General features: G+C 47.1%; 1 protein-coding gene across 1 annotated transcript; it reads right to left on the bottom strand.

The window, feature by feature from the left end:
* Positions 1 to 1,856: 1,856 nt before the first annotated feature.
* On the bottom strand, positions 1,857 to 39,976 carry BECN1 (beclin 1). The gene is made up of 12 exons (XM_063960056.1): positions 39,826 to 39,976; positions 38,581 to 38,702; positions 36,780 to 36,844; positions 20,484 to 20,542; positions 15,044 to 15,134; positions 14,813 to 14,949; positions 13,345 to 13,539; positions 12,696 to 12,842; positions 6,152 to 6,301; positions 5,966 to 6,026; positions 3,616 to 3,758; positions 1,857 to 2,677 (listed from the first exon to the last, which is right to left on the bottom strand). The coding sequence occupies exons 2-12, from the start codon at positions 38,696 to 38,698 to the stop codon at positions 2,509 to 2,511; spliced, it is 1,335 nt and encodes a 444-aa protein (XP_063816126.1). The 5' UTR covers positions 38,699 to 38,702; positions 39,826 to 39,976; the 3' UTR covers positions 1,857 to 2,508.
* Between the last annotated feature and the right edge of the window lie 32,113 nt (positions 39,977 to 72,089).

Genomic DNA, 72,089 nt, shown 5'->3' on the forward strand with positions numbered 1-72,089 from the left:
GGATCAGAAAAAAACAACTGACAACATATAGTAAAGTCAGCAATCACACTAGCAGTCAGTCACGTTATACATTAGCAATATGAGCACATCATCAACTACAAACACATTTTTTTAAGTATGTAGGAGAACATATTACTGATCATGTTTAAACAGATCTAACGTATTCAGACGCAATGCGAAAGAAACAGCAAATGTATACAGACTCATATGCAATAGGCACTTATCTAACTATTCGTACTCAAAAAAGGTAGCTAGAGATTTGGGGGGTCATTCCAAGTTTATCGCTCGCTAGCTGTTTTTAGCAGCCGTGCAAACGCTATGCCACCGCCCACTGCGAGTGTATTTTAGCTTAGCAGAAGTGTGAACGAAAGGATCGCACAGCGGCTACAAAATGATTTTGTGCAGTTTCAGAGTAGCTTCAGACCTACTCAGCGCTTGCGATGACTTCAGACTGTTCAGTTCCTGTTTTGACGTCACGAACACGCTCTGCGTTCGCCCAGCCACGCCTGCGTTTTTTCGAGCACTCCCTGAAAACGGCTAGTTGACACCCAGAAACGCCCTCTTCCTGTCAATCACTCTGCGGCCACCAGTGCGACTGAAAAGCTTCGCTAGACCTTGTGTAAAAATTCATCGTCCGTTGTGAAAGTACGTTGCGCGTGCGCATTGCGCCGCATACGCTTGCACAGAAGTGCAGTTTTCTTGCATCATCGCTGCACAGCGAACATTTTCTGCTAGCAATCAACTCGGAATGTATAGCCCGTACTCAGTAGAATGGGATACAGGGAGACTTGCCTCGCTTCCAGGATCGATCAATACGTTAGCAAACGCTGAGTGGATCCAGGCGCTACTAGTGTACACTGCCGCTCCATGAACCTATAGTGTACACAGACGCTCAGTGAGCACAGACGCACCGGTCACACAGCAGACTATGCAGCAACCGGATCCCCTGCATAGTGTCTGGGACGGAAGGAAACAGTTCATGGTGGGAGACTCGGAGGAAACTGGTCATGAACTGGGGGGAGGAGCGTCCAGGAGAGCGTCTGACTCCCCCTGCTGACATCAACCCTAGGGATCGCAGCCTCATGCTATTCCTGGAGCCTATGATCCCTAAGGCCTAGCACTGGTGCACCCGCGGTGACAGCCGTGTCAGCTACCGTTTGGTAGTCTCCTCCCAAAACAGTGCAGCTGTGTCCGTATTCCATCTAGCTAAGCGGAACCGATGCCTTACCTTCTCCTCGTGCTCCAGCCACAGCCTGGTAACGTCTGCTGGACCTGCTAGCATATCCGACACGGACGCCCGCCGAAACAGCACTGTACTCGTGGGTAAGCGTTGTCGCGACCCGGCGGAGAGTTGTTGGAGAGACTCTAAGCGTATAAAACACTGTTTAGAAAGATCACTCAAAAAACTAGTAAGACTATAAAAATAAATTAAGAAAGCTTAGGGCTGCTAAAAAACCAGCAGCCCTCTGACCATGGTCCGGCTCCTGCCGCACCAAACAAAAAAACGATTTGCCTGAACCAGTAGGCGAGGATAAATGGACAGGCCTGTTGCATCCTGGGAGGCCAGAAAGCTATGATTGATTGGTGCCAACCTGTAATCGTAATACCCTTGTTTTTACCAGCTGAAACAATTGAAACTTATTTTTGGTAGTTCAAGCTCTTTAGCAAAGTTAATTACAAAACAGTATACAGTATATACACTTACGTTTGATGTATTGTTTTGCAATGAGCCATAAGTGGAAGGAAAAGTGCTGGTTTGTGTAAATATGCCCATGCCCTTTAAATATATAAAAATACACTATGAAAAAAAACTGTTCAATAATATTTAAATTATAGTTAGAAATGCTACTGACATATTTTTGGTACAATTGCAGAACCCTCTTTATTTCAGTGTGTTACATCATTAGTGCACAGATGCTGGAAATATACATTACAAATAACTTTATTTTCAAACAACTCATTCATTACATTACAAGTCCATTACATTGCTGCAAAAGCCCCAATGTCATCTATTGCTTGAGGTCAAATATAAATACAACTATACAGGAAGTGCCAATAGATCGGTCCCACCCCAGCTTTATCTTGCAGAGGAGGTATGATATAGGCAGCTAGAGGAAAAAATACCCCTATACAAGTGTCTTGGTTGCTACAACATATTCCATTGCATAACTAGAAGTATCAATATACTCTCCCCATTTTCCTGTACATTTGATCAATATATATTTTATATTTTTAACAGTTATCTATGTCCTAAACAAGCTTTAAAGGTGGCTCCGCTTTCTACGTTTCAAAATTACTTGTCCGTTTACACAAATGGCCTCCTGGTCAAGTCACTGGTGTTACAACTGAAAAGGCAAAAAGCTGCATTAGCACCTCTAATGCCAGAGGAGCCAGCCTCAGGCAGCGATAGGGTTCATTACACGTACAGCTATTAGAACCCCCCTCCTCAGTGCCATTGATATCAAACATTGATGACATGTGTGTTGTGGTCCAGCCGCCATTCCCATGTCACTTGTTGTAGAACTGAGAGGAAACCCAAGCCAAACCCCATTTCAGATTGGTCAGCATGAATTTTAGAGCCTTAGTCCACTGTTCCTCAGAGTTAAACTGTGTCTTAATAGAGTAGGATCCACCATTGCCACCGGTGTCTTCAATTTTCCCCTTCTCAACATCCATCCTGAAAGAACGGGTAAGAGAATTAGCATATTGATTTAAAGAATAATTCAAAATGTTAACTCCTAACCATTACCATAATTGTGGGGACATTTTCTAGGAGCAGCATTGTCTTGGCGTTGGAAGAAATATGGCGCCCATAAAGGTGGGCAGGATTTATGCAAGGTGCAACAGATAGCCATGTTGGTCACACCTCCTGCCACAAGCACTACAACGCTTTGGATCATTGATAACGGTAGCAGAGTAAATAAAAGTTTGGCGCTGGGATTTAGAAAGTCGACACTCATAGTAATGTCTTGATGTGGACAGTGGGTGGGGCAAACACCAAATAGGAACCCCTTATGAAGGACCCAATGTCTTCAAGAATCCCCACAGTTAACGTTTATTAGAATGAATTGTGCAACTAGAATATTCTGGTAATAGAGCTGTATAATCAATACAATGACAAATAGAAGTGTAAAGAGCCTCTGTATAAATGCTTTCTGGCTTATTCATTAGGAAGAACACTTGTTTTATGCAATAGCATTTACCCTCATGTGATATTAGCATTTAGCACACAAGCCATAATTTTTACATACTACATAGATAAAGATATCTAATCTTATTAAAGCTGTAATTACTAGGAACATATTCTCATATACAGTATACTATGCACATTACATCATTTACTTCACATGTAAAGTCTGCAGGTTATCACATTTAATATAACAGGTTAAGGCATATGGATAAAAATTATTTGGACCGACTTCATCTATGTACTTTAGGTCACAAAGAGAAGTGTAAGGTCATGTAGTAATCTCTAGATTGTCAAACACCAGTTTATTACAGATAAATGGAAAGAAAAGACTACAATGTAGTAATTGGGCTCAGCATTCATAATTTACTGAAAGATTTCCTTTGTATACATCTGGACATACACAAAAGTGTCAAAATGTCACTAACCTGTAGGGAAGACAGAACCCAGTGTCCCCTCGCTCTACCTCTTCCTTGAATTGCTGCACACAATCCAGGAAAGCTACCATTGCATGGTCAAACTTGTTATCCCAGAAAAATCTTAGCCCACCTGAACAGTACAGTGGAAGCTCCTGGAAGAGAAGACCGAGAATAGACCAAGGAAGACATCCTATTAGTTATTGTGCGTCTCCATTGTGACGTCTTAACCAATCTTGAGGATACTTTATTAACATATAAAAGTACTGATGAAGCATGAATCATTGGACCTGCTAATGGATGATTGTGTTTATTTACTTGCGAGAGAGGCTAAAATGATCAAATAAGTAATGTGCAAGTGGTGCAGCTGGGGTGTGGATCATTGGGTTGACCAGAATTAGGTTGACAGGACCAAAAGCTCAACATGGCAATGGTCGACACCATTTTTTTTTTTTCTTTGGGTATCATTTTCTATGTTAAACCACATGTGACCCCAATTAGTGTTCTGCTTCGCTCGCCATACTTTGGGCAAGGTACCTTGTTCCGCTACCAATGTGCATGCCACAGGTTACTGGGCCTAATTCAGAGTTGATCGCAGCAGCAAATTTGTTAGCAGTTGGGCAAAATCATGTGCAGTGCAGGAGTGGACAGATATAACGTAAATATGGGTGGGGTGTATTCAAACTGATATCTAAATTGCAGTGTAAAAATAAAGCAGCCAGTATTTACCCTGCACAGAAACAATATAACCCACCCAAATCTAACTCTCTCTGCAAATGTTATATCTGCCCCACCTGCAGTGCACATAGGGGGTCATTCCGAGTTGTTCACTCGCTAGCTGTTTTTAGCAGCCGTGCAAACGCTATGCCGCCTCCCACTGGGAGGGTATTTTAGCTTAGCAGAAGTGCGAGTGAAAGGATCGCACAGCGGCTACATAATAATTGTATGCAGTTTCAGAGTAGCTTCAGACCTACTCCGCGCTTGTGATAACTTCAGACTATTCAGTTCCTGTTTTGACGCCATGAACATGCCCTGCGTTCGGCCAGCCACGCCTGCGTTTTTCCTGGCACGCCTGCGTTTTTTCGAACACTCCCTGAAAACGGCCAGTTGACACCCAGAAACGCCCACTTCATGTCAATCACTCTGCGCCCACCAGTGCGACTGAAAAGCTTCGCTAGACCTTGTGTGAAACTACATCGGTCGTTGTGAAAGTACGTCGCGCGTGCGCATTGCGCCGCATACGCAGAAGTGCAGTTTTTTTGCATCATCGCAGCGAACATTTTCAGCTAGCGATCAACTCGGAATGAGCCCCATGGTTTTGCCTAACTGCTAACAAATTTGCTGCTGCGATCAACTCTGAATTACCACCACTGTTCCAAATCGTAGTCCATGAGCTCGGTAAATGATGAAAATGTTGAAAAAGCAAACAGAAAACTTCGACCATATGACCCTGTCGACCTAACACATTCAACCATATTGGGGGGTCATCTAGACCCCGTGCCACTGCACCTACTTATATCCATGAAGACTAGTTGTTATATTCTCTAATTTTTTAATAGTTAAACAGCTTTTATACAAATCACAGGGGTTCAGAATGAATAACCGCTGAACGGGATGCAGGATGCCGGCATCCTGAAGTATGAAATCCCGACAGGGGTGATTACTTTGCTAACCCCTGTCACCTACCTACCCCTTAACCCTCCCTTCCCGCAGCCTAGCCCCCCCCCCCCCCCCCCAGTGATGACTAACCACCCCCCGCAGCCTAACCCTAACCCTCCACCCTTAGTGCCTATATCTAAACACCCCATTCCCCTTCCCCAGTGGTGCGTGACCCTAACACCCCTCCCCTTCCCGTATGCAGCCTAACCCTAACCTCCCACCCGCTGCAGCCAAACCCTACTCCCCCCAGTGTTGGCTAAAGCTAATTTCCCCCCGCACTAACCACAGTTCGGCGGCTATACTTACAATGGTCGGGATCACGGCCGTCAAGAGTTCCGGCGTCGGTATCCTGACCCTTTCAGGATTACAATGTCAGGATTTTGACGGGTGTCAGTATTTTGACAGCAGGAATCTTAACCACATCCCAATCACGGATGTATTTTTACATTTCATTTTTAATTTAGTATCTTTATAAATATACATAAAAATAATACAAACACACTTTTAAAATAAATTACAGCACTGCAATGCAGCACGCATTGCAGTGCTGTAATTTATTTTAAAAGTGTGTTTGTATTATTTTTATGTATATTTATAAAAATACTAAATTAAAAATGAGTCTTTCCTTCTAAGTTAGAACACAGACATATTTATACATACTAAAATTATGTCATAAAGCACAGCTTAATATACAGTTATGTACCTTTGCCTTATCTGTGAGTGATTCCAAGTAAGAATGGTTTCCAAATGGCACCAGTCGGTACCTACATGGTAAATAGAAAGATAAATGTTGGCATACAGAAAATATTTAATAATGATGGCTCTTTTTATCCTGGAGAAGAAGCAGCACAAAAATTATATGGATTAGAGCATCTGGACTATGCCTCACCTTTGGAACTCAAGACCCATTTTGTTGGCCAGGGCATGCAGGAGTAGAACAGTTTGACCCCAAGCTGCATTGATTTCGTTCCACTCCACAGGAACACTGGGTAAACGACCGAGCCGGAAGTTGTTGATTGTGCCAAACTGACCACTATGCCTATAAGAATCAGCAAAAGAAGAGTACAGTTTGCATTCTTAGGGGTATATTCAATTCGTGTCGGATCCTTTCCGACGGAAAGGATCAGACATGTGAGTATTCAATAATCGGCCAAACTCGACAGGTTTGCTCCGTTTCAGACAATGCCAATCCAACTTTTTTTAAAGTTGGATTGACATTCTCGGAAATGGGGCTAAAACCTGTCAGGTTTGTCCGCACTTCCGACTGTACACGTGGATTCTGGAAATCGATGCGTTTTCCGCCAAGTCAGGAACTCCCGACTTGTCGGAAAATGTGAGCCGGCATTGAATAGGTCGGAACCCCTTCCGTCCTAAACAAGTCGGAAACTGCCGTCTTTCCGACAAGACGGCAGTTTCCGACAATAATTGAATACACTCCTTAGAAGCCATGAACCTAGAAGGATGGGCATAAATTTGCTGTTATTTTGTGTCATTTGGCCAGGGTTTGGTTAGTCCTGGTAAGATAAGTGGACACCTCCAATATAAAGCATGTCCTCATTTTATGGTAGAACACTCAAATCAAATCATTTATTTGTAAAAGAAACACATGCAAACAACTATGGACACTGGGCTCTCCTTTCTGAATATTTGAAATAACTAATATTGTGTTCTCCCCATTATTTTCTCTGACGTCCTAGTGGATGCTGGGGACTCCGTAAGGACCATGGGGAATAGACGGGCTCCGCAGGAGACTGGGCACTCTAAAGAAAGATTTAGGACTATCTGGTGTGCACTAGCTCCTCCCCCTATGACCCTCCTCCAAGCCTCAGTTAGATTTCTGTGCCCGGCTGAGCTGGATGCACACTAGGGGCTCTCCTGAGCTCCTAGGAAGAAAGTGTTTGTTAGGTTTTTTATTTTCAGTGAGACCTGCTGGCAACAGGCTCACTGCATCGAGGGACTAAGGGGAGAAGAAGCGAACCTACCTAAGTGGTGGTAGCTTGGGCTTCTTAGGCTACTGGACACCATTAGCTCCAGAGGGATCGAACACAGGACCCGACCTCGTCGTCCGTTCCCGGAGCCGCGCCGCCGTCCCCCTTACAGAGCCAGAAGCAAGAAGGTGGTCCGGAAAATCGGCGGCTGAAGACTTCTGTCTTCTCCAAGGTAGCGCACAGCACTGCAGCTGTGCGCCATTGCTCCTCATGCACACCACACACTTCAGTCACTGATGGGTGCAGGGCGCTGGGCGCCCTGAGCAGCAATACTGACACCTTGGCTGGCAAACTGGCACCATATATAGCCCCAGAGGCTATATAGGTGCTTTTTAACCCCTGCCAGAATCCATAAAAATGCGGGAGAAAGTCCGCGAAAAAGGGGCGGAGCTATCTCCTTCAGCACACTGGCGCCATTTTTCCCTCACAGCTCCGTTGGAGGGAAGCTCCCTGGCTCTCCCCTGCAGTCAAGGGTTAAAAAGAGAGGGGGGGCACAATTTAGGCGCAGTATACAATATATATAGGCAGCTATAAGGGAAAACACTCTTATATGTGATATCCCTGTGATATATAGCGCCCTGGTGTGTGCTGGCATACTCTCCCTCTGTCTCCCCAAAGGGCTTTGTGGGGTCCTGTCCTCTGTCAGAGCATTCCCTGTGTGTGTGCTGTGTGTCGGTACGGCTATGTCGACATGTATGAGGAGGATAATGATGTGGAGGCGGAGCGAATGCCTGTAAATGTGATGTCACCCCCTGCGGGATCGACACCGGTGTGGTTGGACTTATGGAAGGATTACGTGAAAGTGTCAACTCCTTACACAAAAGGTCGACGACACAGAACAGCCGGCTACTCAGCTTGTGCCTGTTCCAGCGTCTCAAATGTCATGGGGGGCTCTAAAAACGCCCGCTACCTCAGATGGCAGAAACAGATGTCGACACGGATACCGACTCCAGTGTCGACGACGATGAGACTAGTGTACCCTCCAAATAGGTCGACCCGTTACATGTTTGAGGCAATGAAAAATGTATTACACATTTATGATAATACCCCAGGTACCACATAAAAGGGTATTATGTTTGGTGAGAGAAAACTACCAGTAGTTTTTCCTGCATCTGAGAAATAAATTGAGGTGTGTGAGGAAGCGTGGTCTTCCCCCGGTAAGAAATTGATAATTTCTAAACGGTAATTGGCAGCGTACCCTTTCCCGCCAGAGGATAGGTCACGTTGGGAAACACCCCATAGGGTAGATACAGCGCTTACACGCTTATCAGAAAAGGTGGCACTACCGTCTCCGGATACGGCCGCCCTGAAGGAACCTGCTGATAAAAAGCAGGGGGTTACCCTGAAAGATATAGTCACACACTCGGGCATTATATTGCGACCAGCCATTGCTTCGGCATGGATGTGCAGTGCTCCCGCTGCGTGGTCAGATTCCCTGTCGGAAAATTACTATGGATAGGGACAATATTTTGCTGACAATAGAGCATATAAAAGACGTGGTCTTATACATGCGTGATGCACAGAGGGATATTTGCCGGCTGGCATCAAAAATAAGCGCTAGGTCCATTGCCGCCAGACGGGGGTTATGGACTCGGCAATGGTCAGGCGATGCCGACTCGAATCGGCACATGGAAGTTTTGCCCTATAAGGGGGTAAAACTGTTTGGGGATGGTCTTTCAGACCTCGTTTCCACAGCTACTGCTGGGAAATCGACTTTTTTGCCACAGGCTACCCCACAACAAAAGAAAGCACCGTATCATCAAGTACAGTCCTTTCGGCCCCAGAAAAGCAAGAGGGCTAGAGGCTCATCCTTTCTGCCGAGAGGCAAAGGTAGAGGAAAAAGCTGCAGCACACAGCTAGTTCCCAAGAGCAGAAGTCCTCCCTGCGTCCGGTAAGTCCAGAGCATGACGCTGGGGCAGCTCAGGCGGACCCGGGTACGGTGGGGGCCCATCTCAGAAATTTCAGCGCCCAGTGTGCTCTCTCACATGGATCCCTGGGTCCTTCAAATAGTATCTCAGGGGTACAGGCTGGAGTTCGAGACGTTCTTCCCCCCGCCGTTTCCTAAAATCTGCCTTACCGGCACCTCCCTCTGCCAGGGAGGCGGTGTTGGTGGCTATTCAACACTATAATCACAACAAGTGATTGTCAAGGTGCCCCTCCTTCAGCAAGGAAGGGGTTACTATTCCACAGTGGTTGTGGTACCGAAACAGAACGGTTCGGCGAGACCCATCTTAAAATACTTGAACTTTTATATCAGAAGATTCAAGTTCAAGATGGAATCGCTCAGGGCGGTTATTACGAGCCTGGACGAGGGGGATTACAGGGTCTCCCTGGACATCAAGGATGCGTACCTGCATGTCCCCATTTACCCTCACCAGGAGTACCTCAGATGTGTGGTACAGGACTGTCACTATCAGTTCCAGACGCTGCCGTTGGAGTTGTCCACAGCACCGAAGGTCTTTACCAAGGTAATGGCCGAGATGATGATACTCCTTCGCAAGAAGGAAGTTTTTATTATCCCGTACTTGGACGATCTCCTGATAAAGGCGAGGTCCAAAGAACAGTTGGTAGTGGGGGTAGCACTCTCTCGGGAAGTGCTACAACAGCACGACTGGATTATCAATATTCCAAAGTCACAGCTGGTCCCGACGACACGTCTTCTGTTCCTGGGAATGATTCTGGACACAGACCAGAAAAGAGTGTTTCTTCCAGTGGAAGCACACGAGTCCTGGAAAAAATGGTAGCTTCGTACGAAGCATAATTCCATTCGGAAGGTTCCACGTGAGGACGTTCCAGTGGGACCTGTGGGACAAATGGTCCGGGTCCCATCTACAGATACAACAGCGGATAACCCTGTCGGCAAGAAACAGGTTGTCGCTGCTGTGGTGGCTGCAGAGGGCTCATCTACTAGAGGGCCGCAGATTCGGAATACAGGACTGGGTCCTGGTGACCACGGAGGCCAGCCTTCGGGGCTGGGGTGCAGTCACACAGGGAAGAAATTTCCAAGGAGATTTCGCTTCACATAAATATTCTGGAGCTAAGGGCCATTTACAATGCCCTATGCCAAGCAAGGCCCCTGCTTCAGAACCAGCCGGTACTGATTCAATCAGACAATATCACGGCGGTCGCCCATGTAAACAGACAGGGCGGCACAAGAAGCAGGATGGCGATGGCAGAAGCCACAAGGATTCTCCGATGGGCGACCTACACCCGGGAGAATGGGGACTTCTTCCAGAAGTTTTCCAAATGCGGGTAAACCGTTGGGAATGACCACGGGTGGACATGATGGCGTCCCGCCTCAACAAAAAGTTGAAAAGATATTGCGCCAGGTCAAGGGACCCTCAGGCGATCGCTGTGGACGCTCTAGTGACACCGTGGGTGTACCAGTCGGTTTATGTGTTTCCTCCTCTACCTCTCATACCCAAGGTACTGAGAATAATAAGAATGCGAGGAGTGAAAACCATACTCGTGGTTCCGGATTGGCCAAGAAGAGCTTGGTACCCGGAACTTCAAGAGATGCTGGCAGAGGACCCTTGGCCTCTGCCGATCAGACAAGATCTGCTGCAGCAGGGACCCTGTCTGTTCCAAGACTTACCGCGGCTGGGTTTGACGGCATGGCGGTTGAACAACGGATCCTAAAGGAAAAGGGTATTCCGGAGGAAGTCATCCCTACCCTGATCAAAGCCAGGAAGGATGTCACCGCAAGACATTATTACCGCATTTGGCGAAATATGTTGCTTGGTGTGAGGCCATGAAGGCCCCGAAGGAGGAATTTCAACTGGGTCGATTCCTACACTTCCTGCAAGCAGGGGTGACGTTGGGCCTCAAATTGGGGTCCATCAAGGTCCAGATTTCGGCTCTGTCGATTTTCTTCCAGAAAGAACTGGCTTCACTGCCTGAAGTTCAGACTTTTGTCAAAGGAGTTCTGCATATTCAGCCTCCTTTTGTGCCCCCAGTGGCACCTTGAGATCTCAATGTGGTTTTGGCATTCCTGAAATCACATTGGTTCGAACCACTTAAGACTGTGGAATTAAAATATCTCACGTGGAAAGTGGTCGTACTGTTGGCCCTGGCTTCGGCCAGGCGGGTTTCAGAATTGGCGGCTTTGTCTTGAAAAAGCCCTTATCTGATTTTCTAGATGGATAGGGCAGAATTGAGGACTCGTCCTCAGTTTCTCCCGAAGGTGGTCTCAGCTTTTCACTTGAACCAACCTATTGTGGTGCCTGCGGCTACTAGGGACTTGGAGGATCCCAAGTTGCTGGACGTAGTCAGGGCCCTGAAAATTTATGTTTCCAGGACGGCTGGAGTCAGAAAAACTGACTCGCTGTTTATCCTGTATGCACCCAACAAGCTGGGTGCTCCTGCTTCTAAGCAGTCTATGGCGCGCTGGATTTGTAGCACTATTCAGCTGGCGCATTCTGCGGTAGGATTACCGCAGCCTAAATCAATAAAAGCCCATTCCACAAGGAAGGTGGGCTCATCTTGGGCGGCTGCCCGAGGGGTCTCGGCTTTACAACTTTGCCGAGCAGCTACTTGGTCAGGGGCAAACACGTTTGATAAATTCTACAAATTTGATTCCCTGGCTGAGGAGGACCTGGAGTTCTCTCATTCGGTGCTGCAGAGTCATCCGCACTCTCCCGCCCGTTTGGGAGCTTTGGTATAATCCCCATGGTCCTTACGGAGTCCCCAGCATCCACTAGGACGTCAGAGAAAATAAGATTTTACTCACCGGTAAATCTATTTCTCGTAGTCCGTAGTGGATGCTGGGCGCCCATCCCAAGTGCGGATTGTCTGCAATACTTGTACATAGTTATTGTTACAAAAATCGGGTTTTGTTGTGAGCCATCTCTTCAGAGGCTCCAATTGTTATCATACTGTTAACCGGGGTTCCTATCACGTGTTATATGGTGTGATTGGTGTGGCTGGTATGAGTCTTACCCGGGATTCAAAATCCTTCCTTATTGTGTCAGCTCTTCCGGGCACAGTTCCTAACTGAGGCTTGGAGGAGGGTCATAGGGGGAGGAGCCAGTGCACACCAGATAGTCCTAAATCTTTCTTTAGAGTGCCCAGTCTCCTGCAGAGCCCGTCTATTCCCCATGGTCCTTACGGAGTCCCCAGCATCCACTACGGACTACGAGAAATAGATTTACCGGTGAGTAAAATCTTATTTTAAACTGATATTTACTGTATATAGCGCCAACAATTCATCAATCCTGCCACAGGGGAGCATATACTCTACATTCCCTATTACACAAGCACATACACACACACCAGCATGCCTTTGGGTGAAAACCTTAACACCTGGAGGACCCCATATAAATATGGGGAGACATGCATAAAAAGACCCTGGTGTGAACCTACCCCATAATGAAAATAAGAATCCACATTTAAAATGACATAAAAGGGCCACATATGCATAACGTACTCTCCGGCACCACAGCTTACCATATATGGAAGGTGGCATTAAAGACATTTGTCTTTTTCAGCTTGTCCAGCTGCAACTGAGCATATCTCATCTGGTTGTCCACACTCTTTAGTTCATCATCCAAATCCAGCTGTTGACGCTTGAACTCACTGTACTCTTTTTGGTATCTTAAGTGAACGAGAGGGGAAAGAAGGGTAACTGCCAGACTTAAATAAATATAACTCCATGGGGCTGATGTAATGATGAATTCAAGCACAGAGCCAAGCATGCGTAGCAGAGTCATACCCTGCTCAGCTGCTCCTCCACTTGCGACTAAAGGGCTCAATTGTGTGATAACAGTGCGTTCGTATGTAAGGCAAGTTCAGGGAAGGAAGGTCAATGGAACTTTGGGTTCTGCACATTTGTGCAAACACATAAATATGCCCCTTTTTCAGATGGATCCTTGGCATCAAAGACAGGACTCGTGTGATACTGATAATGATGCTGACGACTATAAAGCCAAGCATTCAGATAGGTCCCCGTGGGGGAAGGAACTGAATTACATTCAAATCTTTTTCTGCCCCCACATGATTAATGCATAAATCTTGTTCAAAAAGAATGGAAATGTTTAGTATACAAAAGAAGAAAGCTCTTTATAGAGGGCAGTACTAAAGTAAAGATCACACTTACTGAGCCTCCTCCTGCTCTAGCCTCTCTGCCTCCTGTCGGACTTGCTCTATGTCTTGAGCCACCTGCTCTTGGTTTCGCTCTACTTCCTCCAACTCCTGAATCAGCCTTTCTTCATCCTCCGCTAGCTCCTTCAGCTTGGCTTCTAGTTTCTCCTTATCATCTTCATTGATCCTCTCCAGAATCTCCAGGCAGCGTCTAAAAACACAATGTAAACAAGTCCTGCCTCTGATAACATACAGACATAGGGGGCGATTCAAATGTTTTTTTGGGGGCCCCCAAAGTAATGGGCACCCATCAGATCAATTCAATGGTTGCTTTGATCGGGTGGTCATTGCTTTATACGTGCCCACATAGGCAGGGTTTAGCCGCGAATAGCGGCTAATCCCATCTAAAGTCCTGGTTAGGTAAATTTGGGTGCCTAAACCACAGACTTTACATACATTTCTTCTTGCACCTGAGGAAGCCGTGAGAAGAAATGTCACCCTCTCAGCTAATAGGCGTCTAAATGGAGCAACAATTGACTCGTTTGGTTTTACGCCCCCCCCCCCCCCCCCCCCTCTACTGATAGCTGTGGGGGAAAACAATTGAATTGCCCATATAGAGCCTGATTCCAAGTTGCACATAAGCGGAATATGGATCATACTACAGTAAGAAATCGGTGTACGCTCAAGCACTAGATCATGCACAAAGTCCACTAGGGAGCATGGATTGATTTGTCTTAACAGACCTCACTTTTCATGACATGGGCAAATAGGCTGTGATCATATAAATGCACAGAAATGTTTCGTACGCTGGGAGTATCGTGGGCCTGTATGACGGCTTCCATGTTCGTTCACAGCGTGTAGACGAAAAAAGAATTCCTACTTCAGATGAATCTTTTGCACCCAACATGGGATGGGTGCAAGCCCTGAGATTAATGATGACTGATGCAGCTGTAGATGTAAAAACAGGGCAGGATCGGCTTCCACATGCAGACACGCGTATCTTTCGTATTTATATGCGTTGATTCTTCCATTAGCATAAGAAAGCCTGCCGTGGCCGTACGTTAAAGCAGCCATGGATGCTTACGGCTCAGTAGTAGACCTATGATGTGTAAATACCATGTAAGAAAGAAGTGTAGCTCAAGAAGTTTGATCCCAGCAAGCCACCAACAATTCCTATATGAGCTGCATGGATGTCTAAGGGGCAGGGCTGTCAAATATAAAATAGTGTTATACTGTAATAGAGAAATATAGCATATATGAGGTATAGTATACATCAGAATCTGTGTCAGCTACGTCAAAATGTTCTTATGCTAAAAACCCTCTATGGATCATGTGCAATACACATAGGAGAACATGCTCAAATACCTCCCAGTACTTTGCATATGGAAGACCTCACAATATACAAACAAAGATAATGGTAACCAGATATGATGTGGTGTATTTGTTTCCTACTGCTATATATCGCAATGCTCTAGGTCTCATACTTGTAGTTCTGACACTCGTTCTCTGTGATATTCAGCTGGTTATCAAGCTGGTCTAAAAGAGTGTCTGTACACTCCTCACACAGGGGATGGTCCACATCAGTCTGTCCTGACATGATGTCAAAGAGATCTCCAGTCACCTGAAAGACAAAACGGAAAGATTCCGTAGCGGATTGCTTACAGTGTTAAAATCTGAATTCAATTGTAGCAGTAGGCTGATGACTAGTCTGTTACCTTGAGTCTTCTACTTAGATTCTCCATCGTGCCTCCATCAGATGCTTCTCCTATCAATGTGAAGCTGTTTGCACTTTCTGTGGACATCATCCTAAAGCCCAAAGTAGAAGTCATTTATTTATTTATTTAACAGTTTCTTATATAGCGCAGCAAATTCCATTGCGCTTTACAATTGGAAATAACAATGATATAACAAAACTGGGTAATAACAAACAGTCAGAGGTAGGAAGGCCCTGCTGGCAAGCTTACAATCTATAGGAAAATAGGCATGTATACACAAGGAAAAGTGCTATCTATTGCTTAGTTGTCTGCCAGATTGCAAAGGTTCTTGGTGGGCTGTATGATATGGTCATACAGCAATGATGAACCGGGGTCGGGAGGAAGGGAAATTGAAGAATGAGAAGACATGTAGGATATGTGAGGATGTGTGTGCAGAGTGGATGCAATTTGATAGGAAAGTTTATGAAAGTTATGTGGGCGGTAACAGGATATTATCCCCAATTATAAGCATTAGTTTGAGCCAGATACTCCCTAACGAAGAGAACTGATCAACTACTAGGGTGTCTATTCATGAAGCAGTAAAAAGTGTAGAGAAGTGAACCAGCGGAGAAGTTGCCCATGGCAACCAATCAGCTGCTTTGTATAATTTTACAGAATGCACTATTTAAATGTTACCTCAACACTTATTGGTTGCCATGGGCAACTCTTCCACTGGCTCACTACTCCACACTTTTCACTGCTTCATGAATAGACCTTGCAGGGTTTCTATGTATTTTTTATTATGAAAATCTATTACGCTTCCTTATAGTACTGTGGGGCAAATGTATTAACCTGGAAAAGGCATAAGGAAGTGATAAACCAGTGATATGTGCATGGTGATAAAGGCACCAGCCAATCAGCTCCAATATGTAAATTAACAGTTAGGATCTGATTGGTTGGTGTGTTTATCACCTTGCACATATCACTGGTTTATCACTTCCTTATGCCTTCTCCAGGTTAATACATCTGTCCCAAATGTTAGTAAATTCCAAAACACATAACTAGTAGCCTGAACTCCTTTTTGAATGGACAGTGTGAGTTTTAAGCATACTGGGAGGCATAAAAGAATGCCCAGTCTATATTATAGGTGTTATTTCCGAATTTTGTACTTTTGCGAGGAAAAATATGTCATGGTTATGCGAGAACATATGCAACAATAAAAAACAGTCGCATACCCTCCAACATTTTACACACAAACATCGGTACAAATTAGAAAAAGGGGTGTGGCCACAGGTAAAGGGGGCGTGGTCATGTCCCTTTTCCTATACTTTCAATGGAAGTTTGGAGAGCCAAAAATAGGTACAGACCATAAAAAAAAAAAAAAAAAAAAGTACTGTACCTATTAAAAAGGTACAGTTGGAGGGTATGCAGTCTATAGGCCACATGTAATAAATAGGGTGAGATTTTTTTAGGTGTCTAAAAAGAAAATTGCACCAAATCGCACGTTTTTACTAAAAATTACAAATGTTATAGGGTGCGAATTTTAAGGTTAATATGGAATTTGCATGTGATTTTTTGCGGTTTTTAGTAAAGGAAACATGCGATTTTTAGTAATAAAAACATGCAGATTTAAGGTCATGTTTTTATTACTTAGTCAGAAGAATGCACAGATCAGTGAGATCCGTGCATGCTTCTTTCTGTAAAAGTAAAGAAAGCGTTAAAAATATATTAAAAAAACAGAACAAAAAAAACGTGCAGGTCCCCCCCAAAAGCATAACCAGCCTCAGACTCTTTGAGCCGGTCCTGGATGCAAAAATACAGGGAAAAATATTGATTGGGGTTCCCCATATTTAAACAACCAGCACCGGACTCTTGGACCAGTCCTGGTTCCAAAAATACGGGGGGGGGGGGGGGGGGGGGCAATAGAAGTAGGGGGTCCCCTGTATTTTTGAGACCAGCACTGGGCTCCACTAGCCAGGTAGGTGATGTCGCAGCTGGGGGACACTTTTATTTAGGTCCCTTTGGCCAAAGCATCACTCCCCCCAATTAGTCACCCCTGGCCGGGGTTCCCTGGGAAAGTGGGGACCCTTAAATCAAGGGGTCCCCCCTCCAGGCACCCAAGGGCCGGCAGTGAAGCCAGAGGCTGTCCCCCTCCCATCCCTTGGCGGTAGATGGGGAGCTGATAGGCAAAACTGTATAAAAATAAAGAACATTGGCCTTTGTTGTGGAACTACAAGTCCCAGCAAGCCTCTCCCGCTTGCTGGTACTTGGAGAACCACAAGTACCAGCATGCTGGGATATAACGGACCCGCTGGTACCTGTAATTCCACAACAAAAGAAATAACCAAATAAAAAACACAACACACACACACAGTGAAAGTAGGGCCACGTCACAGCGCTCTCCTGGAGCGCACAGCCAATCAGGAGAGCGCTATGACGTGGCCCTCCCCGATTTACTGCCAGGTCCTCTAGTGACAGGAGTCATGGGGGTTTCCCGGCATTCGGGGAAAGGGGATCCATGTGTAAACATGGACCCCCTTTAGTGGCGTAGACCGGGTTTTATTTGCAGTTTTTTTATTTTTTTAACCCACGAATGCCTATATGGAAAGAAGGGGACCGATCTTCACTGGATTATAGGCAAGTATATTGGTTTATTTTTTTTACAGGTACCCCAAGGGTACCGATGGGCTCCGTGGGACTTGGGTATTTTTTTTGGTGTGGAACTACAGGTACCAGCGGGCCCGTTATTCCCCTGCATGCTGGTACTTGTGGTTCTCCAAGTACCAGCAAACGGGGGAGGCTTGCTGGGACTTGTAGTTCCACAACAAATGGCAATTTTTTTATTTTTTTTTACAAAAAATTTGGCTATCAGCCCCCATCCACCGCCCAGGGCTTCGCCCCTGGCCCTTGGGTGCCTGGAGGGGGGACCCCTTGATTTAAGGGGTCCCCACTCCCCCAGCCAGGGGTGACTAGTTGGGCGGAGTGATGCTTTGGCCGCAGGAACCTATATAAAAGTATCCCCCTGGCTGCAGCATCACCTCACTGGCTAGTGGAGCCTGGTGCTGGTTTCAAAAATATGGGGGACCCCTACTTCTTTTGTCGTCTGTATTTTTGGAACCAGGACCGATCCAAGAGTCCGGTGCTGGCTGTTTAAATACGGGGAATCCCCAATCAATTTTTTCCCTGTATTTTTGCAACCAGGACCGGCTCAAAGAGCCCGAGGCGGGTTATGCGTTTGGGGAGACCTGCTCGTCGTTTTTTAAAATATTTTTAACACTTTCTTTACTTTTACAGACAGAAGCATGCACGGATCTCACTGATCTGTGCATGCTTCTCCAAAAATCGCCAGTCTAAACCTGGTTATTATTCTATTATTCTGGCGATTTTTGGTAAGGTTTTGTGTGCAAGCTAAAAAAATTGCATCCTAATACACCTGCGATTTTTGGTATAAGTTCAAAACTTGCGATTTTTATCAAAATAGCAAGCTATTACATTTGCGATTTTCGGAAAACGTGCAAATTTGCGGTAAAAAACGCACGTTTTCCGAAATCGCACCCTATTACATTTAGCCTCATGTGTATATTTAAAGGAAAACATCAAATCATATTCAGCTAGACATGCGTTTGAACCACGGGCTTGGAGACCATGGCCCTCATTCCGAGTTGTTCGCTCGGTAATTTTCTTCGCATCGCAGTGATTTTCCGCTAATTGCGCATGCGCAATGTTCGCACTGCGACTGCGCCAAGTAAATTTGCTAAGAAGTTTGGTAATTTACTCACGGCATAACGAGGTTTTTTCTTCGTTCTGGTGATCGTAATGTGATTGACAGGAAGTGGGTGTTTCTGGGCGGAAACAGGCCGGTTTATGGGTGTGTGTGAAAAAAACGCTGCCGTTTCTGGGAAAAACGCGGGAGTGGCTGGAGAAACGGGGGAGTGTCTGGGCGAACGCTGGGTGTGTTTGTGACGTCAAACCAGGAACGAAACTGACTGAACTGATCGCAGTGGCAGAGTAAGTGTCGAGCTACTCAGAAACTGCTAAGAAATTTCTATTCGCAATTTTGAGAATCTTTCGTTCGCAATTTTGCTAAGCTAAGATTCACTCCCAGTAGGCGGCGGCTTAGCGTGTGCAATGCTGATAAAAGCAGCTTGCGAGCGAACAACTTGGAATGAGGGCCCATCATCACAGAACATCATCAAGCTATCGTTGCTGACACACCACAGGCATGAGCAATGGTAAAAAGAAAACTGTCAGGAGTAGATATTAAAGTCACCAGCCAATTTACATGAAATTAACTTATAATAAAATCAAAACATATCACAATGAAATGGCATGTGGAGGAGGTAAGGAAACAAACACAAATAAGGAAATGGAGAGAAGGGGAGGTGATAATGGCCCATAACAAGAAGAATTATTGAGTAGGACTGTGGAGACCCATGAGGGACTGAGACCATCTGTCCTACAATTTATGAAATTTAGGAAGGAGTTGCAGCTAGTGTAAACATACCGCTCACAGTCAATAGCATCATTAACAAGCACCCGCCATTTATAAATATCTGGTGGATCCGAAGCACCCCATGAGCAAACAATAACTTTGGCTAAAGTGGACAAGCTACCCTTTGCATGTCATACTGAAGATACAGCTTTTGTCTCCATATTGGAGACATATTCAGTAAACAGTTGGAGTGCGGAATGATTACCAGCCATAGGCTCAGCTCAATCCAACCAAGGCTAATTATTGCCTCTAGTTACTGTGCTGTCCAAGTCTAATTGGAACATCCAGTCTTTTGCCAGGTACACGCTATACAACATTTTAAACGAATTTCCCGATAATGACCATTCGTTACAGTATTACAAATTCTTAAAATCGTCAGTGGGTATGCACTATATCGCTAGTGATGCACGCTCCAGCGGGTCACTAGAGACGCCCTCTGTACATGCAACTCACTTTCAAAAATGTCACTTAGGAGTAAATTGTGTAGTGTGTACACTACCAATGACGAATGATGGCTGAAACCCCACAATTTGGGGGTGTTGAACGACTCACTTATATCGTTTGTAAAATCGTGCAGTGTGTACGCACAATATCGTTTGTCCGGGAGTTCCAGGGAAATCGTGAGTGACATTGTAGTGTTTGCATGCCGTCTAGTGTGTGCCCAGCATTAGGATTTTGTGTTGAAACAAACTGGGGTGGGGGTCAATTGTTGTAATTACCGTGAGAATGAAGAAGTGCCAAACTGAGCAATTACATTTCCCGACCTCCCATTAATTATAGCGCTTATCACGCCCAAATAGAATGGGTTTAGTTCTGTATAGCGGCTAAACCAGACTAAAGTACTGTCCGCAATGCGAAAAGTGACATTTGGGTGCCCGAACAGGACAATTTTCTCACATTTCTGCACGCCACCTCAAAAGGCAAAACAACTGAATTGCCCCTATAATGCCACTGTATGGAAGGTTTTACCTGGCAGGAGGGATTAATCGTCTAGAAACTCCATCCAGCCTGTTCTCCATAAAGGTTTCCTGTTAATATTAATAATAATGTCAAAGTCATACAAAATAAAAACATGTAAAACACATGTAGTGGTAAGCTGGCTGCAAAAATCTTTTGTGAAATTAGTTCACAATATCACAATTTCTTGAATATGGCAAATACTCTGATTATGTTGTGAACTAAATAGGCACATTTTATAATTACACGCAACTTTTCATTAGAGAAAAAAAACCGCATTGGGTAGTACCAAAGCAATCTCTAAGGGTGAGAACACTCAATGTAAGCAGTGTGCAGCACCTTCCTTTGTGGAGTTTCTCAGCCCAAGTCTCCAAACCACAGCCACAGTCCGGAGTGGTGAACAAACACTGTATGAGCAGTCCTAAGAAGACACTCCAGGGAATTTTAACTGAAATGCTCCCAGCAGGCATTAAGTATATGGGCAGGAGCTACAGATGTGTTCAGAATTTAATGTCTGCACTCCTACAGCACACACATACCACAAAGAATTCTCAGTGACCCCCAATTGGAAGCCTAAGAAATAAATATAAAACCCCACAAAATATACGTTATGGTAAGAACTTACCGTTGATAACAGTATTTCTCCTAAGTCCACAGGATAACATTGGGGATATGATGAAGAGACAGCGGATTTGCACCAATCGGTCAAAGCTTTTCGGCCTCCCAGCATGCAACAGGCCCGTCCATATATCCCTGCCTCCTGGCTCAGGCAAATCAGTTGTATTCCAAAGCTCTAGGCAGGAGCATCATAGACAGCCCTACTCAGGCGAGAAGAACACACATACACCCCCTCCCGTACAAGAAGGAAGAGGTTAGTGAGTAAAATGATCCTCAAATCAGGTGCGTCTTAGGAGAAGTACCGTTATCAACGGTAAGTTCTTACCATAACGTATATTTCTCCGGCAGGGTCCACAGGTTATCCACAGGATAACATTGGGATTTCCCAAAGCAATTTAGTGGTGGGGACGCTCCGGATTGGACAGGAGATCCTTCGCCCGAATTCAGCATCATGAGAGGCAAAGGTATCCATGGCATAATGTCTAATGAATGTGTAAATGGAAGACCATGTGGCTGCCTTACATATCTGTTCTGCTGAAGCACCATGTTGTGCTGCCCATGATGGACCTACCTTAGGAGTAGAGTGAGCAGAGATATTAGCCGGAACAGGAAGATCAGCTTGAGAATGGGTTTCTGAAATAGTCATCTGAAGCCACCTTGCCAGTGTCTGCTTATCAGCAGGCCATCCTCTCTTGTGAAATCCGTAGAGAATGAATAGAGAATCTGTCTTTCTGATGGCACTGGTACGATCCACGTAGATCCGTAAGGCATGGACCACGTCCAGCGATGCATCTCCCACAGAAAGACCAGGTACCTGGAAAGCAGGGACTACAATTTCTTCATTAAGGTGAAATTTAGACACCACCTTGGGAAGATACCCAGATCTAGTTCTGAGAACTGCTTTATCTGAATAAAATAAAAAAATATCAGAAATGGGGGAACGACATGACAATGCCCCTAAATCTGATACTCTTCTAGCTGACGGCATGGCCAGTAGAAAGAGAACTTTAGCTGTCAACCATTTAAGATCCACTTTATTAAGTGGTTAAAATGGTGCAACTTGAAGGCACTGTAGGAGGTACAAAAGGATGTTGAATGCGCAGCATTCCCTAGAAAAAAGTACCCACGTCATGTAAGTTGGCAATTTTCTTTTGGAACCATACAGCCAATGCTGACACTTGCACTCTCAAGGAAGCCACCTTCAAACCTTTATCCATTCCTGCCTGAAGGAATGCTAAGACCCTGGAAACTCTGAAAGATTTAGGGTGAAATTTTCTGTTCACTGCACCAATGAATATAGGTTTGCCATATTCGGTGATAAATGCGAGCTGAGGAAGGTTTCCTTGCTCTGAGCATTGTTTGAATTACCTGTTATGAGAATCCTCTTGACTTCAGGATAGAGGTTGCAAGAGACACGACGTCAAAAATAGTCGATCCAGAGGTTTGTGATAGCAAGGACCCTGCATCAGTAGATCTGGACGTTGAGGGAGCAGGAGTGGGGCATCCATCGACATTCTCTGCAGATCTGTGTACCAATGCCTTCTGGGCCAAGCCGAAGCTATTAGTATCATGGCACCCTTTCCTTGCTTTACCACCCTGGGTAATAGGGTGATTGGATTAAACACATAAGCCAGATGAAAGTCCCATCTCACTGACAGGGCATCCACAAAGATCGCTCTGGGATCCTTTGTTCTTGACCCGTATGCGAGAACTTTGTTGTTCTGACGGGTCGCCATGAGATCCCTCTCTGGCAACCCCAACTTGTCTACTAGGGTCTGGAAAACCTCCGGGTGTAGAACCCATTCGCTTGCCTGAATGGTGTGTCGACTGAGAAAATCCGCTTCCCAGTTTAGGACTCCCAGAACGAACACTGCGGACAAGGCTAGATGATTAAATTCTTGCCACTTTAGTATGTGACTTACCTCATTTATCGCTTTTTGGCTGCGAGGTCGTCCCTGATGGTTGAGGTACGCTGCTGCCGTCGCATTGTCCGAGCGGATCTGAACTGGTTTTCCCCGAAGAATGTCCTTTGCCTGAATCATTGCCATGTATATGGCCCGAAGTTCCAATATATTTATTGGCAGGCAACCTTCTTCCTGGTCCATTTCCCATGGAAAAACAACCTTCCTGACACTGCTCCCCAGTCCTGGAGACTGGGAAATTCTGACAACAGATGCCAATCTGATATCCAAAAGGGTCTCCCCTTGACCAGATGGGATGACTGTAGCAACCAGGCTAATGACCTTCTTACTTCTATTGTAAGAACCATAGTCTGAGTTTTTATCATCTGATGTAACCCATTCCATTTGGCAAGAATCAGATGCTGCAGAGGCCTCGAGTGGAACTGTGCATTAACGTTGATACCATCAATCCCATCACATGCATTGCTGTGTGAATGGATACCTTTTGACTGTGTAGCAAGTCCAGAATCCTTGAGTGAATCTTGGATATCTTGTTCAGAGGTAAGATTACTCTCTGAAGACTTGAATCCAGTACAGACCCCAAGCGAGTCATCCGCTGTGATGGAACCAGAGACGATTTTGCCCAATTTATGAACCACCCGTGCCTTTGCAGACACGTTATTATTGTCTGGTCCAGATGACATAGGAGCAATTCCTGCGACTGTGCCATGATTAAAAGATCATCGAGGTATGGAAATATTCTTATCCCCTGCTGGCGGAGATAAGCTGCCATTACCACCATAATCTTGGTAAATATTCTGGGAGCTGTGGCTAACCCAAAAGGTCGGACCTGAAACTGAAAATGCTGTTGGAGAATAGCGAACCTGAGAAAGCACTGATGGGACAGTGCTATAGGAAAATGTAGGTAAGCATCCTGTATATCCAGGGATACCATATAAAACCCCTGTTCCATGGCCAAAATGATGGAACGTAAAGTTTACATATGAAACCCAGGTTGCCAATGTATTTGTTCAGCAATTTGAGATTGAGAATGGGCCAAAATGACCCATTGGATTTCTGAACTAGAAACAGGTTGAAGTAAAAACCCTGTCTTCGTTGTGCATGAGGAACTGGAATGACTACTCCGGACTGAAGCAATTTTTGAACTGCCTCTTGCAAAGCCCAGGCCTTCGTCTCTACCCAAGACGGGCTGGTACAAAACAACCTTCGAGGAGAGTGCTTCTTGAAGGCAAAAGCATAACCTAGAGATACCGCTTTCTGCACCCAGGCATCTGTTGTAGACTGCTGTCAGATCTGTGCAAACTGAAGAAGTCGGCCCCCCATCCTGGGATCCCCCAGGTGGAGACCGGCACCATCAGGCTGAAGGCTTATTATTGGTTTTACCACCCGGTCCTCTGGTAGCCCAATGCTTTTTAGGCTTACCAGACTTGTTGTATTGGGACTGCCTGCCATCACTTTTTCCTTTAGCTTTTCCTTGAGACCGAAAGGGCTGAAAAGCCAGAACTTTAGGTTTGAAATTGTATGTGGAAGGAAACTTTACCTTCTTGGAGTCTGCTTCTGACTCCAAAATATCCGTCAATTCTTTACCAAAAAGAATATCTCCAGAAAAGGGTAACGATTCCAAAACCTTCTTAGATTCTGAATCAGCTTTCGACGTACATAGCCAAACTGCTCTGCGAGCAGCGATAGTTGAAACTGATGCCCTGGAGGCAATAGTACCCATATCCAATGCTGCTTCTTCCAAGAACATTGCAGCCTGTTTTATTTGAGCTATATGGAATTTTTGCTCTCTAGATGCTATTGAAAAATCCCCGTCCAATGCATCAGCCCAGGCAGTCACTGCCTTTGCCATCCAAGCTGAAGCCATGGCTGGCCTTATGACTGCCCCAGACAGGGGAAAAAATGGATTTTTGAAAACCATCCACTCTCCTACCCGTGACATAATTTAATGATGTTGAAGGCAAAGGTAATGTAGATTTTCGCACTAATTGAATCACATGCATATCTACTTTAGGAGCCACCTCCCTTTATAAACAAGCCCCATCTGGAAGAGGATAATTGGAATTCCATTTGTTAGGCATTCTAAACTTCTTATTGGGCGTAGCCCAAGTCTCTTCCATGGTTTCAGTCAGCTGATCTGACCCTGGAAACTCAGTCTTAACTGTTTTGGGACGTTTAAACCAAGGTGCCTTGGTTTTTAACACAGGCTCTGCTGAATCCTCTAAGGAAATAATGGCTTTCATTGCTTTAATTAACTCAGCTATATCCACTGAGCCGAGACCTTCCTCCTCCTCTTCGTATGCTGAAGAAGAGTTTATTGAGCCTTCATCCTCCGATGAATCCTTATCTGAAACATGTGTAGCCTGTGAGGATGAAAATTTACTTACCACTGGCTTATCAGCCCGTTTCTTTTAAGAGGCAGCTGCTGGAAGGGATAAACCGCAGGTGGGAAGCTGCATGTAAGGCTTAATCGTGTAACCTATCCCTGGTACAGGAGTTGGAGGAATTATCCGTTCAGCTATACTGGACAAAGTCTGTGCAAACATAGCCCAAGGTGGATCAACCTGCACCTGAATCTGCCTTGTATTTTTCAAGAGACCCTGGTGAAAACAAACAATTTGCATACAAACCATCCTGAATTAGATCCTGAGAGGTTAACACAGCTTTGCAAGACAGACATGATATGAGTGTTGGTGTTGCTGTTACTGTATCTTCCTCACCTTTGCAGCTCTTAGACATGATTATATATATATATATATATATATATATATATATATATATATATATATATATATATGTATGTATGTATGTATGTATGTATGTATGTATGTATGTATGTATGTATGTATGTATATATATATATATATATATATATATATATATAAACACTTCCACGGTGTACTACACAATTTGTGACTGTAATCACTTTAAGCTTTTTAAAGTGACCTACAATCCGACCCTACCATGCACCAGCATGGAGGATCGGAATAGGACAAAACTGACAGAATACATAGTAAAGTCAGCAATCACACTAGCAGTCAGTCACATGTTATACATTAGTATAATAAGCAATATGAGCACATTATCAACTACAACTACATTTCAAGTATGTAGGAGAACATATTACTGAATCATGTTTAAACAGATATACAGTATTCAGAGGCATAGCGAAAGAAACAACAGTAATAGTATACAGACTCGTATGCAACAGGCACTTATCTAACTATTCGTACTTAAAAAGGTAGATAGAGACTTAGTGCTGTATTACCCGTACTCAGAGTGGGATATAGCGAGACTCACCTCGCTTCCAGGACCGATCAATACGTTAGCGAATGCCGAGTGGATCCAGACGCTACTAGTGTACACTGCCGCTCCATGAACCTATAGTGAACACAGACGCACCCGTCATACAGCCGCCTATGCTGCGACTGAGTCCCCTTCATGTACAGCATCTGAGACGGAAGTGGGAAACAGTTCATGGCGGGAGACTCGGAGGAAACTGGTCGTGAACTGGGGGGAGGGGCGACCAGCAGAGCGTCCGACTCCCCACTGCTGACATCAACCTTAGGGATCGCTGCCTCATACTATTCCTGGAGCCTCTGATCCCTAAGGCCTAGCGCTGGTGCACCAGAGGTGACAGCCGCGTCAGCGACTGTTTGGTAGTCTCCTCCCAAAACAGTGTGGCTGTGTCCGTATTCCCCTTCTAAGCGGAACAGATGCCTTACCTTCTCCCCGTGCTCCGGCCACAGCATGGTAACGTCTGCTGGACCTGCTAGTATATCCAACACAGATGCCAGCCAAAACAGCACTGTACTCGTGGGTAAGCATCGTCGCGACCCGGCGGAGAGTTGTTGGTGCGACTCTTTCTAAAGGTACATATAAGATACTATTTTTTCTTGAGTGATCTCTTTAAAAAGTAAGACTATAAAAATAAAATAAGAAAGCTTAGGGCTGCTAAAAACCAGCAGCCCTCTGACCATGGTCCGGCTCCTGCCGCACCAAACAAAAAAATGATTTGCCTGAGCCAGGAGGCAGGAATATATGGACGGACCCGTTGCATCTGTTAGGCCGAAAAGCTTTGACCGATTGGTGCAAATCCGCTGTCGCTTCATCATATCCCCAATGTTATCCTGTGGATAAACTGTGGACCCTGCCAGAGAAATGCTATATTTTGAATTATAGCATATTTGATGAATAATGATTTCACAAAATAAGTTCCGCAAACCTTTACTAGTAGCATTGCTGACATTAAAACTGCAGTGGTAAATATACCAGCAGGAAAATATCAAAGATATTGTGAATGAAAAGCATTATTGCATCTTCCATTTACTGTATACAGTATTTCAAACCAGAAGTTTCAACTAGTGAAGCCAATTACAGAATCCCTGATGTTTTAAAGTCCCCAAAATACAATGATTATAATAACTAAATACCAGGTTTTACAGGATTCGAAACACAATGTAGACTGGGCTGGGACCTCTCAGTTCTGGTCGCATTATTCGGTCCTCTCAGGTTCTCCCAGCTGCACATGGAATAGATGGGAGTCCCATGGTGCACTTGCTTTCAGACTATCAGTGACTGAGAGCTGTCACATCACAGGACTCCAACTCTTCTCCTGCAGCTGAGCCTCGAAGAGTACCAGTCAATGCCCTCTCTGCCCACCACTGAGTGAGTAAGGCAATTGAAAGGGAAGGTAGGAGAGGCATGCCATAGGGGGGGGGGGGGGGGGGGGGGCGAGAGAGAAGGAAGCAGGGGGGATATAAGGTGGTACACATGGAAGAATAGCATGGAGGACAGGAGGGGGTAGATGGATAAAGAAGGGAGGCTGGCAGAGAGGGCAAGGGGGTATGATGTGTAGCTGAGACTATACGATGGACATCAGTATGTACTCACGCAGTAGGACCTTAGAAAATGGGCAGAATAGGGGGGCGTAGCCTAACAGCCAGTGAGGAACGACGTGTTGTCTGAGGGCTCCTGCCACAAAAGCCTTTTAAAGTGCATAATCTCCCCCCAACCACGCTCCAATCCCCTATTACTGATCCCCCCGTCCCCATCTGCTGGAGAGCACTGACCGCGGAGCCGGGAGAGGCTCTAGGCCTCTCTGCGGGTTGCGGCCTGCCTCCCCCACACAGACCGGGACCTCCAGTGTCGGACCCGCCCGCCGAGTACAGCACGGATCCCGCCGGCCCGCCTGCTCCCCTCCGGGACCCAGCGACCTCTGCACTGACCCCCGCTACACTGCCTTCTCCCTCCTGCCCCGGCCCCTCGCAGCCGACACGGCTCTCCCCGCCCCTGGAGCCGGACGGACGCCCGCCATCTTGGACCCGGCGGCCCTCCACTCTGCACCGTCTCCCAGGGCCGCACTTCAGAGAGTACTGCAGGGGGTGAGCGGCCCTGCTTACAGGGGGAGCCGAGGGATGTGCATCCACTCCTCGCTGTGAATAGCAGCAGGACCCTGCGGCCTAGACTGGAGACATCAGCGGAGGGAGGTAGGCCTCGCGGTATTAAACTGGTGCCCCCAGCACCCCCCAGACATTGACCTCCGGCCCACAATACCCTACTCAGCGGGCACCACTAAGAAGCGCTCTCGGGGGGGTGTAGCTAAGCTGCCGAGCAGGCCGGGCGCAGCTTGCGGGAGCTCCTCTAGAAGACGCTGCAGCGGACCCGGCGGTGGAGTTTTCCATGACGAGGGGGATTGCCGCAGCTCCCCCCCCCCCCTTCCGTTTCTACTCCTACCCACTGCCTGGCAGCACCGAGCTGCGGGACATCCGGCCTGCCGTGACATCCGACTGAGGCTCTGTCGTACTGCGCTGACCCCGCAACGCCGCATCCAGGGCCAGCCGCCCCCGCGGCACCCACACTGTCCATAACAGAGAGGGCCCTACTGCAGCCGGGTTGTTCACCGCTCTCCTCCACTACCACCAACGATTATGCTTTAGCCCGCTGGGGGCCCCAGGCACACCCACGCTACTGCAGTCCTGTCTTAGGGGCTGGTGGCGCACCCTGACTGTATATAGCACTGGATACCTGTAGCCCTCACCCTGAGAGGTGCTATCCTAACCCCACTCCTGCTTCCGGTTGTGCAAATTATTGAGAACCATCCCCCCCCCCTTCCCTTTGCTGCTGCTGGAAATATGTATCTGTGATTGTCAGGGAGCTACGTGTTACATGGATTGGGCTGCAGCTACCACGGTGACCCTTTGTTAACGCCCTCTGCCTCATAAGTGGTCTCTCACACCTCACTGCTTCAATACGTTGTGGGGCTGCTGGGCTTTGCTCTGCTCTCTGGGATTAAGAGTCGCTGCTGGTCGGGTCTTCATTTTTTCCAGTGTTGCTCCTCTGCGATGCCCATGTGAGACACGCCTGTTTCACTGCAAGGCACTGGGTTCTACTTCATCTCCTTCCCAGTTCTTACTATATATCTATTCATTGTTGCTCTGATCTATCTCGAATATGTCTAATAGAAATCGTAAAGCCCCCGCTGGAGACTCAGCCTCTTTTTTTGGACCTAAACGGGGCAAAAATGTGAATCAACACCCGGTTTCGCCGGGGACTGGACAGGACGCGGGTCCTCCCCGTCCAGATCCGACTCGGCTCTCGCGGGTGATGCCGATCCCTACGACTCTCTAGTACAAAGGATTGCATCCACATTCAGAGTTGAGCTGCGAGCGGCCGTCCAATAACTAAAAACTGAGATTTCCTCTCGCACTGACGCCTTAGAACGTAAAACTGATGATATCTGCAACTATCAGGATGTGATCACACAGGAAGTCTTGGAACTCCGGGCGGAGGTCGACCGCATACGCAAGCAAGTTGAGGACCTTGAGAATCGCTCGCGAAGAAACAATTTGCGGATACACAATGTGCCGGAGTCGATAGATACATCTGCGTTACCTGAATATCTTCTGGGCTTGTTTCGTCAATTGCTTCCAGACCTTTCTGAAGATCAATTCCTGTTGGACAGAGCGCATAGGGCTCTCCGCGCAAAACCACCCTCGGATCAACCCCCGAGAGACATTGTCCTACGAATGCACTTCTTCCACATTAATACAAAAGTGCTCAATGCTTGCCGGGGCACCCCTGCTATCCCTTATAAAGGATCACACCTCCTCATCTTTCAGGACCTGGCCCCCTCCACTCAAGAAAAGAAGGGAGATGTTGCCCGTCACCAAAGCCTTGCGCAATCGCCAGATTCTATATAGATGGGGGTTTCCATTTGCCCTACATTTTTCCTTTAATGGTCGGAATCACTCTGTGAAGAATCCTGATGATGGCTTGTCGGCTCAGAGACGATTGAGGCTTTTTGCGACTTCTCCGCCCGCGTCATCTCCAAATTCTTGCGAGGGCCCCAAGTCAAGATCGCCTCCACGCGCTGAATGGTCGACTGATTGCTACGCTACTTATCTTCAAGACTTTCAGGTTTATTGCAAAGACTTGTAGAATTTCTTTTTCAGGCTTGATATTATAGAGATGGTTTTTGTTTTCCTGTTTCTATTGTATCTGTACTTTTTGCCCCTTCTCTCTGCGCAGTGGCATGGAGTTCTCTTTTCCCTATTTTACAGCTTGCTTGCTCAGCTCATTGATGTGCTGATCTTTTGATACTATCGTGCTGATGCCTCGGAGTCGCTCCATGCCGCTGTGCAGCGAAACTAAGTCTATTATTGTCACTATTACTTGCCTGTCTCTATTACTTGCTACATGTCTTTGTCCTTATTTGTTTGTTTAATATGATGTGATTGTTTATCCTGATACGATAAGATACCGTTTGTCCCTCTGTACTGGTTTTCCGGATATCGGAATGATCCCTCTCTAATTAGTAAGTTCTTTGGTGCCTTATCTCCATATAATTGGAGTTTCCCCCTTTGCCTTGCAGGCCCCCCCCCCCCTCCACTCCACTCCCCTCCCCTCCCCTCCATGCCTATGTTAGTGGCCCACGTTTTATTGTTGTTATGGTTAACGAACAGCTGGCATGCCTCTGTTCTCCCTGCGGTCTCATCCCCACAACATCTGGATTCCCCCCTATATGGGTGGGGTCCTGTAACGATGTTTGTCGTGTCCTTAGGACTGCGACCTTTTCTAGTTACACGGTTGGCCTCTCGGCCTCCATTTCCTTCGTTATTTACCCCTAATTTTCCCCGTCCTACTCATGTCCCCCCTACTCAGCTCTGCATTGTAATCTCGATTTTCGAATCCCCCTTGAGCCGGGTTCTTTACTGGAATCCCCCATGACTCTTAACATTTTAACGTTGAATGTCAACGGATTAAATTCCCCCCATAAGCGAACCATGGCTATCCAATTTTTTAAAAAGCAAAAAGCTGACGTAATTATTTTACAAGAAACACATTTTAAAACTGTCCATCCTTCCTTGGCTTCAAGAGCTTACCCTCAAGCCTTCTACTCTACAACTCCGAAAAAAGTAAGGGTACTGCCATTTTGCTGCATGCTTCACTACATTACGCTGTTGAGAACTCCTTTTCTGACCCCAAGGGCCGCTTTAATATTGTTGTCTTACAGCGGGGAAACTCTTTTTTGACTGTGGCTTCGATTTACTCCCCTAATATGGAGCAGGGTACCTTTCACTGCGATTTTCAATCTTAACTTGCCAAACGAATGAAGGGCCGGGTGATAATTGGTGGGGACTTCAATGCGGTACCTGACCTAAAATGGGACCGTACTCAATCTCGTATCCCTAGTCCGTCGACAGTTAAAGAATCCAGACGGTTGGCGGATTACATAACATCCTCTGGGTATTACGATGCCTGGAGGGTAATGTACCCGTGTGAACGTACATACACTCACTATTCTATACCCCATGATCTTCACTCTAGACTTGATCTCTTTTTAGTGGACTCTTCCGCAGTACAGGGCTTGATTAAGGCTTGGGTCTCCCCAGTAGTATGGTCAGATCATTTAGCGGTTTATATGACAATTTCTTCTACTTCTACTCCCCCTATAGTTTTCCGTTGGAGATTGAATTCCACTCTCCTTCTGAAAAAAGACTATGTTACTCAGACTGCTAGGGTCCTGGAGGAATTTTTTTCCTTGAATTCCACAGATGATATTTCACTGGCTGTAGTTTGGGGGGCACATAAGGCCACCATTCGAGGTCACTTCATTTCTTTAACCAAAGCCCAAAAGTTACTGGATCGCCGGGCAGTTGCGGATCTTGAGCATCAAATTGAAGAGCTGACGATTCTGCATCAGCAGACGCCCAGACGCTCCTTATATAGTAGACTTCTAGCTCTAAAATGCTGTCACGATCCGGGTATCTGGACGCCATTTCTTACCTATCAGATGCCTCCTAAGGCTGGCTCAGCGCTCCAGGACCGGATCCCATCTGTTATCCTGATGTGCACATTCCCGCATCCTCTCCTGTCACTCTGAGACGCGGTCACCGCGGCGCCATGTTACATCTGGAATGGCGTCTCCCGCGGCCTCCGCCGCTGTCCCTGAGTTCCTGCATACAGAGTGTCAGAGTGGCGATTACGTCAGCCGCGGCCTCCGCTGTGCCCGCGTGGTTTAGATGTGCAATCATCAGTCTGGCGTCTCCTGTCTCCTGTGGCCGGCGCCGCCATTGCGGTTTCAATTCTCACATGGATTACAAACCAAACTTCCCTCCAAGTGTCTGCATGGGCGCAGCCATCTTGGATTTTGTCATCTGATCATTTCCACCAATCTGCTGTCTGTATTGTTAATCTGCATAATTGCCTAGCCAACCCCTTCCTTGCTGCAGGTATTAATATGCTGTGCCTGAGCAAGGAAGGCGTCAGTGCTTTGGTTGTCAAACCTAGTTCCAGTTTGTCTCTCCTCTGTGAATGTCTTTCAGGTTCCAGCTCCTGTCTCCAGACTTCTGCTATAGAGACCCGCACCAGCATTCCATCTGCGGTGTAGCCTGACTCTCCGATCCATTCTGGACTCACCTGTTTCCAGCTACAACATCACCTGCTTCCAGCTCAGCTTCCAGCAGTGTACAGCTTCTCTTAAAGGGCCGGTGTCCTTTCTGCAGTTTACCACTCTCCACCGGTATTATTATTTCTCCGCTCTCAAATTCTACATTTCATCTACATTGCATCGCTCTCAAGCTTTATTTATTATTTAACTGGTTCCAGCCAGTATCCACTCCGTGCCAACACCTGTCTGGTTCTAACCAGTACCCACAGCAGCATTTTATCTACAGCAGTCCAGCTTTCCCTGGAACACCAGCTGGTACGACCCTGGGCTTTCCTCATTGCTACAGTTGAGCCTGGTAAGGACTTTCCAACTTGCAGATAATAAGAACTGTCTCATACCACCAGAGCTCTGTGGCCCCTGCCACCCTGTAGTACCCAGGAACTGTATTATTATTTCTCTGCTGATTTTTATGTTACTTTTTACTGCTACTGTGATGCATGGAGTTTGTCATAAATAAATATCATTGACTTTTACTCAAGTTGTCGTGGTCACGCCTTCGGGCGGTTTCTCTTCATGTTACTTACATGTCCAGGGGTCTGATACAACCTCCCAGGTTCCGGTACATCTCAGCCCCTACAACTGAGGCTGCCTTCCGTCAGCTCAGGCCCTCAGTTGTGACAAAGGCCAATTATACCAAATTTTATCTGCTAAAGCCGCGAAGACCATGCAATGGTTGCAGCATAGGTTCTACTCTAAAGGTGACAAAGCTGACTCCTTCTTAGCTTCCCGCTTGCGAGCTCGTAAACAGAGAAACAGGATCCTGTCGTTAAGAGACCAACATCACAAGCTGACTTATGACCCGCAGAAAATAGCACACTGTTTCAAGGACTATTATCACTCACTGTATAACCGGTCTGCTTCGAATGATACCATTGGTCTGCAGGAGCGTATTGATAATTTCCTTGCTTCCTGCCCCCTACCGGTTCTTTCCGAACAGCAGATGACTTCGCTGAATACAGAAATCACTGCTGAAGAAATTGAGCTTACGATCAAATCATTGAGGGGTTCCTCAGCTCCTGGCCCAGACGGTCTACCGGCTTTATATTGTAAAAAATTTAGTGGAATTCTGGTCCCGGCCCTGACAGTATTGTTCAATGCGATTTTAACTGGCACGCCTTTTGACGGCTCCACTACTAGAGCCGAGATAGTTGTAATACCTAAAAAAGGACGCGACCTCACGGAGTGTGCTAGCTATCGCCCGATATCGTTGTTGAATTCTGATCTGAAACGGTTTGCAAAAGTATTGGCGAACCGTCTTGCTGGGATGATCTCCTCCCTGGTTCATCCGGACCAGGTCGGCTTTATCCCTGGCAGACAGGCCTTTGATAGCATTAGACGGGCGACAGATACTATACACTTTGTTGATTCATCTAAACTCCCCTCCTTGGTTATGGGGTTGGACGCTGAAAAAGCGTTCGATCGCATCTCTTGGCTTTATATGGACTGCACCCTCCGACGCTTTGGTCTTTCAGGTCGTTTTCTCACTGGAGTGAAATCTCTTTATGCTTCCCCGTCAGCTTGTGTTTTAGTGAATGGTCTACTGTCCCCTCCATTCTTGATTACAAATGGCACGAGACAGGGCTGTCCTTTGTCACCCTTAATTTTTGCCCTGATGATAGAACCCCTGGCCTCTAGTATTCGCAGCTGCCCGGATATCTCGGGGATTAAAATAGGCTCTTCCCAGTTTAAAATCTCTCTATATGCTGATGATATTTTACTTACCTTATCAAACCCTCTTATCTCTCTACCGAATCTTTTCAAAATTATACAAGAGTTCGGTGTCATTTCTAATTTTAAAATCAACGCTGCTAAGACAGAGGTTTTGGACTTCCACCTTTCTGCACCGTTAAAAGTCTCCTTAGCCAGTAACTTCAAATTTGACTGGAAAAAATTTCGCTTGAAATACTTAGGCATATATCTGACCAGACAATACTCTCAGCTGTATGTGGCGAACTATCCTGGGATAATTCATAGTGTAACTAGTGACCTCCTCAAGTGGTCTGGTCAATTCATTTCTTGGTCGGGTCGCGCTAACGCCCTGAAAATGAAAGTTCTGCCTCGCATATTATACCTCTTTCAAGCGCTCCTAGTACGGATCCCCTCGCATGTGTTTTTAGACTTGCAGCAGAAATTTTCACGCTTTTTATGGTCGGGTAAAAGACCTCGTGTTCGGCTCAAAACTCTGTATAACGGGACCAGGGCGGGTGGACTTGGAGTGCCTAATATCAAATTGTATTATTATGCAGGCCATCTTTCCCAGGCTGTCGTCTGGCATTCGCACATATCTTCCCGTAGATGGGTTCAATTGGAATCCGAACTGGTTCATGTGCGTTCCATCTCCACCCTTCTTTGGCTCCCTCGTTCCCACAGGCCCCCTGAATATACTAATTTCCCATCCATAACATTCACCATCTCGCTTTGGGACAGACTTACTAAGACCTTTTCTTTATTGTCCTCCCCTCCTGCTCTTTCTCCCCTTTGGGATAATCCACTGTTCGCTGGAGGCAGGGATGCACATGCCTTTCAGCATTGGTTAGCTCATGATCTTCTGTTTATTAATGATATAGCATTGTTACGGTCCTTTCCATCCTTTTCAGATTTACAGAGTCGATATGGACTCCCACCACAATGTCTTTTTCAGTACCTACAATTACGTAGCTTTCACTTAGCTTTTCTTCAGTAGCATAGCTCTTTGACCAGGTCCCCTTTGGAATCATTATGCTTCCTTCGCTCTTCCTCTAAGGGCCTTTTATCAACTATATATCGCCTCCTGATTAATCATAATTTACCAACATTGGCCCCACATGAGACGGCTTGGGAGGATGACCTACAAGACCAACTGGGTGCTGACACCTGGGAACAGATTAGGCAGAACTTAGTTTCCTCTGCAACCTCCATTAGACATAGGGAGAACACATTTAAATTGTATGTCCGATGGTACTTAGTTCCGACGCGATTAAGCAGAATATTTCCCTCCGCTTCGGACGTGTGTTGGAGGGGTTGCGGGCTGAGAGGTACCCTGCTCCACATATTTTGGGAATGTCCCAGGTTGATTTCAATTTGGAGGGCCATCCGGAGATTGGTTTTACGAATCACTGGAGTCGATATGCCCTTTTCCCCCTCTTTCTTTCTACTTCCTCGGTCCATCCCTGGGACGTCCAAACCTTTACAAAAGCTCATCTGGCATATTACTACCGCACTGAAATGTAAAATTGCTTACCATTGGAAATCGCACACAATTCCCTCCATCGCAGCTGTAGTTGCGGCCGTCTGGGATACTTACCATATGGAATTCCTCTCCAGTGTGGTTGACGGCAATGCAATGCATTAGCCTTTACAGATATTTGGTCTCCACGGCTGGCTTACTATAAATGCCCCCCTCCTTTGACATATGGTTTCTGATGCAACTATTTTGGTACACTTTACATTGATATTTAGGATTCCTACTAATTTATATCTTTGATAAAGTACTTATGCATTGCTGTACTCCCCCCCCCCCCCCCCCCCCCTTTTTTCCTTCTGTCTTCCCTTCCCCCCTTCCAGCTGTTGACTGTCTATTGTACATTGACGAAAAATTTAAATAAACAGTATTTACAAAAAAAAAATTAAAAAAATGGGAGGAATAATAATAGTTTTTGTACAATCCCAAATCCTGGTATTACAAAAATGGGATGGGATTGGCTTCCTTAGTTTCAACTGTATGCCAGGTAAAAAGTTCTGACTCTCAGATATCATGGTCTGAAACAATGTCTTCTTGCTGTAAAACCAAAATAAAAAAACAAAACAAACACAAAAACATAATTTGGAATCGTTTACCTCAGTACTTAAATCCTCTTCATGGGTGCCCCCTGGTTTTGCAGCAGCTGTTGTCACCAGTGGAGCTGTAGTAAAATAGATTTGGTTAATATCAAAATAGTGTTTTTCATAAAAATGTATGTTTATTTACTCTTAAAATGTAGGCTTGTTGCGATCCTCTGTTTCTAGTTGCAAGGTACGAGATTTCTGTCTGAGTATGTACACATAAAAATAAACTATTATTCAACAACAAACCATAAATTGAGCTATAAGTAAACAACAAAGCACACTTTAGGGCACTATACACTCTTTCAGCTTGGTGGGAGGGCCTACTGGCATAAATGTTTTAGGTCTGAAGTTCCTGCTGAACTAAGACACTTCTGACCATCTTGTGGGTACCAGTTTTCAAGGAAAAGCCCATCTCTCCGAATCCAGATGGCTACAAATGGTCCTATACTGAGCTCCAGATAGGTCTCTGACATTTTCTGTGCTGGGAAGCCCCATGTACAAATAGACTGGAGCTAGTAGGAGAGAATGGCACTACATCACTAGCCTTATCCTAGAACGTGCTGGAGTAGACTGAGGGTAAGTGCATAATGTAAGTGCTATATTTCTTTGAAAAACCGGGAAAGGGGGTCCTTTAAGAAGGTGGGAGGGAAGTAACTGCCAGCATGGGAGGGGCTTCACGTAAACCTAATTATTGATACATTGATTACCACATTTTTCAAAGAATATCATGTACAATTAGGTTGCGAGATAACATTTATCAATCTCATAGCTCAAGGAGAGCGAGGGCCCAGGACCAAAATTTGTCAGATGGCTCGCAATTCTTATGAGCTGAACGGTCTAGAGGAAAAGCATGAATGTGATATTATAGAAGACATCACTAAGGGAAAGTCAGATTCTGATAGAACCAAAAATAGGACAGGGCAGGCAAAGATGTAGCTGACACAGCCATCAAGATTCTTAAGGCCCGTACACACTGGTCGATATATCGGCCGTTCTCTTGAACGGCCGATATATCGCGGGACCGTCGGCCAGTGTGTACGGCCGATACGTCTGTGAACTCCGTCGTCCACAGACGTATCGCGTCGGCCGCGCAGCACAGCCGACGGCCAATATATCTAACGATATATTGGCGCGTCGCTGTGTGTGTACGGGGCGGTCGTCCGACCGCCCGTACACATGCTGCGGCGGCCGGCGGTGATTGACAGGTGAACTGGGCGGGCGCACGCCCGCCCAGTTCATGACGTCAGTCCCCTGACGGATCGGGCAGTGTGTATGCACAGCACACTGCCCGATCCGTACATAGATATATCTGCAGATCAATTGATCTGCAGATATATCTATTAGTGTGTACCCTCCTTTATAGCCTGTACAAAGGGATAAACAAAGCTACATCTAGCGTAAATATTTTCCTGTGCTAGGCACAACTGAGCAGACATTTTTCAGGTTGCAGTCCATTAACCACTTACCTGGCATGGTAGCATCAGACGCGAAAACGTTAGGCTGGGCTTTCCTTGACGTGGTCGCATCTGATGCACCCCTCACCCGGCGGCAGCAGCAGAGCAGCAGCACCAATTGCTATTTTTATGGCATACAGAGTTTAAAACATTTTTCTTTTTTTAAATTTGTGTTATGTTCTTGACCTAAATCAATTGGAAAACAAACCACAACAATTTCTGAGCAGTTTTTGAAAAAAATATTAGCCAGTTAAGTGTTTAAAGCTCTTCCAGATCACAAACAGGACTGGGATGGTTGTTCACTTCACACTCTCAACTAAGTGATTTCATGTGCAGGTTCACGGTACTAACTAACCCACCTGTCAGCTCCTGCATGGTTACTTTATCCAGGATTTTGAAGGAGGTGTCTAACTTCAATGGCTGACTGCATCGCTGGCATACAAAGCTCACTTGCATTGTGGATGATTTAGTCTCCATATCCCTAAACAATGTAGTAAACACAGCGTTAGCACAAACGTGTATAAAGGCATAAAAAGGGATGAATTAATCTGTAATTACAGATACATTCAGATAAGTCAATAGTAGCAGGCAGTGTTGTGTCATGTATTTTGAATTGTTACTTGTGGATTAGTACCCTCCATATGCCCCAGATTTAAACTGGATGCACACTATAAGATTATCTGTCCAATCTTTCTGATTGGAACGAAAATCTGGCAGTGTATGACAGCAAACAATTAACCATTTGCTCCCAAATACTGGAAAACAGACAAAAATGGACATTCCGACAAATTGGTTAAATCCATTTTATTTAACCAACGACCATTTTTGCCCAGTTACCGGCTTTTGGGAGCAAATGGTTGTCATTTACCCCCATACATTACCAGGTTTTCGTTCCAACAAGAAAGATTGGACAGGTAATCTTATAGCGTCTATCCAGCTTTAACGTTTAGAAACGGGTATGTGTGCAGACAGGATTCAACAAATGAATGTTCAAAACATGCACTAAAAGCAAAAGTACCAGTTGTGTCTATTTTCTATTGTGCTTTCTTTCTCGTATAACCACGAACGTCCTTTCCACTCCTTGGGCAAAAACTAGCAAGTGAGGTCTATCAGATGTGTATTTCTATTAAATGTGACAAAAAAACCAGCACAGTTGAGAGAATGACAGTGAATCCTGGCACATCTATGTTTTTGGGTCATAGAAGAAAACCAACATAAAGATAGAGCTCTGGTTGGAATAGAGCCCAACGTGGTGAGGAAGGGATTCTAACCACTGTGCCACTATGCCACGTATGAATGCTGTGTACTCAATCCTAAAAGTGAGATATTTTAATATTATTCACATCCTATTTATTTAATTAAATTACACCCTACCATAGCTGGATTTAAAAAGTGAAAAAAAAAAAAAACACTGTGGTTCTCCAGCTCTTGTAAAACTAAATACCTGTGGCTGGCACGGCATACTGGTACATGTAGTTCCACAACAGCTGGCATCGGAGAGCCAAAGATTGCACAGCTCTGGCCTATTGGTCCAACATTACAGGGGATTAAAGACATTTTATGGCGACCCGGCCTCTAGAAAATACGTAAAAGCCTATGCTTACCTCTCCCCTCCGGTCGCCACTCTGTCAGAGCAGAAGACAGGGCGCTGGCACCAACATCCCCCAGCAATCTGCCCGTGCCCTGTAGGATGTTTTCCTAAATGCTATCTATAATCTATACACGGAAGAAGGGCAGAAGTGACGTCATCTCTACGTCTACTAAGGGCAGCTCAGTGCGGATCACATGGCCCAATCGCCTTCCAGTTCCTTCATTGACCATAGAATCAAGTGGGCTAAGGGACCTTTTCCGTAAGGGGGAGGAGCCACGACACAAGGGGGAGGTGCTACGCCAGCGGTACAGTTGCTCTAGTATCCACGCCACCAACTATTACCTTTAGTAATCAGGTGGCGAGCGGAGCGAGCCACCGTGCCCGAAGCGTGGCGAGCAAAGCGAGCCCGCGAGGGTACTTTTCGGGTACCCTGTTCGCCCGTAGCTCCTCCCCCTGGTGACGTAGCTCCTCCCCTAGAAACGTCAGTAGGTCCCTTCTCCCACTCCGAAATAGAATCAACCTTGATGCTAGACCTTTTCCCTCTGCAGTGGGTTGTTGCGGGTTATCTATCATTACAGCATCTGGATGAGCCCTCGCCTGCCATATCTGTTCCGAGAGATCTGGTTCTGTGGGGCGAATAAAGGGCACTGTATTCCAGCTTTTATTAGTAAATCACATAGGAATACAGTACAAGGAGTGAGTGCAGTTTTACCCGTTATGTTGTCAGTTACATAGGGGAATCTCTATTGAACGAATCTCTTGGACCATCCGTGATGTGGTGGGGTTGTAGGCAGGCTCGCTTTGAGAGGGACAAGGTGATGGAAAATTGCAAATTCTGTACTAGTGTCTGAAGCTGTCTCATCTCTTTCACAACGTTTATATTTCCTGACACTTCAAATTGTACTTTATATATATATATAATGTGCTGATGTTTGGCTGGCATCCATTCCCTGTAATGTTATTATTAAAGGGTGAAATAAGAATTTAATGTAAAGCATACTTACTTGGAGTATTCTATGACAACAATTATGAATCTGCATAATTACTGTTAACAATATTATTGACACCATACATGTGATTGCTTAAAATATATCTAGGTACGGTATGACATGTCATCATAGTCAAAGTGGATGTATTTCTCAGGCTCATTGGTAATGCCAAGTACACGATATCGGGGCTCTGGGGCATGCATATGTGGGATGGTGGCATTGTGAAGTAGTAGGCTGTGTACAGTAAGGGAGTGTGCATATTAGTTGTGGGTGATCAGAAGCAGATGTGAATAGCGGATAATGGTAATGGCCCTGAGCACCAGCAAATAATGGCCCAGATTTAGCAAGTCTTGGAGAGTGATAAATAGCACAGTGATAAAGTACCAGCCAATCGGGTCCTAACTGTAATTTTTCAAACACAGCCAATAACATGACAGTTAGGAGCTGACTGGCTAGTACTTTATCACCGTGCAATGTATCACTCTCCAAGGCTTGATAAATGGGGGTCTGCATGTGATTGGCTGTTTGTGAATGATCCACTCACATGATTGGTGAGTTCTGCTTTGCAAGGGCATATTTAATACTTTGTTTCTACAGTATGAAAGAAGTTTCAGCTCTTTTATTGATGGTTAATAGCATTTGTTACATTTCATATTAAATGGTTACAAAGAAGGAGCAAGAAAGGCAGAGCTCTATCTAATACAACTAACATTTTCCCAAATGAGAACTGTGTTGGCTGCTGATCTGGAGGAGAGAACAAGACAAGGCATTGCCCAGGTCAGGCATCATCATTGTGGGTATGTTTCTTATTGGACTTCAGGAAGAACAATACTTTCTGTTGCTGTACTTTATGCTGAAGTTTGAATAAAATACAAGGACTTTATGTCAGGGCCGTCTTAACAGCAGTGTAGGCCCCTGGGCACAGCAATGCACTGGGCCCCAGTGGCGGATCCAGGGGGGGGGGGGGGGGGGGGCACTCGGGCCCGTGCCCCCCCTGTCATTTGTGGCCTCCCCCCGTCCCCGCCCCCCCCCCGCGGCGTCGGCGCCGCACAGGGAGATGACGGGCGCCCGCTGAGATTGTGTTACCAGCGGGCGCCCGTCTCCCTGCACAGCGGTAGCCGGAGCTCAGTACTGAGCTCCGGCTTCCGGCGCTGTCACTGCGCCGTGCGCTATGGGAGAGACGTCAGTCATGACGTCTCTCTCATAGTACTGAGGAGAGGACGCCAGCCAGGAGGAGGACTGCAGCGGCGCGGGAACGGGGCTCGGTAAGTATTATGTTTTTTTCTTCCTTAATGCAGCGGGGGCATCTCCTGGGGGAAAACTACGGGGGGACATTACTACTGGGGGGCATCAACAAGGGGCATTACTACTGGGGGGGGGGTTACTACTGGGGGCATTATAACTGGGGGCATCACTACTGGGGGGGCAGCTACTGGGGGCATTATTACTGGGGGGCACTTACAGGGGGCATTACTACTGGGGGGTCATCTATTGGGGGCACCTAATGGGGGACATTTTTACTGGGGGCATTATACTGAGGGGCATCTACTTGGGGCATTACTACTGGGGGGGTCATCTATTGGGGGCAGCTACTGGGGGCATTATTACTGGGGGGGGTATCTACTGGGGGCATTACTACTGGGGGGTCATCTATTGGGGGCAAAGTCCTAGGGGGCATTACTACTGGGGGCAAACTACTGGAGGACATTATTACTGGGGGACATCTACTGGGGGCAAACTACTGGGGGGCATCTACTAGGGGCAAGCTACTGGGGGACATTATTACTGGGGGACATCTACCGGGGGCAAACTACTGGGGGGCATCTACTGGGGGCAAGCTACTGGGGGACATTATTACTGGGGGCCAACTACAAAGGTGGTAACTACTGGGGGCATACTACAGGAGGGCATTACTACTGGCGGCTTAACTACAGGGGCATTACTACTTGGGGGCTAAACTACAGGGGCATTACTACTTGGGGGCTAAACTACAGGGGCATTACTACTTGGGGGCTAAACTACAGGGGGGCCAAACTACTGGGGGCATAACTACAGGGGCCAAACTACTGGGGGCATTACTACTGGAGGCTAAACTATAAGGGGGGCATAACTACAGGGGCTAAACTACAATGGGGCAAACTACAGGGGGGCATTACTACTGGTGGCTAAACTAGTGGGGGCATTACCACTGGGAGGCTAAACTAAAGGGGGAGGTAAACTACTGGGGTCATAACTGCAGGGGCATTACCACTGGGGGCATAATGACTGGGGGCATTACTACAGGCAACATTACTACTGGGAGCAATACGGGCATTGCATAAAGGATACCACTACTATGGGGTCTATTTAAGGGGCACTACCAGTACAGTGGACATTGCATAATGAGGGCTACAACTGTGGGCATTGTATAAGAAGTGCCACCTCACATGCACCGAAGCCGCACGCAAATGTACTTGCCCCTTCCATGGTGCCCCCCCTATCATTTTCTTCTGGATCCGCCCCTGCTGGGCCCCCTACCCATCCTCCAGCGGTAGGGGTGGAGGGTGCTATCAGCAGCAGCTTTGATGTCCCGCGGGCGGTAGGGGGTGTTCTATCTTTTGCTCAGCATGTAGGACCTGGAGCAGTAATTTATGCTAATTACTCCTTTACTGCACAGATGGAGCTAAACTGTAGGAAGGGGCATTGGGCTGAATGAAGAAGCCCTGGTACATGACTTCCAGGGTGGTAGGGGATGTTTAATACTTAGGGGAGTGGTGGATAGTAGAGTGGGCTTAATATTTATCATTTTCCAGTGGGATGGCCACTTGCTTGACTGCAGATATCTCAAGTTTCTGTACATAAATTTCTTAGCTTTGAATGCGATAAAAATCTAGAGAGTCCCACCTTTCAGGAGGTCATGTGGACTTGGGGATCAGAGATTAGGAGCCAGAGCAATCCACCAATGAAAATCTAAAACTGCATACCAGGCGTGTGGAGCTGGAGCAGGGACCAGCTGCTTGAATGCTGATATCTCTGGTTCTGGGCATAGTAGAGACAAGATGCCAGTGTCCACCGAAAGGGGAGAGTCCCAGCTTTTGGCGTATACACTCAGAAAAACTCCAAGTCAGACAGAATCTGAGATATCCGGCTGGGAAGAGCACTTAATAGGCTTGAATGGGGACCACTGCTTTCAAGTTGGATATCTCCGGTTCCCCAGGGCCGATTTTCAAAAATCTGGTACCCCTGGAAAGAGTGGACCCTCAGCTATCAGCCTAGGGCCCTTATACTTCTGGGGCCCTTGGGCAAGAGCCCATTGAGCCCATACGAAAAGACGGCCCTGCTTTATGTACACCAACATACATCTCTTCACTTATCTCAAAATATCTCCCAACCCGGCCCCTTCGCTCTTCACAAGATCTACGTCTCTCATCCACACTCATTACTTGCTCCCATGCACGATTGCAGGACTTTCTGCGGGCTGCACCCACTCTGTGGAATGCCCTACCACGTACAATAAGACTCTCCTCTAGTCTTCAAACCTTCAAGTTTTCCCTGAAAACTCACCTATTCAGACAAGCTTATCAAATTCCAGAACCGATCACATTACCTTCATAGCTTTCCTATCCAATGATATCCCCACAGTACAGTACACACATATCCCTCACGTATTTTCTTTCTTCACGCTCCCGTCCTCCTGACCCTGGTCTATCACTGCAGTGATATGATATCATGCAGCCCACCAAGAACCTTTGCAATCTGGTGGACAACTATGTAATAGATAGCATCTATCCTTGTGTATCAATGCCTATTTCCCTATAGATTGTAAGCTTGCGAGCAGGGCCCTCCTACCTCTATGACTGTTTGTTTTGTCTTCTAATTGTGTCCAGTTGTAAAGCACAACGGAATTTGCTGCACTATATAAGAAACTGTTAATAAATAAATAAATAAATAAATTCTGTATGTGATTTTGCCTAAATGGTGAGAAAGCTTTGTATAGTGTGCTCACCACCAATTCAAATGAATTGTAGTCTTGAAATAAACATACATTATGTGAGTTTATCACTTCAGGAGTATTCCTCTGCCCCAGGAACATAGACCATTAAGTGTGTATGGCGGTGGTTGCCAACTTGAGATACTTTAAGGGCCACATGTGTTATACTACACCCTTTAATAGCACTGCACATTATCCGTCATTTCAGTAGTTATAGACAGTGGATTAGGTAAAAACTGTTACAGTGTGGACCCCGAAACGCTGGACCAGACCGGCTCCCTGCAACAAACTCTAATTCTGTATAATACAACCTCCCCATGTGGTCCGGTGATGGGGTAATAACCAGAACGGTCCATACTATATGGGAAGGCTGTAATCTCTCCCTCCCAGACCCCCCATTCACAGCTGTCACAGACTCCCACCCCCAGGCAGGACACCCCCTGGACGTGGATGGACGGGGACGAGCACTACAAGCACTAGAATGACAGAGTTTGCTGCAGGAAACCAGTCTGGTCCAGCGTGCCGGGGTCAGACGATTCCGGTTTTTACCCAGTCCCTAGAACAGTGATGGCTAACCTTGACACTCCAGCTGTTGTTGAACTACACATCCCAGCATGCCCTGCATCAGTTTTAGCATGGCCAAATAACAAAACTGTAGCAGGGCATGCTGGGATATGTAGTTCAACAACAGCTGGAGTGTCAAGGTTAGCCAGCACTGCCCTAGAAGCAGCCCATAAACAATGTTGGCACTCCCACACCATTGATTCCCACATGCCCTCAGATTTGACATGTACTCAAAACTATCCCACATGCTACCCAGACCTCACCATTTGCCCTCTAACCTCTCAATATGCCTTTCATTTACCAATGAGACCTGTGCAAATGCCCCCCATTACCTCACATGCTCTCAGACATTCCCACATGCCGCCCAGACCTTCCCAAGTGCCACTCGAACTTTACAGGTCCATACTCACTTCCTAATATCGAAACCTTTAGTAACAATAGCCTACTTACCTAGTCCAGAGCCTACATAGAAAGGAGTTAGAGCATGTGGTGCAGAATTCCCTCCACTTCATCCTACAATTGCTGTGTGACCTCTCTGCAGTCTTGCATTGGCTACTCTTGCTTTTATTCTTATTCTTGCAAAGTACAGAATAAGGGTGTAATTCAGTTCTGAGCGCTGGGCTGCTAATTTTGCTGTCCTGCGATCAGATAGTCGTCGCCTCCAGGGGGAGTGTAAATTCGCCGTGCAAGTGTGCGATCGCATGTGTATGCCGAGCTGCGAAAATCCACTTTCTGCAGTCTCTGCCCAGCCCAGGACTTACTGCTCCAGTGCGATGAGAACAGGCTGACCGGGGCTGGAGCCGGGTTAGACACCCTCCCTGAAAATGCTTGGGCACGCCTGCGTTTTTCCGGACACTCCCTGTAAATGGTCAGTTGCCACCCACAAATGGCCTCTTCCTGTCAATCACCTTGCGAACGCCTGTGCGAACAGATTTTTCGCACCATCTCCTCGCAGATTGGCGATGCCCGTTGTTGTTGTCCGACAAGTGTGTGCATTTGCAGTGCATATGCATGCGCAGTTAAGACCTGATCGTCCGCTGTGCGAAAACGCACAGCAGTGATCAGATATTTTACTGTTGTATAGGATGGTTTACTATATGTATACATAACCAACCATAAATTGTCCCACTTTTCGAGGGACAATCCCACCAGGTGGGGGAGGATGGAGAACCACTTTCTCACTGGTGAAAAGATATCATGTACATACGAACAGCATTTTCATACATCGTGTGTGGAGGGATTATCCTGGGGGTAACCCAGCAGTTCATGGAGTGCTGGACATGACCCCAGAGTAATGATTGCAAAGGTATGACACAAGACAGTCCTGACCCCACTCTCCCACATGTTTATATATTCACCAGTATGCAGAGTTGTACACGTCTTTTGGAGTGACTGCCCCTATCCGTATGCTTAGTTTGATAACCATCATTATCAGATCTCAACTGGTAACAGCCCTATGTGCAAATGATATGCTAGGAAAGAGGTGTATCTTTGCTTCCGTCCTACTCTCTTTAGCATGCAATTCTGTCTACACAATCTGTCTAACATTGGGCTAAGTGAGAATGACCCATTATAGCCTAGTTACCCCCCTTCAGTAGCAGGTGGAGATTTTTTTATTGAAATGCATACGACTCTGCGTTGCCTGTACTTTATTATGCCCAGATCAGGAGGATGTGAAGCGTGAAAACATGCAAACAAGCATAGATATCAGTCTTCAGATGGGTAATGGATCGTGCCAATGAATCTATTGGTTGGCTGCTCGATATGTCTTTGCAGACATCACAGCTAGGTGGACATTTGAATTTGCCCGTCCAGCTGTGATGTCAGTCCCTGCAGCTTGTGTATGGACAGAAAGCAAGTACTGTGCTGCAAGGCCAACGCGATATGTCTGTGAATGATGTCGTTCACAGACATATCGGGTGTACACATCCGCCAACCCACTAACGATAATAAGATTTTAAACCTACCGGTAAATCTTTCTCTGACGTCCTAGTGGATGCTGGGAACTCCGTAAGGACCATGGGGAATAGCGGCTCCGCAGGAGACTGGGCACATCTAAAGAAAGCTTTAGGACTATCTGGTGTGCACTGGCTCCTCCCCCTATGACCCTCCTCCAAGCCTCAGTTAGATTTTTGTGCCCGACCGAGCAGGGTGCAATCTAGGAGGCTATTCTGAGCTTCTTAGAAAAAGTTAGTTTTAGGTTTTTTATTTTCAGTGAGACCTGCTGGCAACAGGCTCACTGCATCGAGGGACTAAGGGGAGAAGAAGCGAACCTGCCTGCTTGCAGCCAGCTTGGGCTTCTTAGGCTACTGGACACCATTAGCTCCAGAGGGACCGAACACAGGCCCAGCCTCGGAGTCCGGTCCCAGAGCCGCGCCGCCGGCCCCCTTACAGAGCCAGAAGCAAGAAGAGGTCCGGAAAATCGGCGGCAGAAGACATCAGTCTTCACCAAGGTAGCGCACAGCACTGCAGCTGTGCGCCATTGCTCCTCATGCACACCACACACTCCGGTCACTGAGGGTGCAGGGCGCTGGGGGGGGCGCCCTGAGCAGCAATATAAACACCTTGGCTGGCAAAAATACATCACATATAACCCCCAGGGCTATATGGATGTATATTAACCCCTGCCAGATTCCATAAAAATGCGGGAGAAAAGTCAGCGAAAAAGGGGCGGAGCCTATCTCCTCAGCACACTGGCGCCATTTTTCCCTCACAGCTCCATTGGAGGGAAGCTCCCTGGCTCTCCCCTGCAGTTAATACACTACAGAAAGGGTTAAAAAGAGAGGGGGGGGGGGCACAATTTAGGCGCAGTATACAATATATATGCAGCTATAAGGGAAAACACTTTTTTATAGGTGCTATCCCTGTGATATATAGCGCCCTGGTGTGTGCTGGCATACTCTCCCTCTGTCTCCCCAAAGGGCTTTGTGGGGTCCTGTCCTCTATCAGAGCATTCCCTGTGTGTGTGCTGTGTGTCGGTACGGTTGTGTCGACAGGTAGGATAATGAGGTGGAGGCGGAGCGAATGCCTGTAAATATGTTGTCACCCCCTGCGGGGTCGACACCGGTGTGGTTGAATTTATGGAAGGATTACGTGAAAGTGTCAACTCCTTACATAAAAGGTCGACGACACGGAACAGCCGGCTACTCAGCTTGTGCCTGTTCCAGCGTCTCAAATGTCATGGGGGGCTCTAAAATCGCCCGCTACCTCAGATAACAGACACAGATGTCGACAAGGATACTGACTCCAGTGTCGACATCGATGAGACTGGTGTACCCTCCAAATAGGTCCACCCGTTACAGGATTGAGACAATGAAAAATGTATTACACATTTATGATTATACCCCAGGTACCACATAAAAGGGTATTGTGTTTGGTGAGAGAAAACTATTAGTAGTTTTTCCTGCATCTGAGAAATTAAATGAGGTGTGTGAGGAAGAGTTGTCTTTCCCCGGTAAGAAATTGATAATTTCTACAACGGTTATTGGCAGCGTACCCTTTCCCGCCAGAGGATAGGTCACGCGGGGAAACACCCCATAGGGTAGATACAGCGCTTACACGCTTATCAGAAAAGGTGGCACTACCGTCTCCGGGTACGGCCGCCCTGAAGGAACCTGCTGATAGAAAGCAGGAGGTTACCCTATAAGATATGGTCACACACTAGGGACATTATATTGCGACCAGCCGTTGCTTCGGCATGGATGTGCAGTGCTCCCGCTGCGTGGTCAGATTCCCTGTCGGAAAATAACTATGGATAGGGACAATATTTTGCTGAAAATAGAGCATATAAAAGACGTGGTCTGATACATGCGTGATGCACAGAGGGATATTTGCCGGCTGGCATCAAAAATAAGCGCTAGGTCCATTGCCGCCAGACGGGGGTTATGGACTTGGCAATGGTCAGGTGATGCCGACTCAAATCGGCACATGGATGTTGCCCTATAAGGGGGTAAAACTGTTTGGGGATAGTTTTTCAGACCTCGTTTCCACAGCTACTGCTGGGAAATTAATTTTTTTGCCACAGGCTACCCCACAACAAAAGAAAGCACCGTATCATCAAGTACAGTCCTTTCGGCCCCAGAAAAGCAAGAGGGCTAGAGGCTCATCCTTTCTGCCGATAGGCAAAGGTAGAGGAAAAAGCTGCAACACACAGCTAGTTCCCAAGAGCAGAAGTCCTCCCTGCGTCCGGTAGGTCCACAGCATGGTGCTGGGGCAGCTCAGGCGGACCCGGGTACGGTGGGGGCCCGTCTCAGATATTTCAGCGGACAGTGGGCTCTCTCACATGGATCCCTGGGTCCTTCAAGTAGTATCTCAGGGGTACAGGCTGGAGTTCGAGACGTTCTTCCCCCCGCCGTTTCCTAAAATCTGCCTTACCGGCACCTCCCTCTGCCAGGGAGACGGTGTTGGTGGATATTCAACACTATAATCACAACAAGTGATTGTCAAGGTGCCCCTCCTTCAGCAAGGAAGGGGTTACTATTCCACAGTGGTTGTGGTACCGCAACGGTTCGGTGAGACCCATCTTGAAATTAAAATACTTGAACTTTTATATCAGAAGATTCAAGTTCAAGATGGAATCGCTCAGGGCGGTTATTACGAGCCTGGACGAGGGGGATTACAGGGTCTCTCTGGACATCAAGGATGCGTACCTGCATGTCCCCATTTACCCCCCTCACCAGGAGTACCTCAGATATGTGGTACAGGACTGTCACTATCAGTTCCAGACGCGGCCGTTGGAGTTGTCCACGGCACCGAAGTTCTTTACCTAGGTAATGGCCGAAGTGATGATACTCCTTCGCAAGAAGGACGTTTTTATTATCCCGTACTTGGACGATCTTCTGATAAAGGCGAGGTCCAAAGAACAGTTGGTAGTGGGGGTAGCACTCTCGCGGGAAGTGCTACAACAGCACGACTGGATTCTCAATATTCCAAAGTCACAGCTGGTCCCGACGACACGTCTTCTGTTCCTGGGAATGTTTCTGAACGCAGACCAGAAAAGAGTGTTTCTTCCAGTGGAAAAAGCAGAGGAGTTGTCATCTCTAGTCAGAGACATCCTAAAACCAGGACAGGTGTCGGTACATCAATGCACACGAGTCCTGGGAAAAATGGTAGCCTCGTACGAAGCATAATTCCATTCGGAAGACTCCACGCAAGTACGTTCCAGTGGGACCTGTGGGACTAATGGTCCGGGTCCCATGTACAGATACAACAGCGGATAACCCTGTCAGCAAGAAACAGGGTGTCGCTGCTGTGGTGGCTGCAGAGGGCTCATCTACTAGTGGGCCGCAGATTCGGAATACAGGACTGGGTCCTGGTGACCACGGATGCCAGCCTTCGGGGCTGGGGTGCAGTCACACAGGGAAGAAATTTCCAAGGAGATTTCGCTTCACATAAATATTCTGCAGCTAAGGGCCATTTACAATGCCCTAAGCCAAGCAAGGCCCCTGCTTCAGAACCAGCCGGTACTGATCCAATCAGACGACATCACGGCGGTCGCCCATGTAAACAGACAGGGCGGCACAAGAAGCAGGATGGCGATGGCAGAAGCCACAAGGATTCTCCGATGGGCGACCTACACCCAGGAGAATGGGGACTTCATCCAGAAGTTTTCCAAATGCGGGTAAACCGTTGGGAATGACCACGGGTGGATATGATGGCGTCCCGCCTCAACAAGAAGTTGAAAAGATATTGCGCCAGGTCAAGGGACCCTCAGGCGATCGCTGGGAACGCTCTAGTGACACCGTGGGTGTACCAGTCGGTTTATGTGTCTCCTCCTCTACCTCTCATACCCAAGGTACTGAGAATAATAAGAAGGCGAGGAGTGAAAACCATACTCGGGGTTCCGGATTGGCCATGAAGAGCTAGGTACCCGGAACTTCAAGAGATGCTGGCAGAGGACCCTTGGCCTCTGCCGCTCAGACAAGACCTGCTGCAGCAGGGACCCTGTCTGTTCCAAGACTTACCGCGGCTGCGTTTGCCGGCATGGCGGTAGAACACCGGATCCTAAAGGAAAAGGGTATTCCGAAGGAAGTCATCCCTACCCTGATCATAGCCAGGAAGGATGTCACCGCAAGACATTATCGCCCATCGCCGCGTTTGGCGAAAATTTGTTGCTTGGTGGGAGGCCATGAAGGCCCCGATGGAGGAATTTCAACTATGTCGATTCCTGCACTTCCTGCAAGCAGGGGTGACGTTTGGGCCTCAAATTGGGGTCCACCAAGGTCCAGATTTCGGCTCTGTCGATTTTCTTCCAGAAAGAACTGGCTTCACTGCCTGAAGTTCAGACTTTGGTTAAAGGAGTACTACATATTCAGCCTCCTTTTGTGCCTCCTGTGGCACTTTTCGGATCTCAACGTGGTGTTGGATTTCCTAAAGTCGCATTGGTTGAGCCACTTAAAACCATGGAGCTAAAGTATCTCGCGTGGAAAGTGGTCATGCTGTTGGCCTTGGCCTTGGCCAGGCGTGTGTCAGAATTGGCGGCTTTGTCATGTAACAGGCCTTATCTGATTTTCTGTATGGATAGGGCAGAGTTGAGGAATCGTCCTCAGTTTCTCCCGAAGGTGGTCTCAGGTTTTCACTTGAACCAACCTATTGTGGTGCCTGCGGCTACTGGGGACTTGGAGGATTCCAAGTTGCTGGACGTAGTCAGGGCCCTGAAAATTTTATTTTTCCAGGACGGCTGGAGTCAGGAAAACTGACTCGCTGTTTATCCTGATGGCACCCAACAAGCTGGGTGCTCCTGCTTCTAAGCAGTCTATTGTGCGCTGGATTTGTAGCACTATTCAGCTGGCGCATTCTGCGGTAGGATTACCGCAGCCTAAATCAATAAAAGCCCATTCCACAAGGACGGTGGGCTCATCTTGGGCGGCTGCCCGAGGGGTCTCGGCTTTACAACTTTGCCGAGCAGCTACCTGGTCAGGGGCAAACACGTTTGCAAAATTCTACGAATTTGATACCCTGGCTGAGGAGGACCTGGAGTTCTCTCATTCGGTGCTGCAGAGTCATCCGCACTCTCCCGCCCGTTTGGGAGCTTTGGTATAATCCCCATGGTCCTTACGGAGTTCCCAGCATCCACTAGGACGTCAGAGAAAATAAGAATTTACTTACCGATAATTCTATTTCTCGTAGTCCGTAGTGGATGCTGGGCGCCCATCCCAAGTGCGGATTGTCTGCAATACTTGTACATAGTTATTGTTAACTAATCGGGTTCTTGTTGTGAGCCATCTATTCAGAGGCTCCTCTGTTATCATGCTGTTAACTGGGTTTCATATCACAAGTTGTACGGTGTGATTGGTTGTGGCTGGTATGAGTCTTACCCGGGATTCAAAATCCTTTCTTATTGTGTACGCTCGTCCGGGCACAGTATCCTAACTGAGGCTTGGAGGAGGGTCATAGGGGGAGGAGCCAGTGCACACCAGATAGTCCTAAAGCTTTCTTTAGATGTGCCCAGTCTCCTGCGGAGCCGCTATTCCCCATGGTCCTTACGGAGTTCCCAGCATCCACTACGGACTACGAGAAATAGAATTATCGGTAAGTAAATTCTTATTTTTTCTCCAAGTCCGTAGAGGATGCTGGGGACTCCGTAAGGACCATGGGGATAGACGGGCTCCGCAGGAGACATGGGCACTATAAAGAACTTTAGAATGGGTGTGCACTGCCTCCTCCCTCTATGCCCCTCCTCCAGACCTCAGTTAGAGAAACTGTGCCCAGAGGAGACGGACAGTACGAGGAAAGGATTTTTGTTAATCCAAGGGCAAGATTCATACCAGCCCACACCATCCACACCGTATAACCTGGAATATACGCAACCAGTTAACAGTATGAACAAAACAGTATCAGCCAACGACTGATCTTAACTGTAACATAACCCTTATGTAAGCAATAACTATATACAAGTCATGCAGAAATATGTCCGCACTGGGACGGGCGCCCAGCATCCTCTACGGACTAGGAGAAAAAGATTTACCGGTAGGTTTAAAATCTTATTTTCTCTTACGTCCTAGAGTATGCTGGGGACTCCGTAAGGTCCATGGGGATTATACCAAAGCTCCAAACCGGGCGGGAAGTGCGGATGACTCTGCAGCACCGATTGAGCAAACATGAGGTCCTCTTCAGCCAGGGTATCAAACTTGTAGAATTTTGCAAAAGTGTTTCAACCCAACCAAGTAGCTGCTCGGCAAGCTGTAAGGCCGAGACGCCCCGGGCAGCCGCCCAAGAAGAGTCCACCTTCCTAGTGGAATGGGCCTTTACTGAATTTGGTAACGGCAATCCAGACGTAGAATGAGCCTGCTGAATCGTGTTAGAGATCCAGCGAGCAATAGTCTGCTTAGAAGCAGGAGTGCCAACCTTGTTGGCTGCATACAGGACAAACAGTGCCTCTGTTTTCCTAACCTGAGCCGTCCTGGCTACGTAAATTTTTAAGGCCCTGACTACATCAAGGGATTTGGAATCCTCCAAGTCTCCCGTAGCCACAGGCACCACAATAGGTTGGTTCATATGAAACGATGACACCACCTTAGGCAAAAATTGAGGACGAGTCCTCAACTCTGCTCTATCCTCATGGAAAATGAGATAGGGGCTCTTATGAGATAAGACCGCCAATTCGGACACCCGCCTTGCAGATGCCAAGGCCAACAACATGACCACTTTCCAAGTGAGAAACTTTAATTCAACTGTTTGAAGAGGTTCAAACCAGTGAGATTTTAGGAACTGTAACACCACGTTAAAGGGGCAGACCAGATGGGCCAAGTGTTCTTATCTGCCGTCAAATTCTATGTTTCAAATTCTATGTATAAGGTCCCATGGTGCCACTGGGGGCACAAAAGGAGGTTGGATGTGTAGCACTCCCTTTACAAAAGTTTGGACTTCTGGGAGAGAAGCCAATTCCTTCTGGAAGAATATAGATAGGGCCGAAATCTGTACCTTAATGGAGCCTAGCTTTAGGCCCATATCCACTCCTGTCTGTAGAAAGTGGAGAAAATGGCCCAAGTGGAAACCTTCCTTAGGAGCATTCTTGGCTTCACACCAAGATACATAATTCCTCCAGATACGGTGATAATGTTTCGCCGTCACTTCCTTCCTAGCCTTTATCAGAGTAGGGGTGACTTTTTCCGGAATACCCTTCCCCGCTAGGATTTGGTGTTCAACCGCCATGCCGTCAAACGTAACCGCGGTAAGTTTTGGAACACGCAGGGTTCCTGCTGCAACAGGTCCTCCCTGAGAGGAAGAGGCCACGGATCTTCTGTGAGCATCTCCTGAAGATCTGAATACCAGGCCCTTCGAGGCCAATCTGGGACAATGAGTATTGTCTGTACTCTTTTTCATCTTATGATTCTCAATATTTTTGAGATGAGAGGAAGAGGAGGGAACACATAGACCGACTGAAACACCCATGGTGTCACCAGGGCGTCCACCGCTACTGTCTGAGGGTCCCTTGACCTGGCACAATGCCTCCGAAGCTTCTTGTTGAGGCGTGATGCCATCATGTCTATTTGAGGAAGACCCCAAAGACTTGTTATCTCTGCAAAGACTTCTTGATGAAGTCCCCACTCTCCTGGATGGAGATCGTGTCTGCTGAGGAAGTCTGCTTCCCAGTTGTCCACTCCCGGAATGAATACCGCTGACAGAGCGCTTACGTGATTTTATGCCCAGCGCAGAATCCTGGTGGCTTCCGCCATTGCCACTCTGCTCCTTGTCCCACCTTGGCGGTTTACATTAGCCATGGCTGTGACGTCTGATTGAATCAGAACCGGTAGGTCGCGAAGAAGATTCTCCGCTTGTCGTAGGCCGTTGTATATGCCCCTTAATTCCAGTATGTTGATGTGTAGACAAGCCTCCTGGCTTGACCACAGTCCCTGAAAATTCCTTCCTTGTGTGACTGCTCCACATCCTCGGAGGCTCGCGTCCGTGGTTATCAGAACCCAGTCTTGAATGCCGAATCTGCGACCCTCTAGAAGGTGAGCACTTTGCAGCCACCACAGGAGAGACACCCTGGCCCTGGGGGACAGGCTTATCTTCTGATGTATTTGTAAATGGGACCCCGACCACTTGTCCAGAAGGTCCCACTGAAATGTCCTCGCATGAAAACTGCCGAAGGGGATGGCCTCGTAGGCTGCCACCATTTTTCCCAGAACTCAAGTGCATTTATGAACCGAAACTCTTTTTAGTTTTAGCAGGTCTCTGACCATGTTCTTGAGGTCCTGGGCTTTTCCATTGGGAGAAAAACCCTCTTCTGTTCCGTGTCCAGAATCATGCCTAGGAATGATAGTCGAGTCGTTGGAATCAATTGCGACTTTGGCAGATTTAGAATCCAACCGTGCTGTTGTAGCACTCTCAGGGAGAGCGCCACACTGCTCAGCAATTTCTCCCTTGATCTCGCTTTTATCAGGAGATCGTCCAAGTATGGGATAATTGTGACTCCATGCTTGTGCAGGAGCACCATCATCTCCGCCATCACCTTGGTGAAAATCCTCGGGGCCGTGGAAAGCCCAAACGGCAACGTCTGAAACTGGTAATGACAGTCCTGTACAGCGAATCTCTGGTACTCCTGATGAGGAGGATATATGGGGACATGAAGGTATGCATCCTTTATGTCCAGTGACACCATAAAATCCCCCCCTTCCAGACTGGAGATCACTGCCCGGAGTGATTCCATCTTGAATTTGAACCTTTTCAAGTACAGGTTTAGGGATTTCAGATTTAAAATGGGTCTGACCGAGCCATCCGGCTTTGGGACCACGAACAGGGTTGAATAGTACCCTTTTCCGTGTTGGACTAGGGGAACTGTGACAATCACTTGCTGTTGACACAGCTTTTGAATTGCAGCTAACACTACTTCCCTCTCTGGGGGAGAAGCTGGCAAGGCCGATTTGAAAAATCGGCGAGGGGGCACCTCTTCGAATTCTAGTTTGTAGCCTTGGGATACAATTTCCATCACCCAAGGATCCACGTCTGACAGAAGCCAGATCTGGCTGAAGAGTCGAAGACGTGCCCCCACCGGTGCGGACTCCCTCAGTGGAGTCCCAGCGTCATGCGGTGGATTTAGTAGAAGCCGAGGAGGACTTCTGTTCCTGGGAGCTAGCCGAAGCAGGCGTTCTTTTCCCTCTTTTCCCTCTACCCTTACCTCTGGCGAGGAAGGATGAGCCCCGACCTCTTCTGGACTTATGCGTCTGATTGCATCTGATATTGTGGAGTTTTCTTTTGCTGTGGGGGAACAAAAGGCAAAAAAATAAGATTTTACTCACCGGAAAATCTATTTCTCGTAGTCCATAGTGGATGCTGGGGACTCCGTAAGGACCATGGGGAATAGAAGGGCTCCGCAGGAGACTGGGCACTCTAAGAAAGATTTAGTACTACTGGTGTGCACTGGCTCCTCCCTCTATGCCCCTCCTCCAGACCTCAGTTAAGGAAACTGTGCCCAGAAGAGCTGACATTACAAGGAAAGGATTTTGGAATCCAGGTTAAGACTCATACCAGCCACACCAATCACACCGTATAACTTGTGATAACATACCCAGTCAACAGTATGAACAACAACAGAGCATCAGACAAACCCAATGCAACCATAACATAACCCTTATTTAAGCAATAACTATATACAAGTATTGCAGAAGAAGTCCGCACTTGGGACGGGCGCCCAGCATCCACTACGGACTACGAGAAATAGATTTACCGGTGAGTAAAATCTTATTTTCTCTAACGTCCTAGTGGATGCTGGGGACTCCGTAAGAACCATGGGGTTTATACCAAAGCTCCCAAACGGGCGGGAGAGTGCGGATGACTCTGCAGCACCGAATGAGCAAACACAAGGTCCTCCTCAGCCAGGGTATCAAACTTGTAGAACTTTGCAAAAGTGTTTGAACCCGACCAAGTAGCTGCTCGGCAAAGCTGTAATGCCGAGACCCCTCGGGCAGCCGCCCAAGAAGAGCCCACCTTCCTTGTGGAATGGGCTTTTACTGATTTTGCAGGCGGCAAGCCAGCCGCAGAATGAGCCTGCTGAATCGTGTTACAGATCCAGCGAGCAATAGTTTGCTTTGAAGCAGGAGCACCCAGCTTGTTGGATGCATACAGGATAAACAGCGAGTCAGGTTTCCTGATTCCAGCCGATCTGGCTACATAAATCTTCAAAGCCCTGACTACATCTAGTAACTTGGAATCCTCCAAGTCACGAGTAGCCGCAGGCACCACAATAGGTTGGTTCACATGAAAAGATGACACCACCTTTGGCAGAAATTGCGGACGAGTCCGTAATTCTGCCCTGTCCATATGGAAAACCAGATAGGGGCTTTTACATGACAAAGCCGCCAATTCTGACACACGCCTAGCTGAAGCTAAGGCCAAGAGCATGACCACTTTCCACGTGAGATATTTTAACTCCACGGTCTTAAGCGGCACAAACCAGTGAGATTTCAGGAAACTCAACACCACGTTGTTAGGGTCTCCTGCCCTGTGCTGCCACGTCGTCATGGCAACCGGGAGACAAGTGCTAGCGGAGTAACCTGAGCGCAGCTGATACTCCGGTTCGGGTCTTTTGCTGTGCAGTGGTTACAGGCATGGGATCCGGTGCTGGTTTTTGTGCTCACAGTCTGTGAGGTCTGAGGGGGGCGTGGACAGCACCTGCTTTATAAGGCCTCTTCTCAGGTTAAGCAGATGCTGCTGAATCTTTGTGGGTTAGTCAGTTCCTGAAAGTTAGCCAGTACTGTGTAGCTTTGTATTTTGTTGTTGCTTACTGCAAATAGGCCTGGGCATTTGGTACTACACTCTGCCAATCCAGACCTAGCAGTAAGACTGGAGTCAGTCGTTTAGCCTGCTGAGGTTCTTTTGCTATTCTGTGAACCCAGCAGGTTTGTGGCTGTACTTTCAGACCTGCCTGCATAATCCTCTCTCACTGTGCAGGGCGTCCATGTGTCAGTTTAGTGGCAGTAAGCTGAACCTGGGCCCTGCAAGTGAGAATTAGGATTGTGGAGACTCTCCTTGTGTCTATTATTCCATCTCTGACCAAGGAGTTTACTGCCACACCCGTTGGTAACCCTTTAGGGTTTTGCTGTTGCCCTTAGCAACAGCATTTCGGGTTCTCTACGTATTAAAACACAACATCTTGCTTTTTCCATCTGAGCATTTCTAATACTAGGGAGACACCCAGTTTCTTAGCCTCTGGGCTTCTCTGTTCACTCTGTGTTGGTTTTGTTACCCTATCACCTTCTGTGTACGTTATGTCATATTTCCCAGTCTGTCTGTGAGTTAATTTGTTTTGCATCCCTCTCTGTTCAGACACCAGTACATTCCTGCAGGCACTGGTGTGTATAACAGTTCAAACACCAGTACATTCCTGCAGGCACTGGTGTGCATAACATATTCAGCAGCCCAATACTCCTGTTGAAATTTTGTGGGAATATGGAGCATACCCCTCAAAATACGTTGCAACAGGTGGTCGATCAGGTGCAGGTCCTGACTCGTCAATTTAATGATTTGTCCATTAAAATGCACACCTCCCAGGCCGCTGGCGGAGCTCCCGCAGCAGCAGCACCTTCAGGGGTTAAGGAGCCGAAAGTAAATCTTCCGGATCGTTTTTCTGGAGATCGCTCGCAGTTCTTTTGTTTCAAGGAGAGCTGCAAGTTATATTTCCAGCTTAGGCCTCAGTCTTCTGGGTCAGAGATTCAGCGGCTGGGCATAGTGATTTCCTTGCTACAAGGAGACCCACAGGTCTGGGCATATGGGTTGCAGCCTGACTGTCCGTCGCTTAAAAGTGTTGATGCTTTTTTTACGGCACTGGGCATGTTGTATGATGACCCTGACAAGACGGCCTCAGCCGAGGCTCAGATTTCGATCCTTAAGCAAGGGCGAAGGCCAGTTGAGGTTTACTGTACGGAGTTTCGGAGGTTGGCCCATGATACCCAGTGGAATGACCCAGCCCTGAGACACCAGTACCGAAGAGGTCTTTCTAACCAGATAAAAGACCAACTGGTACAATATCCCTTGCCTGATAGCTTGGATCAGCTCATGCAGTTATCCATCCGGGTGGATAGACGGCTGAGAGAGCGTAGGCTTGAAAGGGAGACCGAGGTTTCCTTCTTTCCCAAGGGAACCTCAGACTCTGAGGAATTTTCCGAGGAGCCTATGCAGATTGGGGCTACCCGCCTCTCCTCGCGTGAGAAGACGCGGAGGAGACAGCAGGGGTTGTGTTTGTACTGTGGGAATAAGGGTCATGTGGTAGTATCATGCCCAGAAAAGCCGGAAAACTTCAGGGCCTGAGGGTGATGGGAAATATCCTGTCAGGCCAGAAGTCAGAATTTCCCAAGAAGACTTTTATCATTCCGGTGACCTTGAAGATCCTCGGTCAAACTGTCAAGACTGAGGCCTTTGTGGACAGTGGGGCCGACGGGGTTTTTATGGACCGCCAATTCGCCCTGAAACACTCTGTTTCCTTAGTACCCTTGGCATCGGAAATTGAGATTTGTGGGTTAAACGGGGAACCATTATCCCAGGGTAAAATTACCTCTTGCACTAGCCAGATTTCTTTGTTTATTGGAGCCACACACTCTGAAAAATTGTCCTTTTATGTGACTGTCTGTACTTTTGCCCCATTGGTGTTGGGGTTACCCTGGTTAAGGGTCCACAATCCTCAATTTGACTGGGTCTCTGGGGAGATTCTTAGTTGGGGTACTGATTGTTTCAGGAGTTGCTTGAGCCTTCCAGTCAGGCTCTCGCAGCTAAGTTTGCCAGGATTGCCAGGGTGTTATGCAGATTTTGCGGACGTGTTCTCCAAAAAAGTTGCAGAGGTACTACCTCCCCATCGCCCCTATAACTGTGCCATTGATTTGTTGCCGAATGCTAAGCTTCCCAAGAGCAGGTTGTACTCCCTGTCACGTCCTGAGACTCAGGCTATGGCAGAGTACATTCAGGAGAACTTGGCTAAAGGATTTATCAGACCTTCACAGTCTCCAGTTGGGTCGGGGTTCTTCTTCGTGGGTAAAAAGGACGGTTCATTGCGACCCTGCATCGACTTCAGGGAATTGAACCGTATCACGATTAAAAACTCATACCCACTGCCTCTCATTTCGGTCTTGTTTGACCAGCTTCGTACTGCCACCATTTTTTCTAAGATTGACCTACGCGGTGCGTACAATCTAATCCGAATAAGAGAGGGGGATGAATGGAAGACTGCCTTTAATACCCACTCAGGGCATTATGAATATTTGGTGATGCCTTTTGGGCTCTGTAATGCCCCGGCAGTCTTCCAGGATTTCATGAACGATGTGCTCAGGGAATATTTGGATAGATTCTTAGTTGTATACTTAGATGACATCCTAATCTTCTCCCATTCCCTGGAGGAACATCGGAAGCATGTACGCTTAGTCCTCCAGAAACTCAGAGACCACCGGCTTGGGGCGAAGCTGGAGAAGTGCGAATTTGAAGTTCAGCAAATCGCATTTCTAGGATATATTATCTCCCCAGAAGGTTTCCAAATGGAGGGTTCCAAGGTACAGGCAGTCCTGGATTGGGTGCAGCCCACTAGTTTGAAGGCGCTTCAGCGTTTCCTGGGCTTTGCAAATTTTTATAGACGATTTATCGCTGGATTTTCGTCTATAGTGGCGCCCTTGGTGGTACTCACTAAGAAAGGGGCGGATGTTGCTCACTGGTCTCGTGAGGCCAAAGCGTCTTTGCCCGTCTCAAAAGGGCATTTGTCTCGGCCAAGGTGCTGCGACACCCAGATCCAGAGCGTCCTTTTGTGGTGGAGGTGGATGCCTCTGAGATGGGTATTGGGGCAGTGCTCTCTCAGATGGGAGTGTCTGATAATCGCCTTCATCCCTGTGCTTACTTTTCCCGTAAATTTTCGCCTGCCGAGATGAATTATGACGTGGGTAACCGGGAATTGTTGGCTATTAAGGATGCACTCGAGGAGTGGAGACACTGGCTTGAGGGGGCTAAGTTTGTGGTCTCAATTCTCACCGACCATAAGAATTTGGCATATTTAGAGTCAGCGAAGCGTCTCAATGCCAGGCAGGCACGATGGGCTTTGTTTTTTGCTCGCTTTAATTTTTTGATAACATATCGCCCTATGTCAAAAAACATCAAGGCTGATGCGCTCTCGCGGAGTTTTGCTCCAATCCAGGAGACCACCGAGGAGCCGTTGCCCATTGTGTCCCCATCATGTATTAAAGTGGGCATTACCCAGGACCTCTTGTCATTAGTCCTTAGAGCACAGGAGCAGGCTCCTCCAGACCTTCCGGTAGGTCTTTTGTTTGTGCCTCCTAGGTTAAGACAGCGAGTGTTCCTGGAATTCCATGCCAAGAAGTCGGCAGGTCACCCGGGTATTGCCAGAACTCGGGAGTTGCTATCTAGGGCGGTGTGGTGGCCCTCGGTGGCTAAGGATATGGATCAGTGGGTTCGGGCATGTGACATCTGTGCCCGAAATAAGACTCCTAGAGGGGTTCCTGTTGGCCCATTACATCCACTCTCTATTCCATCTAAGCCATGGACCCACATTTCAATGGATTTTGTTGTGGACTTGCCCAAATCCTCTGGGATGACAGCCATCTGGGTTGTCGTTGACAGGTTTTCGAAGATGGCGCACTTCGTTCCACTGGTTGGGCTGCCATCGGCCAGACGCCTGTCTGAATTATTTATGCTGCATGTTGTGCGCCTCCACGGGTTGCCACTTGATGTGGTCTCTGACCGCGGATCCCAGTTTGTGGCCAAATTCTGGAGGGCATTTTGTTCCGATCTCCAGATTTCTGTCAGCTTGTCGTCAGGCTACCATCCGCAGTCTAATGGGCAGACTGAAAGGGTGAACCAGACCTTGGAGCAGTTCCTCAGGTGTTATGTCTCCAAGTGTCAGACTGACTGGGTTGCTCATCTGTCAATGGCGGAGTTTGCCTATAACAACGCGGCTCACTCTGCTACAGGGATCTCTCCCTTCCTTTGTGTGTATGGGCATCATCCTAAGGCCAATTCTTTTGACCCCCTGGACTCCACGCCTGGTGGTTCCTCTGTCGTTTCGGTCCTTAGAGGTATTTGGAGGAAAGTAAAGAAAGCCCTTGTGTCTGTGTCATTAGTGACCAAAAGGGTTTTTGATAAGCGGAAAAGACCCTGCAGCTTCAAATTAGGAGACTTCGTCTGGTTGTCTACCAAGAATTTGAAATTGAAACAGCCATCTCATAAGTTAGGCCCCCGGTTCATCGGCCCTTATAAGATCACCAGGGTTATCAATCCGGTGGCATTTCAGTTAGATCTGCCCCGTTCTTTGGGTATCAATAAAACATTTCATTGTTCCCTTTTAAAACGGGCGATTAGTAATCCTTCTTCCAGAGGAAGACCTTCCCCTCTTCTGATACGTGGCCAGAGGGAGTTTGTTGTTGAAAGGATTCTTGACTCCAAGATGGTTCGGGGTCGGCTGTCATTTTTGGTGCACTGGAAGGGGTATGGCCCGGAGGAGCGGTCGTGGGTGCGCAGTTGTGATCTTCATGCCCCCAGACTGATACGCTCTTTCTTCTCGCAGTTCCCCGATAAACCCGGTGGTAGGGGTTCTTTGACCCCTCGTCAGAGAGGGGGTACTGTTAGGGTCTCCTGCCCTGTGCTGCCACGTCGTCATGGCAACCGGGAGACAAGTGCTAGCGGAGTAACCTGAGCGCAGCTGATACTCCGGTTCGGGTCTTTTGCTGTGCAGTGGTTACAGGCATGGGATCCGGTGCTGGTTTTTGTGCTCACAGTCTGTGAGGTCTGAGGGGGGCGTGGACAGCACCTGCTTTATAAGGCCTCTTCTCAGGTTAAGCAGATGCTGCTGAATCTTTGTTGGTTAGTCAGTTCCTGAAAGTTAGCCAGTACTGTGTAGCTTTGTATTTTGTTGTTGCTTACTGCAAATAGGCCTGGGCATTTGGTACTACACTCTGCCAATCCAGACCTAGCAGTAAGACTGGAGTCAGTCGTTTAGCCTGCTGAGGTTCTTTTGCTATTCTGTGAACCCAGAAGGTTTGTGGCTGTACTTTCAGACCTGCCTGCATAATCCTCTCTCACTGTGCAGGGCGTCCATGTGTCAGTTTAGTGGCAGTAAGCTGAACCTGGGCCCTGCAAGTGAGAATTAGGATTGTGGAGACTCTCCTTGTGTCTATTATTCCATCTCTGACCAAGGAGTTTACTGCCACACCCGTTGGTAACCCTTTAGGGTTTTGCTGTTGCCCTTAGCAACAGCATTTCGGGTTCTCTACGTATTAAAACACAACATCTTGCTTTTTCCATCTGAGCATTTCTAATACTAGGGAGACACCCAGTTTCTTAGCCTCTGGGCTTCTCTGTTCACTCTGTGTTGGTTTTGTTACCCTATCACCTTCTGTGTACGTTATGTCATATTTCCCAGTCTGTCTGTGAGTTCATTTGTTTTGCATCCCTCTCTGTTCAGACACCAGTACATTCCTGCAGGCACTGGTGTGTATAACAGTTCAAACACCAGTACATTCCTGCAGGCACTGGTGTGCATAACACACGTTAAGATCCCAAGGTGCCACTGGTGGCACAAAAGGGGGCTGAATATGCAGCACTCCCTTTACAAACGTCTGAACTTCAGGTAGAGAAGCTATTTTTTTTTTTTTATGAAAGAAAATGGATAGGGCCGAAATCTGGACCTTAATGGACCCCAATTCTAGGCCCAAAGTCACTCCCGACTGTAGGAAGTGAAGGAAACGGCCCAGCTGGAATTCCTCTGTAGAGGCATTCCTGGCCTCACACCCAGCAACATATTTTCGCCGTATACGGTGATAATGTTTAGCCGTCACGTCCTTCCTAGCCCTTATCAGCGTAGGAATAACCTCATCCGGAATCCCTCTTTTCTACTAGGATCCGGCGTCCAACCGCCATGCCGTCAAACGCAGCTGCGGTAAGTCTTGGAACATACAAGGTCCCTGCTGCAACAGATCCTGCCCTAGAGGCAGAGGCCATGGGTCCTCTGTGAGCATTACTTGCAGCTCTGGATACCAAGTCCTTCTTGGCCAATCCGGAACAATGAGTATTGTTCTCACTCCTCTTTTCCTTATAAGAAAGGAAGAGGAGGAAACACATAAACCGACTGGAACATCCACGGTGTCACCAGTGCGTCTACAGCTATCGCCTGAGAGTCTCTTGACCTGGCGCAATACCTCTGTAGCTTCTTGTTGAGGCGGGATGACATCATGTCCACCTGTGGCAGTTCCCACCGACCTACAATCTGCGCAAAGACTTCTTGATGAAGTCCCCACTCTCCCGGGTGGAGGTCGTGCCTGCTGAGGAAGTCTGCTTCCCAGTTGTCCACTCCCGGAATGAACACTGCTGACAGTGCGCTTACGTGATTCTCCTCCCAGCAAAGAATTCTGGTGGCTTCTACCATCGCCACCCTGCTCCTTGTGCCGCCTTGGCGGTTTACATGAGCCACTGTGGTGATATTGTCTGATTGAATCAGAACCGGTTGGTCGCGAAGCAGGGTCTCCGCTTGACTTAGGGCGTTGTATATGGCCCTTAGTTCCAGGATATTGATGTGAAGGCAAGTCTCCTGCCTTAACCACAGCCCTTGGAGATTTCTTCCCTGTGTGACTGCCCCCCACCCTCGGAGGCTTGCATCCGTGGTCACCAGGACCCAGTCCTGAATGCCGAATCTGCGACCTTCGAGAAGGTGAGCACTCTGCAGCTACCACAGGAGAGACACCCTGGCTCTGGGGGATAGGGTGATTAACCGATGCATCTGAAGATGTGATCCGGACCACTTGTCCAGTAAGTCCCATTGGAAGGTCCTTGTATGGAACCTGCCGAAGGGAATTGCCTCGTATGATGCCACCCTCCTTCCCAGGACTCGAGTGCAGTGATGCACTGACACCTGTTTTGGTTTTAATAGATTCCTGACCAGTGTCACAAGCTCCTGAGCTCTCTCTATCGGGAGATAAACCCTTTTCTGGTCTGTGTCTAGGATCATGCCTAGGAGAGGCAGATGAGCTGTAAGAACCAACTGCGACTTTGGAATATATAGAATCCAGCCGTGTTGTCGTTACACTTCCAGAGAAAGTGATACGCTGTTCAGCAACTGCTCTCTTGATCTCGCTTTTATGAGGAGATCGTCCAAGTACGTGATAATAGTGACACCTTGCTTCCGCAGGAGCACCATCATTTCCGCCATTACCTTGGTGAATTCTGAAATTGGTAATGACAATCCCGTACCGCAATTCTGAGGTACGCCTGATGAGGTGGATAAATGGGGACATGAAGGTCTGCATCCTTTATGTCCCGAGTCACCATAAAATCTCCCCCTTTCAGGCTTGCAATAACCGCTCTTAGCGATTCCATCTTGAACTTGAACCTTTTCAGGTATATGTTCAGGGATTTTAAATTCAATATGGGTCCGACCGAACCGTCTGGTTTCGGGACTACTACATGGTTGAATAATAACCCCCTCCTTGTTGAATGAGGGAAACCTTGACCACCACCCGTTGAAGATACAATTTGTGAATTGCAGTGAACACAGTTTCCCTCTCGTGGGGGGAAGCCGGCAGGGCCGTTGGTGAGGGGGCATCTTCTCAAAGTCCAGCTTGTATCCCTGAGACACAATATCTATTGCCCAGGGATCTAACAGGGAGTGAACCCACTTGTGGCTGAACTTACGAAGGCGTGCCCCCACCGGGCCTAGCTCTGCCTGTGGAGCCCCAGCGACATGCGGTGGATTTTTGTAGAGGCCGGGGACGACTTCTGTTCCTGGGAACTAGCTGTGTTGTGCAGCTTCTTTCCTCTGCCCCCGCCTCCGGCAAGAAAGGACGCACCTCGGACTTTCTTGTTTCATTATTCGAAAAGCTGCAGTTGATAATGTCGTGCTTTCCTAGGCTGTGCAGGAATATAAGGCAAAATATCAGAATTACCAGCTATAGCTGTGGAGACCAGGTCCGAGAACCCTTCTCCACACAATCCTCAGCCTTCCATATGCCTCTTAAGTCGGCATCATCTGTCCATTGCATATTCTACAGGACACGTCAAGCAGAAATCGACATAGCTTTGACTCTAGGACCCAGTATACTCATGTCTCTTTGGGCATGTTTTATATATATATATCTATCTCTTAAGACAGCATCTTTAATATATATATATCTCTATATATACATATTTATATATCTATATGCATACTAGGGTCTCAATCTCTGCTGATAAGGTACCTGTCCACGCTGCCACAGCGCTATAAACCCATGCCGACACAATCGCCGGTCTGAGTAGTGTACTAGAATGTGCACGCTATCTGCAGGATCCCTGAGAACAGCTAGTGCTACCGTCTGGGCAAACGTGACACCCTAGGGGAAGATTCCCATCACATCCTGGCCCTAGTGGGGAAAGGATACTGCCTGAGAATTCCTTGTGGGAAGCTGCAGTTTCTTGTCTGGAGATTCCCGCTCTTTTTCTTCATGAGAGGAGGGAAATTTACCTCAGCTTTCTTCCCCTTAAACATGTGTACCCTTGTGTCAGGGACAAATGAGTCATCAGTGATATGCAAATCATCTTTTATTACAATAATCATATATTGAATACCTTTCAGCCATTCTGGCTGTAACTTTGCATTATCGTAGTCGACACTGGAGTCAAACTCCGTGTCGATATCAGTGTTTATTATTTTGGATAGTGAGCATTGTGAGACTCTGAAGGTCTCTGTGACATAGGGACAGACATGGGTAGATTTCCTGTCTGTTCTCTAATCTTTTGTGCAATAAATTCACCTTAGCACTTACACATATCCAAACAGGTGTCGGCGTTGTCGACGGAGACACCCTCTCACACACATATTTGCTCTATCACCTCCTTAGGGGAGCCTTTTACCTCAGACATATCGACACACACGTACCGACACACCACACACACAGGGGATGCTCTATTTGAAGACAGTTCCCCCACAAGGCCCTTTGGAGAGACAGAGAGAGAGTATGCCAGCACACACCCCAGCGCTATATGACCCAGGAATCACACAGTTACTTAGTGTTAACCCAGTAGCTGCTGTATATATTGTTTTTACGCCAAATTTATATGCCCCCCCTCTCTTTTTCACCCTTTCTATCGTGCTTCTGCAGGGGAGAGCCTGGGGAGCTTCCTCTCAGCGGAGCTGTGGAGAGAAAATGGCGCTGGTGAGTGCTGAGGAAGAAGGCCCCGCCCCCTCAGCGGCGGGCTTCTCCCGCGATTTTGTGTAAAATTAATGGCGGGGGCTCATGCATATAACAGTGTCCAACTGTATATATGCTGCTTTTGCCAGGAGGTACTTAATTGTGCCCAGGGCGCCCCCCCCCTGCGCCCTGCACCCTACAGTGACCGGAGTGTGTGGGTTAGTGTGGGCGCAATGGCGCACAGCTGCAGTGCTGTGCGCTACCTCATATGAAGACAGGAGTCTTCTGCTGCCGATTTTGACGTCTTCTTGCTTCAAGCCGCCGGCTTCTGTCTTCTGGCTCTGCGAGGGGGACGGCGGCGCGGCTCCGGGAACGGACGACCAAGGTTAGGTTCCTGTGTTCGATCCCTCTGGAGCTAATGGTGTCCAGTAGCCTAAGAAGTGCAACCTAGCCGCAGTTAGTAGGTTTGCTTCTCTCCCCTCAGTCCCACGTAGCAGAGAGTCTGTTGCCAGCAGAAGCTCTCTGAAATTAAAAAAACCTAACTAAAATACTTTCTTATTAGCAAGCTCAGGAGAGCTCACTAAAATGCACCCAGCTCTGTCCGGGCACAGATTCTAACTGAGGTCTGGAGGAGGGGCATAGAGGGAGGAGCCAGTGCACACCAGTAGTACTAAATCTTTCTTAGAGTGCCCAGTCTCCTGCGGAGCCCGTCTATTCCCCATGGTCCTTACGGAGTCCCCAGCATCCACTAGGACGTTATATAAAGTAGATTTACCCGCGGTAGCTGTGGAAACCAGGTCCGCGAGACCTTCCCCAAATAATAAAACTTCACCTTTGTAAGGTAAAACCTCCATATGTTTCTTTGAGTCGGCATCACCCGTCCATTGGCTGGTCCACAGGGCTCGCCTAGCAGAAATCGCCATTGCGTTGGCTCTTGAACCTAGCAGCCCAACGTCACTCTGAGCGTCTCTCATATATAAGACTGCGTCTTTAATGTGATCTAAGGTCAATAAAATGGTATCCCTATCTAGGGTATCAATGTCAGCTGACAAGGTATCTGTCTAAGCTGCAACCGCGCTACATACCCATGCCGATGCTATTGCCGGTCTGAGTAAAGCCCCCATATGTGTATAAATAGATTTTAAGGTAGTTTCCTGTCTGCGATCAGCAGGATCCTTGAGGGCTGCCTTGTCGGGAGACGGTAGCGCCACCTTCTTGGACAAGAGCGTTAAAGCCTTGTCCACCCTGGGCTAGGATTCCAAATTTATTTCTCACAAATATTTAAAATGCCCGCTCTAATATATATTGCAGACGCCAGGCGCATCTTATTACCATATACGATAAAAGTGCGCTGTACATCGCAAAACACGGTATCCCATAAGAGAAAACAATACACCCACACATTATCTGAGTTCCAAAGCTCATTGATGTATATATTTGTTATTAAAAAGGATATGGATTCAATATATATTACAAAGTACAGTATACCTATAGTTACATGGTTACACTCACACAGTAAGCAGTTAAAACATACAATTACATACAGTTACATGCAAGCGATACAATACCATTATCCTTAAGTTATATAAATTTGTCTTTCCATATCACTCTCTCTCTCTGTAATGTAATGCTGGGACTCCATCTTCCTCTGAGACCTTACAGCAACTGATCTGCCAGCAAGTCCATCATCGTCTCAGACCTTACAGCCACTCTGAGACCAAAACAGGAACTACCTTCCTGTGTGATCAGTGTGTTATCTAGTTTCTGGGGGAGGGATTCACGATGAGTCACTATTCTCTTTATGTATGCTGAACAGGCTCAGCCCTGGGGACGTCCAAAGGGGCTGGCCTGAGCTTCCTGTCCACTGTCCTACTCGGAACATCCATTGTTCTAACAAAAGTGATTTTAGCTTTTATACATTTAATCATAACTATCTGTCACAATGTCCTACAACTTAATAACAAGTATCAAATTAATCTACACATTAAGCTGGTTGTTTTAATAGTAAATATGACAGGTCTATCTTGCTTCGTTCAAATAATACACATTCATGACATTAATTCATTAGATATAATTTTAAATCATCATGATGTCTGGCGCTTGATATTATTATAATTATGTACTGTATGAAATAAGTGTCGAATCCATCTCTATGGCATGTCCGTGTAAATGCGTGTGTTACCATATATTGCTGTGCTCGCTGCGCATATTTGCAAGTATAGCGACTTAAATGTGTGTAGTTTGTATGTTCTCTTTATGTAACTTTTTTTTTTACTTCGACACCACCGTACCCTGTCCTGTGCAGGGAAAGGATACACCATAAGAATCCTCTTGGGAATCTGCAGTTTTTTGTCTGGAGTTTCCCAAGCTTTTTCAAATAACTCGTTCAGCTCATGAGATGGGGGCAAGGTTACCTCAGGTTTCTTTTCCTTATACATGCGCACCCTCGTGTCAGGGACAGAGGGGTCTTCTGTGATATGCAAAACATCTTTTATTGCAATAATCATATAATGAATACTTTTTGCCACCCTTGGGTGTAACCTTGCATCATCGTAGTCGACACTGGAGTCAGAATCCGTGTCGGTATCAGTGTCTGCTATTTGGGATAGAGAACGTTTTTGAGACCCTGAAGGGCCCTGTGACACAGTCAAAGCCATGGATTGACTCCCTGTTTTTTTCCCTGGACTCTGCTTTGTCCAACCTCTTATGCAATAAGGTCACATTTGCATTTAAAACATTCCACATGTCCAACCAATCAGGTGTTGGCGTTGCCGACGGAGACACCACAATCATCTGCTCCACCTCCTCCTTAGATGAGCCTTCCGCTTCAGACATGCCGACACACTCGTACCGACACCCCCACACACACAGGGATATTTATCTGGAGATAGTCCCCCAATAAGGCCCTTAGGAGAGACAGAGAGAGAGTATGCCCGCACACACCCAGCGCCAACTGACACTGGAAAACAAATTCCCAGAATATATAGCGCTTTTTTATATAATTATGTATAATATACTCACTGCGCCTTACAAGTGCCCCCCCCCCTCTTTTTTGCCCTGTGTCACCGTGTTCAGCAGGGGAGAGTCCAGGGAGCCAGCTTCTCTGCAGTGCTCTGTGGAGAAAATGGCGCTGGTTAGTGCTGTGGGACCAAGCTCCGCCCCCTCCAGCGGCGGGCTTCGGTCCCGCTCAATTTTATAATACTGGCGGGGGATTTATATAACTACTGCCTCCGCAGCCTATAATACTCATATGCCAGCCTTAGAGGTTTATATTGCTGCCCAGGGCACCCCCCCTAGTGTGTGTTGTGTGGGAGCAATGGCGCGCAGCGTTACCGCTGCGCGCTTACCTCAGGGAAGATCTGAAGTCTTCTGCCGCCTTGAAGTCTTCTTTTCTTCTTATACTCACCCGGCTTCTATCTTCCGGCTCTGCGAGGAGGACGGCGGCGTGGCTCTGGGACGAACAACGAGGGGAGACCTGCGTTCCGACTCCCTCTGGAGCTAATGGTGTCCAGTAGCCTAAGAAGCAGAGCCTATCACTTAAGTAGGTCTGCTTCTTTCTCCTCAGTCCCACGATACAGGGACCCTGTTGCCAGTAGTGCTCCCTGAAAATAAAAAACCTAACAAAATTCTTTTTTTCAGAGAAACTCAGGAGAGCTCCCCTGAAAGCCCACAGTCTCCTCTGGGCACAGGATCTAACTGAGGTCTGGAAGAGGGGCATAGAGGGAGGATCCAGTGCACACCCATTCTAAAGTTCTTTACAGTGCCCATGTCTCCTGCGGAGCCCGTCTATACTCCTTACGGAGTCCCCAGCATCCTCTAGGACGTAAAAGAAATATTGTTTGTCACTCAAACAAATGATATAACATTCTAGTGTGTACCCAGCCTTATAAACGTTTGTGCTAGTTGGTAGTGTCCTGAGACTTTCCTTCTCTCCCCTGACTTGTCTTCCCTTTCCAGACTCATTTCCCCTAAAAATTCTTAAGTCTAGGCAATCATGTTGATGACACTTTTCCTTTTTTTCTCTGTCTTTGGTTATCATTATGGTCCCTTCCCACATTTCCCCCCCCACAAATTGATTGTTTTTTATACCTATAGCCAAACTTGCTGAGACTTATGTTATACAGGGTACTCCACATCTCTTGTTATTTTGGTATACAGTATGTCTCGATTGTATGTTTTTGTTCTATTCTGCCATCAAAAATTGTTACATTTTGTATATATTTAAACATTTTGTATGTGTTTAAAAAAATGTGTGTTTTTTTTATTTTGTGTATATAGCATCTAGAGGGAGATGCATCAAGCACTGGATTGGTAAAGTGGAGAAGCTGCACAAAGCAACTGTCATTTATTTAGCACAGGCTTTGAAAAGTCAGAAGCTGATTGGCTTTGTTGGGCAACTATTCCACTTTATCTCTCTCCAAAGAATGATATGGCCCTCATTCCGAGTTGTTCGCTCGGTATTTTTCATCGCATCGCAGTGAAAATCCGCTTAGTACGCATGCGCAATGTTCGCACTGCGACTGCGCCAAGTAACTTTACTATGAAGAAAGTATTTTTACTCACGGCTTTTTCTTCGCTCCGGCGATCGTAATGTGATTGACAGGAAATGGGTGTTACTGGGCGGAAACACGGCGTTTCAGGGGCGTGTGGCTGAAAACGCTACCGT

The sequence above is a fragment of the Pseudophryne corroboree genome, chromosome 3, assembly GCF_028390025.1.
Source record: "Pseudophryne corroboree isolate aPseCor3 chromosome 3, aPseCor3.hap2, whole genome shotgun sequence".
Classification (NCBI taxonomy): domain Eukaryota; kingdom Metazoa; phylum Chordata; class Amphibia; order Anura; family Myobatrachidae; genus Pseudophryne; species Pseudophryne corroboree.

Coding starts and splice junctions, on each gene's coding strand:
- BECN1 (XM_063960056.1), bottom strand. CDS start 38,698: ATGGAGACTAAATCATCCACAATGCAAGTGAGCTTTGTATGCCAGCGA. Junction 36,845..38,580: donor AACCATGCAGGAGCTGACAG/GTGGGTTAGTTA, acceptor ATTTTACTACAG/CTCCACTGGTGACAACAGCT. Junction 3,759..5,965: donor CACTCACAGATAAGGCAAAG/GTACATAACTGT, acceptor CTTCTCTTCCAG/GAGCTTCCACTGTACTGTTC.